Source organism: Polyodon spathula, chromosome 10 (genome assembly GCF_017654505.1).
Source record: "Polyodon spathula isolate WHYD16114869_AA chromosome 10, ASM1765450v1, whole genome shotgun sequence".
In the NCBI taxonomy this organism is placed as follows: Eukaryota; Metazoa; Chordata; class Actinopteri; order Acipenseriformes; family Polyodontidae; genus Polyodon; species Polyodon spathula.
The window spans coordinates 23,771,286-23,843,374 of record NC_054543.1 but is presented as its reverse complement, the minus strand read 5'-3'; the positions used below and the strand labels follow the sequence as shown (position 1 = coordinate 23,843,374).

Here is a 72,089-nt window from a genome sequence, read left to right as displayed (position 1 = left end):
GAAGGCCACTTTTGACCAGACTTCTCCGGACAGTAGATGGGTGTACCAGGATCCCACTGTTTTCTGCCAATTCTGAGCTGATGGCATTGCTGGACATCTTCCGATTGCGAAGGGAAGTAAGCATGATGTGTCTTTCATCTGCTGCAGTAAGTTTCCTTGGCCGACCACTGCGTCTACGGTCCTCAACGTTGCCCGTTTCTTTGTGCTTCTTCAAAAGAGCTTGGACAGCACATCTGGAAACCCCTGTCTGCCTTGAAATTTCTGCCTGGGAGAGACCTTGCTGATGCAGTATAACTACCTTGTGTCTTGTTGCTGTGCTCAGTCTTGCCATGGTGTATGACTTTTGACAGTAAACTGTCTTCAGCAACCTCACCTTGTTAGCTGAGTTTGGCTGTTCCTCACCCAGTTTTATTCCTCCTACACAGCTGTTTCTGTTTCAGTTAATGATTGTGTTTCAACCTATATATTGAATTGATGATCATTAGCACCTGTTTGGTATAATTGTTTAATCATACACCTGACTATATGCCTACAAAATCCTTGATTTTGTGCAAGTGTACCTAGAAGAATTGATGCTGTTTTGAAGGCAAAGGGTGGTCACACCAAATATGGATTTGATTTAGATTTTTCTTCTGTTCACTCACTTTGCATTTAGTTAATTGATAAATATAATCTATTAACATGTCTATTTTTTAAAGCATTCTTACTTTACAACATTTTTTCACACCTGCCTAAAACTTTTGCACAGTACTGTTTATATATATATATATATATATATATATATATATATATATATATATATATATATATATATATATATATATATATATACTGAGTGTACAAAACATTAGGAACCCCCTCCTAATATTGAGTTGCACCCCCTTTTGCCCTCAGAACAGCCTCAATTCGTCAGGGCATGGACTCTACAAGGTGTCAAAAGCATTCCACAGGCATGTTGGCCCATGTTGACTCCAATGCTTCCCATTGTTGTGTCAAGTTGGCTGGTAGTGGATCTCTACTCCGAATAGCTCGTTCCATCTAATCCCACAGATGCTCAATTGAATTGAGATCTGGTGATTGGGCAGGCCACTGCAGTAAGCTGAATTCACTGTCTTGTTCATGGAACCATTCCTGAACAATCCTAGCCTTGTGGCATGGGACATTATCCTGCTGAAAAAATACGTTAGCAGATGGATACACTGCTGCCATGAAGGGATGCACCTAATTGGCAATGATGTTCAGATATCCTGTGGCATTCAAACATTGATCTACTTTTATCAAGGGGCCTAAGGTGTGCCATGAAAACACACCCCACACCATCACATCACCACCACCAGCCTGCAATTTTGACACGCAGCATGATGGATGCATGTACTCATGTGGTTTTCTCCATACCCTAGTCCTCCCATCAGTGTGAAACAGCAGGAACCGGGATTCATCAGAACAGGCAATGTTTTTCCAATCCTCCAGTGTCCAGTGTTTTTGTTCCTTAGCCCACTGCAACCACAGTTTCTTGTGTTTTGCTAAAAGAAGTGGAACTCTGTTAGGTCGTCGGCTGCCATACCCCATTCGTGTCAAGGTACGACGAGTTGTGCCTTCTTTTATGGGTCTTTAAGCTCCAATGTTGTACTGGACTGTCAGTTGACAAACTGTAGCCTGTCTGTTGCTCTGCACAATTCGTGTCAGACTCCTTTAGCCTCTTTCATCAATGAGCCATTTTCGAACACTAGCCTGCCATTGGCTGGATGTCCTTTGGGTGGTGGACCATCCTTGATACACATGGGAAACTGTTGACCCTGAAAAACCCAACAGTTCTTGACACATCAAACCGACGCGCCTGGCACCTACTACCGTACCACGTTCAAAGGCACTTAAATCTTTTGTCTTGCCCATTGACCCTCTGAATGGCACACATACACAATCAATGGATACTGTATAATACATAATTTTATGATATGGAAATATCACATAATTTCATGATAGGGATCATTTATGGGGGCTTTTTACTACCATGTTGTTTGAGTAGATAAGCTGTAAGTACGATACAGTAACTCTAATAAGCACATGTAAGGATTTACTGAGTAAATCCTTTACCAGCTTTGAAAAAACGTAACTTTGCGATCACATTTGTCCATGCATAATGTTTATATTCTATAAACCTGTACATTTACTAAGAGTATAAACACACTTGCAGAAACTGAATTTTAAGCTGGTGTCACTAATACATGGAAATGAAAGACCACACAGTCATTCTGATTATAGAGAAAGCTTCCAGCAACGCAGTGTTGCAGTACCTTGTCTTAAGAATTATCATGTGATTAGAAATTATCACATAATTACGTGACAATTCCCTATCACAAAATTCTGTGATATGATATATATATATATATATATATATATATATATATATATATATATATATATATATATATATATATATACAAGATCAGGAAAATGAATGGAAGCAGAATTCGCTGTTATGGAAACTAGTAGTACTAACATACAGGGGAGGCGGCTCTCCCACCAGCGAGCAGTAACCACATGGAAATAAAAAATAATGTTGTGTATAATTTTAAAACTTTATTTAAAATTGTGGGTATATACTGTATACACACACACCAGTATTTTAAGGGAGCATTTATACTTTGTCATCTTATCTTTCACTTGTTTTGAATGATACTCATGTTTATTTATTGCAAAAGTCTTAAACATTTAAACATCTTATGAGTATAAAAAATGTACTATTGTTTTCTTATCTAGTATAACAACCTTGACTTGAAAAACATTGAGTGAACTAGCTCGCATATCATGATTTTTAAGGTGTGGTATCCGAAGTATAATCAAAATACAGAGAAACAAAATCTGTAATTCACAAACCCAGGACTGGAAGACCCAAAAAGCTGTCTAACAAGGATGAGCAATACTTGAAGATAATATCCTTCAGGAATAGAAAAAAGACAAGTGTTGAATTGACAACAGAACTGGCAGAAAGCACAGATGTTGTTGTCCATCCATCAACAGTTGGAAGCACCTTTGACCATTGTTCCATAGTCCAGTCTCTGTGTTCTTGTGCTATTTTAGCCTTTTAGTCTTGTTTCCTTTTAATAGAGCTATTCTTACTACAACACATCCTTTAAGTCCTGATTTCAAGAGTGACTTTTGTACTGTTGATTTAATGGATAATAACATTTTGTTGAATTACAAATAATGCACTGTTTTTCAAACAAACTTTTTGTATTCAAAGCTGTAGTGGTTAAACTGAACACTGTTATATGAGGAGGAGGTTAAATGTCAGCAAAACTTGCAGAACTTGTAAAAAATGAAATTTACTGGTTGCGTAAGTATTCAGCCCCTTAAGTCAGTACTTAGTAGAAGCATCTTTTGCAGCAATTACTGCTATGAATCTTTTTGGATAGGTCTCTACTAGCTTTGCACAGTAGGATGGTGACATTTTTGCCCATTCTTCATGGGAAAATTACTCCAGTTCTGATAAGTTTCTTGGGATTCGTCGATGGACTGCAACCTTCAAGTCTCACCATAAATATTCGATTGGATTCAAGTCAGGACTTTGACTGGACCACTCAAGAACATGAATTCTCTTCTTGGTAAACCATTCCAGTGTGGTTTTGGCTTTGTGCTTCAGGTCATTGTCCTGCTGAAATGTGAATTTCCTCCCCAGTTTCAGAGTCTTGGCTGACTCAAATAAGTTGTCCTTAAGGATTGGCCTGTACTTTGAATACTTCTGCAAACTATTGTGTGTGTGTGTGTGTGTGTGTGTGTGTGTGTGTGTGTGTGTGTGTGTACATATATATATATATATATATATATATAGTAACAGCCAGACTCTCCACACAGGCTCGCTCGGGTTCCTTTCCCTTCTAAAATCACGACCAACACACAGGATTTGAAAGAAACAGTGCTGACGTGCACTTTTAATTACAAAAATAAGCAAAACAAAACAAACACCTAGCTCCTTTGAAGCACTGATGAAACATTCGTTGCGGGTTGCTGACTAACTCGCAAGACAGCTACATTGCTTACCTGCAACTTAAACAAATAACCACACAGGTTTAACACAAAACTTACAATAATTATATGACTGCTCGGAAAAAGAGCGCACCTTCTGCTTCCTTCTAGACTGTACCCCTTAAATACCCTGCACTCGATCCTAATTTGCAAAGACTCCGTGGTGCAGGGGAAAATGAGCAATTAACACCAATAAATAATTTTAAAATGTGCATAGTGGGAGGGACGGCACAATGATCCCTGCCGTGGTTATATATATATATATCTATATATATATATATATATAATATCTATATATATATTATATATATATATATACCGTATTACTTCAATTTGGCGCCGCCCTCGTATTAAAGACGTCCTCGTATTGACGCCACAGTCATATATCAACGTTATAATAGAGGCCATCTTTGAATAAACGCCGCTATCAATAAGGAAACATTAAGGTATTTTTTTTCTCCCCATACTAAAAAAAACAACTCACAAGTCTAATCAGAATTGGACAAGCGCGTCTCTTGATATATATAAAGCACTAAAGCAGTCACCTGGGAACTATATAGTATGATCTATTAAAGAAAATACCTAAAACAGTAAGCATAACCCATATAAATGTATAAAACCTGCATGAGAAATCATTCTTCTTACAGTGTTATAGGTTATACACAATCAGGGTTCGACAGCGATGTTTCTGAAACTGGTCATGCATGCACAAGACTGTCCACGACAGCTTTACACCCTATTGACAGTGTTCTGGCAGGTGTGTCTACCCCTGGTGAGAGTATACATGTATTGCTGGCTTTGTAATGGTGTTTTTTTTTTCTGTTTTAGTTTGGACTGCAGCCCATTATTATTTAATCATCCCACTTTCAGCTTTTTTGGTACTCAAGACTGTCCAGTCTCATACGCTCTGGGAAGTTCTAAACCATTACTTTAAAATGTGTTATTTATTTATTAAGTTTGATTTAATAATTGAAGCTTTCTTGATGATTTAATAAAAATATTCCTGTGATTTTAAACTGTAGCTTTCTGGATGAAACTGTCAGCAATTTTATTTACATCAAGTTCTCTGGTATGGTCCTGATGAACATTAAGGACAGCTACATTATTCAGTCTCGCCTGTCCCATTGATGACCAGGGATAGTTTTTAAGTCTTCTGAGGCTGGAGAATGAGCGTTCAGCAGAGCAGGATGACACAGGCACAGAGAGAAGGATTTTAATAAACTTGCAGTACTCTGGTAGCATAGTACACAAATATTCCTTACCTTCAGTTTTTAAAAATAAAACAACATCGTCAGCACTGGAGACAAGGTTATTCTTCTGTCGGGTTATATCCAAAAACATGTTTCAGTGAAGTTTCAATCTCTGTTTATCCAAGTCATCTGCATTACTTGCTCAACTTTAACCATCTCACTACAAGTTACAAATTGTTCCGTATCAAATGCTCTTGAACATCAGACTCGAATCTTAAGCCAAGACTCCTTGTAACATGTCGAAAACTTTGTTAAATAATTTTTGATTCACATCCATCGGGGTTGCAAAAACATGGGGACTTCATCCTTCATCAATTCGCCTAGGTGCCTTCCTTCCACGAGGCAGGCAGGGTACGTCAATATTAAACTGCTTGGCCTTTGCACAAGCTTCTTTCCACAGATTCTCAAAACCAGTTTCTCTCAACAGCTGCATGGTCTCCTTCAGAGAAAAAATCATTTTCTGCACTTCTTGAAAATGTAGGCTGGTCTTTTATAGACTAATGTTAAGTGAATCGACTTGTTCAAAAATAACAACCAGCTGCAGATTGAAAAATGTATCAAACTTACGAAGTTCAGAAACAATGTGTGCTTTTGCCCCCATGCTTGAGAAATCGGTGCTATCCATTTCCTCCAAAAATGTCAGCAGTGTAGCATAGTTGGAAGCCACTGGTCTGAGGGATGTTGCGCGGAGACACCATCTTGTGGGGCAGAAAGGGCAAAGACGCTGTGCAGGACTGTTGGCTTCTTGTAAGGTCTCAAAGCTGGCAAGCTTTTTTGGAGAGCTTCTGATAAAGACTATCATGACCCGCATTAGAGGTAAGAAGTTCTGAACGGGTGGTATTTGTTGCATCACATCTTGTATAACCAGGTCCAGCGAGTGTGCCATACAGTGCATGTACACAGCTCTTGGTTCTTCATGCTTGACCCTTGCTTGTACTCCAGACAGTACACCACTGACATTCGAGGCCCCATTGTAACACTGACCTCGACATTTTCTAATGTCAAAATTGAACCGTAGCAGTGCATCCTTTACAATGGTAAATAACATATTAGCATCAGTCAGAGGTGTCTCGTAAAATCCAACAAAAAGTTCATCAATAGAAAAATTCTCTTTTACAATGCTGAAGCAGATGGATATTTGCTCTTTAACAGAACTCTCTGCTGTTTCGTCAATTATAAGTTTGTAGTAAACTCTCTCCTGTACACAAGTGCACAGCATTCACAGTACCTCATTTGACATCAGAGTGAGTATTTCGCTGATGACTTTGTGAGACATCCATTTGTAAGACATTCGCTACAGCCATTTTTTAAGCTCAGGTACATCGTCAGTACGCAGATAGAGCAATTCCTTGTGCTGCTAAAAACTGCAATGAAGTTATAATTTTCAGCAATGAAATCCTTGCATGCTGCATTTCACGTTCCTTGCTTGCTGACATAAGACTACCTACATGTTCTCCCTTTTCAGATGCAATTACACTCTGAGCAGCCGTTCGATGTACAGAAGACTTTTCTTGGGATGAAAACCTTTCTAAAGCTTTGTTCCATGAGCAAAACCCATTACTCACAAAAGCCGTTAATGATTCTTTGTCCCTACTTGTAGATGGGAGGGGTTGTCCAGCAGCAACAGCTTTGCAGCAGACAGAGCAGAAAACATGTTCTTTCATATTGAATCCATAGACAGAATGTCAACCAGCTTCCTTGAAAAGATCTCTCTTTCCCTCATTTTTCTTTTGTGGTTTGTTTGATCTCATTGGTATCCAACCTATCAGTAGTTGATTTAGCGGTCAGATCGTCAGAACTGGCTGCAGATTCTACAATATTTGCTGAAGCACTTTCCGTTCTTGTAGTTTTCTCACTGTTAAATTTGAACACAAATTTATCCATCTTGTTTCCTCCCTGGCCCTACTCATGTTCATTACCCTACTATCAATCGCAGTGCACTACTGTAATCCCGCTTTCTGGTTTGACACTGTGCAGCCATGTAACGTGTTTCTGCCACCTAGTGGTACCATGGTAAAAGCTTTGTTTCATGGCAGTTTTTAACAAAACAGAGATTATTAATTTAATAACATTTAAATGTAAAACCAAAATGGCCATGGCTCGGTGGGTGCTAAGCACCCGCAAATTATTTTCAGTGGGTGCTTGAGCCCCAGAGCGCCAATGGAGTCAGCGCCTATGGATGGAGTAAGCATGGAAGGCGGCCGAGAGGCAGCTGATCTCCATGGGTACATCCTTGTAGGGGGAGAAATGGCTTTTCTGAAGAGTAGAAATTAGCAAATGGAGAATGTATGTTGATATAGACAGACAGGAAGGTGAGGCGGGGGAAAGCTCTTAAGAATCCCACAGAGGGTCAGGCGGAATGCTGGTATGGAGAGAATCCCTAGCACGGACGATGAGAGCCAGGATCCAGTTGATTGAAGAGCTATGATTATTCTATTCTGGGTGCAGAATGTTAAAGACACTGAGCAGGCTGTAGAATAGGAGCTCTTGAACAAGGAACGAGTAATGCGGAGCAGATTGAAGGATGTTACTGAGAGTAAGATTCAGTCAAATAGCATCTGGAGAAGCTGGGGTTTCTGGATGGGGGTTGTGGAAGCAGATGGGACCAGCGGACTGAACTTGGATACTGAAAGTAGAGGCAGGAGGAGAGCTGGAACTGAGGGCTGAGGTGGCAGCTGGACTGAACGAACATATGAATCGGCTACTGGGGAAGCTCGGCACCTTTGCACCCCATATTCTAGAAACGAAGGCAGAGAGATGAGATGCTGCCTTTCTATGTGTTAGTTAATACAGGATTGATCAGCGGTTTGCTACTATCATGTCTGCTTGAAATGAAAAAGGTAAACTCACATTCAGAGATTTGGGTTTTGCAATGCCAGTTATTCTCTTATTAGTGGAGCTCCTTAGCTCATAATCAAGACAGATTTCCAGTCTCGTACCACATCTCAAACCAAGCATTAATGCTGTAACATTTGAGAGGATTAGCAGAGATATGAATTGGATTGCTGAGGAAGTGCCCCGTATTTTGATTAGATGGGGATTAGCATTAGCCTTGATTGTGGAAATGCTGCCACGATCTGCATATTGGAGGAAGGCTGGAGCATTGGAGGATCTGGAGAAGTGCAGTTGCAGATTTAAACAGTAAACTAGAACAACTTTTGCATGCTGCAGTAGTGAGCAGATCTGAAGAGGGAGTGGAGATCAGCTGTAATAAAGAGCGATTAAGTAGAGGGTGGGATCTGCTGAACAGAACAGAGGTCTGAGGAAGAAAATGATGGAGTGCTGTTACTAGTGTGCAGAGGCCCAGCTGTAAAAAGCAGAGACCTGCTGAAGCAGAGATCTGCAATAGAGAACGGAGGACTAACATCGGTAGAGTGCGGTGGTCTGCTGCAAAGAGTAGGGATCTGCTGAATGCAGTAGATATTGGTCTTTCAGTGTTAAGGCAGATTTAGATGGAGCCAGAGATGGGGCTGCTTTTGGGAGAGATGAAAAATAAACACAATATTTAGATGTCACGATTCGGCGAGTTGAACGAGCCCTTGCAGATTGTGAAAGCGCAGCAGCAGCAAGCCAGAAAATTGAGGCACGGAGCTTGCAGTGCCAGATGAAGCTGCCTGGTCACCATGGCGACTTACCGCTCCCTGCAGTCACTCAATGAGGGCATTGCCGTGGTAGCCATGAACTGAGAGGCGTTGGTGGAAAAGTTGCAGAACAGTAGTGTTGTTGGAGCATGTTGTGACCAGTCAAAAGCACAAGCCGCCACAGGCTGAAATGGAGTATGAAATGGGCTGGATAGGTCTTTAAAACATTGAACATAGCTAATAGAAATCCAGGGCAGGATCTTCTGAAGGAAAGATAAATTGTGCTGGCTCTGGGAACAGGGGAGGGGCGCTTGATTGCAAGGGAAGAGTAAAGGAAGATTCAGCTGACAGAGCTTTGTGGTGGATTTAAATAGAGGAGCTATGGCAAGGCAAACGCTGACGACGGAAATGTCGTTGTCTTGTTGAAGTAGCTTTGGAGGTTTTAGTGGAGGGCCAGTCTGTCTAAGACGCGGACAAGTTGAGTAATGAAGCTGCGGTTTGGACGGTACTGTTGCTGAGCTGGAAGCTGGACGGAGCAGGAAAGACTAACGCTGGAGCTCCTGCAGCCGAATAGAGAAGCTGAATGATGAGAAGAAGCACTGGAGCAGGTAAGAAAATGATTGATAATATCTTTGGACCGCTACGCAGAGAATTGACCTCCAGTGAAAGGCAACAAAGTGTAGATTAGCCATGAAGATGGCGTCTGAGCATTTGCTACAAAAATGAAGCACTAGACAGCGAAGGTGCAAGTGATCAGGGCTTAAATAGAGAATAGGTACTAATTGACAGGAAATTGGAAGCCCCCTGCTGCACGCCCCCTGAACTAAGCAAGCTAACATTTAAAGTGCACAATGCTCCATCTAATGTTTTGGTAGTCTGAATAATTGTTCAACTTTCATTTGCCTCCATCTGCTCGTCCTTTATTTGGCAGATAAATCTCATAGCCGTTTTAGCAGCAGAAGCTGTGTGCGTAATACACCAGACTTAATTCACCACAGTACGGTTGATCAAGATTGGACAATTGACTCTCTACTGTATTATTTAAAAAAAAGTCTGTAACTTGCTGGCTGTTAATTAATATGGTACTAGTGTAGGGGGTGTGGGTTATCCACTGACAGTCAGGAAGGACATGTTGACACACCGCTTAGGTGCTCAGGATTTATTTACAGAAAGCACAAATGAAGAACCATGTGATACTACCACCAATGGTAGACCAAGGGCAAACACGGCAGTGCACTGCTCCTGCTAAAAAGGAGGCCCTACTAACACACTTCCTAAATTAGACTTACCATAAACTAACCAGATCCCAGTTCCACGCACGGTGGTCAGCGGTTTTGGCACAGACTTGTTTGTTAGCTGACACCTTTTATCATGAGAAGTTCTGCCAGGACTCTTCCACCAGCCGGTCAAAGAACCACAGCCATCCAATCATCAGCTGCACTTCTCTATAAACAAACTTGGCTGGCCAGAAGCTGTCTTGTGTGTTACTGCTTACTTACAATCTCTTCAGCAGCCTATTTCAAGTTGTACTTGTTCTTAGAACTGAATTTGCTTGCAAGAACGTGGGTTACATTAGCATTACTGAAGATTGTAGGACTGGGTGTTTGAAGTCATGAAAAGTATTCTATTCTCATCCCTGGTTTTTGTGTGTATTAAGTACTTCATCCCTGTCAGAACAGTTTGCTTTTCCTCACCTAATCTGTGCAGATTACAACCAAAAATATTTTAAATACCCAGAGATATTATCCACATAAAATATCTGCACAGGGAAAATGCCTTCAATCACCAAAAACAAATATTGAAGCTTCTGCGTGTTAGGGAGGCAAACTCAACAGGGATTGTTCCTCCTCACCTGGTAAAGGCATCGCAGTGTGGTTTGCAGGGTGAATCATACAGTCAAAGGAATGCATATTTGCTTCCTGTTTGTAGGAAGCCACTGGGAGCATTGACTTGGCTCTGGTGCTCCTGCGGATTAGGGAGGAAAAGTTAAAACTGGACACCAGCAGGGCTGCCCTTTGTCCTCTACTCTCTCAAGCTCCTGGGTGTAAAGAGACAACTGACTTGCTGTGGGATCAGAGGGCACCCACTGGTCTTCACTACGCCTGAGCTGTTGTGGAGATTTGCTGTGAACATGATTGGACATTCTAAACTGGTATTAACAATATCATATCGGGGCTTCTCCACAACAACAATCAAAAGAAAATTGTAGAATACAGACCTGCAAGCAGGATAGCCATCTCATTGCTTTAAATCAAATGTTCGAATGAGGATTACACTGGTGAGCAACGGGGACTAGTTTGAGACCAACTCAGTTCAATTACAACCTGATTAGGTGGATTTAAGGAGGCAGGATAAATATTTTGTGTTCAAATTCCATGTGACTTTGGATTAGACAAGAAGGTGAGTGACATGACCCTCTTCAAGGGTGTTAGAATGCAGTTTAAAAGCATCTGAGACAGCTCACTGGATCGGGGGCAGTTAAACTACTAGAGATTTGATGAAAGCATGTGAAGGGGTTGGACTAGGTAGCCTGCAGGTACGAGATTAGTATAGTTTCAAGACCCTGGGTAACTCTTTTAACCATCTTTTTCTATCTAGACAGATATGCAGTGATCACATCAGGATAGGGAGCTGTCACTTCATGGAGCCACCATGCTCAATCATGAGTGTCACAAGGCTGTTTCCTGAGGGACACTCTCTGATAATGTCAGCATGTCGGAGCTTTTAGGCACAGAGGTTAAATATGCAGGTGCCCAATTTTATTAGCATTGCATTTTGATTACCCAGTCTTTATAAGCTCCTTTGAGGCAAATCTGAGATGACAATAATATTAATCGAATGTGCGCTGGAATGTACATTTTACAGCCTGGCTTATTCTCACTGGCTTGTCTTTTTTGCTTCTTAGTTTCTTCTAACAAAACCATACTGCTGTTTTCTCCCTACAGTAGAGAGGGGGCTGAATTTAATGAATTTTATAATGCCCAGTTTCATTAGTTAGCAAGTTAAAGCTTAATTTGGCCACCACAAAGTCCTCCCAGATATTGTCATAAAGCCTGGAGAAGTATGTGCGTGTTGGAGCAGTTTTAGGCTTGTATGTTACAGTTCCTCCAACAGTTTGACTGTTCTGCTGGTGAGAGTAATGATCTGTTTAAAATTAGACCAGTCCAAACAGACACTCCCTAATTGTATGTTAAGAAACAGAAGTATTAAATCAATGCTGAATCCTTTTAAAAATAACTCCTCCTGGTTAATCAGGACAGGGGGGATGTAATGGTTAGGAAACAGTAATCAGGAAAGTAAATATAATCCAAATTCTGACAATTTTACCCTGTGAATAAAATATGGCAGACGACAGAGAACCATTGGGAATTGAGGTCTGTACAGGCAGTTACTGTACAGGCTGTAGAGTAGCAGGAAATACAGCTTTACTTATCATTGCCCCTCATAAAGGTTTTCCATAGTTAAAGCATATCAAAGTGTAATAAAGCCCAGTGAAAGCATGGTAAAAGAATAGGTGTGCATTGTAAAGTTCAAGTATAGTAAAGCATACGATTATACACCAGTTATGGGATAGCGATAGAAAAAGCATATGAAAACATCAAAATGATGAGGCAGCATACTGTTACACCTTTTTTTATATTCAGTGTTCTTTGCGTTTGATATTGGGTATATGCATCCTGATAGCGGGTGATGACTTAATCATTGAATCGGCTGATTCTTCCACACTTCAATCACAAACACAGCATTGGTTTGGTTTTCCTCAACAAAGTCAGTGACTATCAAGTTTAGAGTTTTGATTGGTTCACCTGTTAGCTTACTCCAGGAGGAGTGAACAGCTTTAGGAAACGCACACCAAGCCCCCTGTGAGTGTGTTGTTTTATTCACTGGTTTCACAGAGTCCGTTTTGAAATCTGTGTCATCAGGGAAACGACCTGTGAATAAAACAGCATACTGTTTCTCAAACACAGACCCTTTCAAAGTGATTATGCATACTCCCTCCACTCCCCCCTTCAAACTACCTCTTGGTGCTGTCTGTCATGGGGACTCTACAGACTCATCCAGCAGGCCAGGTGGTACACATTCAAACCAAGCAGGTTTGAAGCAAATGTTCATCTATTTTCATTAATTATCAATAAAACAAATACGTAATTCAAAATGTCTCTGTTGTGGGGGGTTGTCCTATACTACTGAATTATAACTGATTTTGATTTAACCTAATTAGTTTTGTTTGAGTGGAATACAAACCTGTAACAATACCTTAGGCGAGTGCTCTACTCACTAACCATCACAGCAGAGTGTAGCCGGTCAGCAGATAAAATCCCCAGCTTTATAGTGTGTTCTAGGAGAGACTTCTTATGCACACTTTGTTGACAAACATGAATATTCATAATGAGGTATCCCCCTGTGCATCTGAGACTAGGTGCATTCTTTGTAGCATGACGGCACTTTATTTGCAAACGGTAGAGGTTGCGAGGTTGACAAGAGGTGTTGATTTTCATCTGATATCAAAATAGCTGGTCATTTATGATAAAGGAAATTTAAATAAAAATATTGTGATATTGAAAGCACAGCTGGCAGAAATGGTAAGCAATGTGTTCTGCTATAAGCTTGTCTACTGCCTGTTCAGTTGAAAAGTAAAGCTTACAAGAAAGTAAACTAGCTGAGACCGCGAACAACTTGAGTCTAAAAATGTAAGGTGTGCTATTTATCACTGGCTGTTTCATAATTTAACTGTTCATACCAACATGAGATTTTAAAAAATAGATACAACTGTGTCATATCTCACTACAAAAGAATATCAATTTAAAAATCTTCAATAACAAGTGAATTTGTGCAAGAAACACTGTCAATATTACCAGCGGTACAGTGTATTTAAATTGACATATTTTGAAAGCGAGTTATAAATGAATATACAAAGGGTTGACTTGAAATCACTTTCAAAATTATCACAGAGGGTGAAACAAGGCTGAACAAGCAAGCGCTCTCAATAGGTTAAAATTGGCAACGAATTATCCCACTCTCTGCATTTCTTACTGACTGTGCAGACAGCAGCCACCAGCAAGTGTGCTTCCAACAAGCTCCCTGGGGCTGTAATGATCCATGCAGTGGGGAAACACTCCCAGTGAGACTTTCAAAAGCACAGACCCTGAAGAGACAGCTCCAAGCTTTGCAGACAGATTCAGCAAAGTCACCCAGCGCTGCCTCAGAGCAACTGGCAGCAAGGTCATAAACAAGTGGAACAGGCACAATTCTTCCAGGTAAATAAGTTTGTATTTGTGTCACTTTCTATTTGTGTCAGGACCTGTGAGGCTAAGATTAATACATGAGGTTAAAATAATACAAAGGACAGGGGTCTATAAGATGAGGTGAGTGCCATCTTTAAACAATATTATATTTTAATATCTATCATGCCTTATAATGCTAAACAACACACTGACGGCCAACAGTTGTTTAACAATGGTGTTCACAGTAAAAAAATAGATCCATGTACCAGAAAGAGCAGGTAGCTTTGTGTATCATTTTAATAGGTGTTGTACATCTCCCTTATTACTTTATGATGATGCTTTCAATCTGAGTGCTTCTGGGTTCTGTTACTCCAGTATTGAGTTACTATCAGTGTTCTTTAAATCTTACCTGGCTTTATTTATGTAGAGTAGGTGGGGCTTGCAGAGTTGAAAAGTCATGCTATTGACATTTCAAGCTACTAGCTTTTTAATTTTTTTTTTTTTAAAAATGACCCAAAATATGGTAATACAGTGCTGTAACAGAGCTTTGCTGTAAGGGAAAAGTTTACGACTCAAGGGAAATGAGTCTCATTGCCTCAATGTACAGCGATACACCGTTCCAGAATGTGGTGCAGATGAATGAGCCCACTTCAAAAGCTACTGCAGGGAACTCATGCTCTTTCAATTAGGCCAGAGTGTTCCTGGCAGCACTGCCATGCGTGACAAATCCCTTAAAACAACTCAAGGGAAGTGCCCTGTTAGGATGTGTGCCTGTGTGTTCATGCTCTAATCGCTCTTAATTTCTACTCAGTTAGAATAAACTGCCTCCAGGGAGGGAAAGCAAAGTTAGTCATTGCTAAACACAGCTAATGCAGTGTAGTGTAAGCCCATAAAAAAACTTAAAAAAAAACAAAAAAAAAAACAGCGTGCTGCTTCTTATTGGCGCACAAAGAAAGAAAGAGTGACCATGTCAATACAAGGTTGGGTAGACTCAGGGATTAGCAGGCCAGTTGTTACTGGCAGGCTTTTTGATCATAAAGTTAGTCCGGGAGTATTCAACCAGCAGTCCTGGAGGACTATATCTTTTGACGTGAAGCTGGTATTATGTATTTTTATTGTTGGACTGCAATGTTCATAGACCCCACAGGAATATATTTTCTTTAAAAAATTGTTTTAAGTATTTGTAAAACAAGTTTTTAATACCTTTTTACTCTATACATTGGGATCTATTAAAGTATTTCAGGTGTTTACCCTGAAATGCTAACAAAGAACTTTATCTTTACTTTATTCACACATCATGGGTCACAAAGAAACAGGGCTGTTCACACAGGTTCCTATGGTCAGACCAAAACTTGGGAGCAAGTAGAAGCTCTTAAATAAAACAATATGATTAATAAGCATTAATACACAGGAAGCAGAGCCTGTTAAATTATTGTTATTTTTGTTTTGCTAATGAATGAAATACCGGTAAAAGACTGCCGTTTGTGAAAAAATTCAGAACAGGTGGAACAGCTCATTCAATGACCTGAGTGCAAATCACAATGGCCCTTTCACAATTCACCATTCTCCTTGAAAAGGGAGCCTCGGGCATTGACCTGCACTACTTTGAACTCTGTTAGCATCAAACAGCTTCAGTCAGGTGGAATGATGAGAGGACTGGTTGTTTTGTCAGTGGAAGAGCCTACTTACTCTGGTTTCTTTAACCTGTAAGGCATAAGATAATGTGACAAACATGGGTAGTGACTGTGGGACTGTAACACCAGGCTGGCACATGAGACACTGCTTTTACATTCATGACAGAACAGCAGCAGGGGTAATGTAGAGCACAGAGTAGACTTCAGGAAACACTTATTATCCCTTTCAGTGTGACAGCTATACAAGTGCAGGGTTATGCAGAAGAAGAAAAAAACACCTTTTAATAAGATTACAAGACTTTGCAGACAGAAACACACACTGCCTGACACTTTCATACCCGACTGGATTTGGCATTGCCCTGATTTGGGGCATATTCTCTTTGTATACCTCGGGTCTCTTGATTTCTCTGGAAACTATAAATGTGCTTAATAGTGCTGCATTTATGCTCTGACAGCAATGGCTATTTTCAAGATGATAATGCACCAGAATGGTTTGATGATACCTGTATCTACAGCAGGGTACTAGAACTGAAGATCAGCTCCTGAACTCATAGTCAAAGCATCTAACAGAAAAAAAGAAATAAAGTAAAGTATTTGAGTAGTTGCAATAAGAATGAGTAAAAAAAACCCTGCAAGAAGCAACTTACTCCTTAATTAAGGTAATATGATGGAAAGTGAAATCTAATAAGCAGTTTAGTTCATTCACAATTACACAGTGAGGGATGAGGACAGGCCTCCGACTCAAACCACTTTTGAGGAATGTCTTTTGTTCTTTCTTTGGCTCTGTAGGTTTAAATAAAATAAACACAAGTAAATGAGCTCTGACGGGGGTCACAATGACTCTAAGCCCACTCACCCATCTCTTCAGCTCTGCTTTCCTGGAACTCTACTGTAAATACAAACTCAACAACTCCCTTGGAATAGATCCAATTCTCATGTTCCACTGACTACTAAAATCACTTTTTTAAAAGTAGGCAAATGGCTGTTGCTTCAAAGTTTTCATCCTTTAATATTAAAGCAAGTCTGCTTCCCAAATCTTACAACCCATAACATAGTGCTTGTCAGCAACACGGTGCTGCGGAGGCGGCTGTCTCTGTGTCACACTTTAAAGTCTTGCATATTTCTTTCTCAATTCTGTTGACACTTCCTGAGGCCCTTCTTTAGCACAAGTTATTAACTGCATGTGACAGAGAGCGAAGGAATTCAAGCTGTAAATCTCCCTCCTGACAAGAAAAGGCGCTGCGTAAGGTTGGTGGTATGCTTTCTCCTAGATGGGCCGCCTCAATGGAAGGTGACCATATTAGGGGGAGCACGTAGTTGCACATACACGGAAGGACTCTGCAATCAGCTATGGGGCAGGCAGCGATTGAAGAAACCATGACGCAAAGGTGATTGCAGGGAGTAGTTTTGTGGTAGAAAGGGGAAGCAGCTCCATCAGTACTAGGCATTGCGCTGAAACATAGGGTTAATTTTTTGCACTGTGACTAGGTCATCTGGATGTGTTTTTTTTTACAATTCGATCACTGGACCTAGCGGTCATGGGTCCACTGAACCGGGTTTGTGGCACGGTTCATAGTTGTCACCAGAGGTATTGTGGGATACAGTTTAAAACTTTTTTATTTTTTTTACTTAAGTTAACCCTTAGTGCAGAGCAGTAGCCAGGACCAGAGGGTACAGTTGGAAATAAGGTGGAGGGAAGATGACACTTCTTCACACAGAGAGTGTTGAGGGAGTGGAATGGGTTACTAAGGCTTTCCTTGACAACTTGCTGATGTTTGATGTTGGTTGAACTTTAAGACCCAACGTGACAAAGTTTTGAGATCAACCAACTACTAGGAACTGCACAAAGCACTGAGTGATGGACCGTATGGTCTCCTCTTGGATATGTACTCATCATGTTCCTTCAGTACTGTCGATACAAGCAACAGCAGGTTGAGACCTTGAAACTCATTTTTGAAAAATAAGCAGCCAGATTTAGTGAATTAGCCTATAAGCCCACTGTGTCACCTAGCTTCAGTACAAATGCTTGTGTCTGACACAGCTCAGGTCAAGCGAGACTACACAGCGTTTTACAGGAAGGAGTGCCTGAGTAATCCTTCACCGCTGCAGGAGCTCCCACTCTCTCCTACACTTTTCCTCTTACGCATCTCACAAGCATTCCTTTGATAGGCTCTGCTGAGCTGCTCACAGTGAATCAAATTACTCAGCCGCTTGGTGAGGAAGAGCGGTGGTTGTTTGCCAACTTCTGTAAACCTCAAGAAAAAACAAACACCTCCAAAAGCCATTAGCAAGCACAGAAGTGTTTTTGAAGAGGGCTGATATTTACTAATAGTGGTGGAAACCCCCCTTTTGTCATTTCAAAATGATGTGAACAGCTTGAATACAGCTATTGCCAGAAGTTTTGAATCACCCTATAGAAATTACTAATTTTGCTTCATAACGTTGCATGAAACCTGTTGAATAATGTTACATTAACATATTGAATTACTCAACAAAAAACAGACAAATATTGAAAAATGTGACATCCCAAAATCTAACTTGAAACACTGTACTACTATTATTCCGGTAAGCTTTCTGCTTTTTATTAAATCCTAAAAAACTTACTAAAGACCATTGCAAGCTGCTTCTAGTTAGCTCTCCACATGGGTTTTTTTTTGCATCAGAAATGTGAGACTAATACTATTTTCAAACTTCCCAACATTTTCGTATGTTTAACATATGTTGTCAAATGTGTTTGAAAACAAACAGTGGAGGTACTTATATGCTTTTGATGCCATGGGATGTACACTCATTTATTTCTATTCAAATATAAAAATGTGCTTGTGCTTGAAACAAACATTGCAGGCATATATTGTGACAAGGCAGAGAGCCCTGCACACAGGAAATGTGTTTTTGTAGCAGGCAGAGGGTTAAAATCTCCCTGCCAAACTAAATTGTTAAGTATTTTATTGTTTAATTATCACCTGCACCTGGCTACCATTGTAAATTAGAGCCAGGTGCAGGGTATTTAAAGGAAGTAGCCAGTCTGCTCAGGACAGCTGTGTGAATAAGCTTGCGTGTCTGTGTGCGTGTGCGTGTAATTAAAAGGTAGCGTAAAACATTTAAGATAATTGTGAAAAACTGTGTGTTTTTGTTTGTTTGTTTTTGTTGTGATTATTTAGTTTAGTTTTTATAAATAAAAGTGCAAAACCATGCTAAACTGCAAGTTCCTGTGTCGGGTCAATGGTTTTTAAAGTGGCAACGAACCTGAGAGTTGAAGCTTGGTTACTATATATATATATATATATATATATATATATATATATATATATATATATATATATATATATATATATATATAGTGAAAGCTGGCCTAACTGGAAGAATTGCTGCAAAGAAATCAAACTCAAACTTTTGGTTGGTACTGTATATATTTCTATGAGTGCCCACACTCGCCCACTTAGAATGTCCAGTTCCATTCCTTCACTGCAGCTACTCCCCACAGCATTTCAGGAGAACTGAAGGTCTTTGGTTTCTTGTTCAGATCGTCTCAGTTCCTTTGATCTCAGCAGCTTAGGAATGAAACGTGTGTTTCACAATATCTCACCATGCATTGGAAAACTACTGGATAAGGCTGGCGATGCAGTTTTTAAAGTATTTTTTTCATGGCAATTCAGCTTGACAATACAAATTGCCTGTGTGTCAATAGGTGACAACACATTTTTGATTGGCAGTCGAGTAGCTAGAATAGAGCAGTGGTTGGTTGATTTGGTCGACAATGTTCTAAATGGAAACATGTCTACCGAAAAGTGATCAGATAGATAAAAAGTGATTATGAGATTTTAGCTAGATGTGGAGAATATGACTGAAATAATAAAATAAAAAAATGAGGCAAATATTATGTGTGACATAAAGGGCTGGGTAAAGGAGGCTATGGATATTATAGTAATGGCATACTATGTACAGGGATGGAAATAAGACTCTTATTGCATAGCAGTTTCAAACATTCCAGGAATGGATAAAACTGCTATGCAATTGGGAGTCTTATTCCCATCCCTGTTGTATTACTGACATAGTAATTATTGGCGAGGACTGAAGTCTCTGTGGAAGATGTCCAGTAACATGCTTTTCGGAACATAAGATATCATTCACCTTCATCTCCAGTACGACACAGTTTGCTCTCTGTTCATTAAGGCAATGTGATAACAGAGAGACTTTCTGTTCTGCTCTAGATAATAAACTCCTCAAAGCAAACTCTTTGACAAATTGAGTATGAATAACATTCCACACTAATAGCCTTCAGAGTCAGTACTGTACTCCCTCTTTCACAACTCCTGGCTCCAGGCTAAAAAGACACCCTCTATGACACTGCTATTTTGCAGCAGTGACGTTTTTACCTGTTCCCTTTGAATGGGCCTTAAACCTCACTGGGGTCCGTCGTTAAACTCCATTTAAAGCAGCTGTTTGCAGGACAATCAGAGTTCATTAGCTTTGTCTCCTGTTAAAAGCACGTCTCATGGACCAACCAAGAGATATTAACAAGGAAAGCTCTCATTCCCCTTGGTTTGGTATACGACACCACAGTCAGCTCACACATTGTCAGACCTTGGATTTTCAGAACAAAATTGTACATTACAACTAGTGTTATAGCAGGAGGGATGGCAAACAATATCTCATGACAGCATTTTATAAATACTATCATAACCTTTCTTCAAGGCATCGCAGCAGAACTGTGTGTCATATCTTCTCGATCTCTGCTTTTTCATGCTCTGGTCCCTGGAAGTGGAATGAGCTTTACACCAGATTTGTTTTACAAAAAACTGTTTGAACTTCATTTGGATTTGTTCAAATGTGTTCATTTGACATCGTAATGTGCTGCCTCTTGACTTGGTCTCAGAGAGAAATTACTCTTGGGTCTCTTTTGAAATACATAAATACATTGTGGTTGTCATATAATGCAGCTTTCATCATTCACAGTGAGTAAAAACACTAAACAACCTTCAAATGCAGCACTTTTACTTAGCAATATTATGAAATGAAGTGTACTCACCTGAGCCAATATTGTGCAAAGGAGTAGGACCTCATGAAATGTGACTGGTCGTGCAGTATATACGGCCTAGGGCAGTTAGTATTGCCCTGTTTCCTTTATTTAAAAAAGGCTCCAGAACTAAGAATTAAATACAAAAATCTATTTTTATTTTTCTGAGGCAACATTACCTTTCAAGTGACCATCTGAGGAAAAGTTTTGTGATGTGTAAGCCCGCCCCCACATTTGGCTGATAACACTGACAGCAGAAATGCAGTTTTAATAGACATGAGCTTCATATCCACAGTGTGGTGAGGCTCAAATGGTGCCTTGGTAAGGGCTTCTAGCACCACATCAAGGCTCCATGACAGTAAACTGGTCGTTCTTGGAGGTCGCAAATGTCTTGCGCCCTTGAGGAACTGCGATGCCAGAAAATGGCAACCTGGTGATAACCCTTCAATGCGTATATGGCAAGCTGAAATGGAGGGCTAAATACACTTTAAGTGTGGAGGGAGATTTCCCTTCATCCAACAGTTTCTGTAGAAACTGTAATATCCCTGCCATAGGACAAGATATTGGGTCATGGCCCCCTGCCAGACACCAATCCTGGAACAACTGCCACTTGTACGTGTACTGCGACTTAGTTGAGGGCGCTCTAGCACTGGTCGAAATCACCGCCGTCGAAAGCCCTAAGGCTGACAGGCACTCCCATAGCTGCATGAGCTTGGGGTTAGGGTGCCAAAGCCATCCTTTGGCCTGGGATAATAGGTCTACTCACAGGGGAAGCTCCCGTGGCTGACCATGTAGCAACTGCACCAAGCTCAGAAACCATATCCCCTGAGGCCACCGAGGAGCAACCAGGATCACTGTCGCTTGCTCTACCCTGACCTTCTCTAAGAAGGCGGGAGCATCGGAATCAATGGAAACGCATATAGAAGCCCTGGCCGGCATTCATGGGCCAGTGCATCGACTCCTAGGAGGCTGTCGGGGTCCTTCACAGAGAAACATAGGGGGCAGTGCGTGGTCTCTCGCAAAGCGAAGAGATCTACTCGCGATATGCTGAACCATTTCCAGACGCGCTCTACCACCTGAGGGTGGAGACGCCATTCCCCTGCAAGAAGGCCTCCTCTGGATAGGAGATCCGCTGCATAATTGACTCTGCCCGGTAGGTGAACGGCGCGCAGAGAGGCCCATAGCAACAGCCGTGCTATCATCCGGTGAAGGCGAGGGGACCGTAGGCTGCCCTGGTGGTTGATATACGCCTCATGTCTGACCGCACCAACATGTGCTTGTTTAGAAGCACTGGCAAGAAATGTCGAAGGGCGAGGTCCACTGCTCTGAGTTTCAGAGCATTGATGTGGGCTGACCTTCAGGGTCCTGACCACACTCCGCAGGTCCCTGAGCCGTTCCAGACTGCTCCCCAACCTAGGTTGGAAGAGTCGGTCGTAACAACCTCCCTTCGGAAGATGGAACTCAAGTGCACACCCTGGCGGACGTTCGACGCAACTTTCCACCAGCACAGTGCCTTCCAGCAGGTTCGGGATACCGTCAACCTGCGGTGTTTGTCTCTCCTTGGATGCAACGCGAAGGCATTGAACCAGGCCTGTAGAGGTCTCTGGTGTAATAAGCCCAAGGGAAGGGCTTGCGAGGCAGCAGTCATCAACCCCAGCATGCGCTGACACAGCTCCATGCTGACTGTTTCTCTCAACCTGAATAGGGAGAGACACCGCTCCAGGGAGGCAACTCTTTGTGTCGACAGGGTCGCTTCCATGGACACTGAGTCCAGATGCAGACCAAAGAATTCGGTCTGTTGGCTTGGAACAAGGCGGTTCTTTTCTGAATTGATCTTCAGACCTAGCCGCTGAAGATGGTCTGTAACCATCACTGTGTGCTGTGCCAAGCCAGTCTTCCAGATAGTTCAGCAGTCAAACACCTTGATCCCGAAAGGGAGCTAGAATAGCGTCCATACATTTCAAAAAGGTTCAAGGAGCTAGTGACAGGCCGAATGGGAGGACACAAAACTCATACACCCTGCTCTGAAATGCGAAGCGCAGATACTTCCTGTGACCCGGGCAGATGGGAATGTGAAAGTACGCATCTGTCAGGTCCACGGTGGTGAACCAGTCGCCATGTCGGACAGACTGGATGATGTGCCTGTGCTTAAGCATCCTGAACGATAACATCTGCAGGTATTTGTTCAGTACTCGCATATCAAAAATAGGGCGGAGCCTGTCGTCCTTCTTGGGCACCAGGAAGTATTTGGAATAGAACCCCTGGTCGAACAGAGCATGGTCTACTTGTTGAATGGCACGCTTCCTGAGCAATGCCTGTATTTCCACATTCAGAGCGGCAGACTGAACCGAGTCCTTTACTGCAGTTACAACCACACCCCGGACGGGGGGAGGTTTTAACCGGAATTGAAGGGTGTACCCGGTGGAAATAGTTTTGCGCACCCAGATGTCGTCGGTGCATTGTTGCCAGAACTGGAGCTGTGGGACAGTGTAGGGGTGGGTTAACAGCTGCCTGGAGATTTCAGGGCTATTTCAGCTGCACTCGTTCGCGAGAGGGCCGGCCAGAGCCACGAGGGCATGGCCTGCCACCTTCTCCAGGGTGCCACCCTCCGCGCTGCAGTACCGCAAATGGAGGCTGGCTGCGCGCTGCTGTAGTGGATGACAAGGTCTTAGCACCTCATAGCACTTGCGGTGGTGTTCTACACCACTGATGCTCTTATTGGCGGTTTGGCTGGAAAGGCTTAAGTGGCCATATCTTTGCTATCTGCTGAGATGCCTCCCGGGCTTTAGCAGATCGCTGCAACATATATATCAATGTAATAATATGAATATATTAATATGAAGGAAGACGGAGAGCCAACGCAGAAGGAACGCAATGCCGAAGCAAAGCGTGAAAGTGAAATAGAGATATATATATATATATATATATATATATATATATATATATATATATATATAAATATAGCTCAAAAGAGCGAACACTGAAATAAACTCAGAGAAGGGGCGGTAGCCAGCTTCTCAAGCTCAAGGCTGTCGAGTACAATCAGTGGAAGTAAATCTCTCAGAGAGAACTTACCAGCTCAAAGTCCTACAAAGGCTGAAAGCAAAAGAGGAAGAGAGTCTCAGCCCGTTGAGTATAGTAAGCTCCCAGGGGGGCGGGCTTACACGTCAGCTCGCACAGAGGCCTATCGGAAGCTTTGCTAGAAAGATCAGGCAATCCTACTGCCTGACGGCAATATTCCATACCTTGATGGTTATGTTTGACTTGAAAGAGAACTATAGTACTCAGTGAATAACTACAGAGTAGCATGAATAACTACAGTGTTCCAAGAATAACTGAAGTTCTCAAAGTATATAGTTGTATGAAATTCTTAAGGGAGTTATCTGTGACAGTCACTGACCCTATATAATAATACTTCTGGCCTGGTTAAATATTACTAAAGGAAGGTGCCCCATTGAGAAGCCTAATCTAGTGTTGCAGCACATCAGTCATCTCCTTGACTGATCCTTTCAGCCAGCTATGTGTCTTAGAAAGAAATATGTGTACATTGAGGCAACACCTTTGCTAATGTTAAAGATGTCCCGTTTTAAGGCAGCACAGTGGCATTGGTCAGACAGTTATCTTGAGGTGTGATATACAGTGAAAACTTCAAAGTAATGAATACATGGGGTATGGAGGCTGTTTTGTATGCAGTTTTCCCAAGCTTTGCCCATGGGTATACTGTAAATTTACCATGGTTTGACATGTTATTTAATGTGCTTTACCAAACCTCTGGGACAACGTCTTCACTGTGCTGTATTACATTTTGCCATTTTTATAAGGATGACTGGTAACTTCACAGTGTCTGATCTTGATGCTTGTGACTGGTTGAGTTTGTAATTGTGGATTTTTTATCTTTAAGGTTGTTGAGCTGTATAAAGTTTTATAAACTGTATTTAGATTTAATTGCATGAATTTGCTGCATCGAATTTCGAGAGCCAATGTGCTGCTTTTGAAGCAGCTGCATCCTGTCTCCACCCTTTTTCATGCCAGACAGAGCAGGACATTAGTAATTGCATTATACTCTGAATTAACTGATTTAAATCTTTTAAATCTAATCGTGTCAGATGAACCGTAGGAACAGCCGAGGCACATACTTAGACAGCAGCGTGTGTGTTAAACTTCTTGAATTGATTCTTTCCCACGAAGAAGAAAACCACCTTGTGTTTTTCAGAACAATGGGAGCTGGGGCTTGAAAATGAACCACTAAAATCCCTTATTATAGAATTGTATGTGAACGACCAGAGAAAAGATTTTTCATTGAAATACCCCGTGTCTTGCTGTGGAACTGAATAGATTCATTATCAGAAGCGCAGATTAGGCACCTGTGCTCACAAGATCAATGGGCTGCAACAGACAAAGATTAACTTAGAGAAGAGGAAAGGTCTATTGTTACAGTACTAAAAAACAAACAAACAAAAAAAGCAATAAAATTGAAAACAGCTTTGCTTTGTTTATTTAGAGATTTTAAAAGGGCCTAGGCAGGCACAGCATGCTGGTACCATAAGAGCCTTCTCTCAGAGCTCTGCAGATGAGAGAGAGGGGAGAGGGGGAAAGAGAGAGAGCACTTCAGTCCTGACATGAACATCCTCTGTCTGCCTTCAAGTCTGGTATGGTGTTTGTGTTGTGGATTACCCCTTATTTCGGTTTATGTTTGGGGTGAAATCCCCAAAGGGATATAATGGAGACAGTGACATGTATGTCACTCTTCACATTTTTCAATGTTTTTGGAGAACCGCTTATCCTGATGCCATAAAACTTGGTATTGACACTATTCAGCACATGGTATTAATAATGCCAGATTGTGGGGTTAGGGATGGGTCTGTCTGCCCCAGCCTATCCTGTCCCACAGATAGTCATTATACCGTTTACCAGACAAGCAGCGCTACTGAATCGCAATGGGGATTTATGTGTACCAATCATTTTTGCTAATGGTTTCCTTGTCAGATATTCCTGATGCAGTATTAAGTGACTTTAAAAGCCCTGCTAACAGAGGAGGTTTGTGATTGAGACACATAAAAGTAGGGGGTAGTCAATAATGCCATCAAAGCCAATAATGTTAGCCACAGTGTAGCAATGATGGCATGTGTGATGACGTCAGGCCAGGAAGTGAAACCACACAGCAGCAGTCTGGGGTATGAAACTCGCTGATGCACTGGTTTATTGTAAAATGAAAGATTATACCAAAATCGAAACACAGAACAAATAAAACAGCGCAGTGTCCAAAACAAATCGACAAACAAAACAATAGCAAATAAGAAGTAGCATGCTGGTCCTCCAGCACGAGTAGCAATTTCTCTCTCTCTCTCTCTCTCTCTCTCTCTCTCTTCAGTCATTCAATTGGAATCTCGGTACATTTGCATGTGAACTAATAGTGCTCCCTAGAATGTTAGTTACATACTAATACCCACTTTAATCTGCACATGGAGTTATTGTGCATTTCCCAATGCCTAAATGCAAATATACATTTTACATCGCCTGTGCTAAATAACCCACATTATATGCATTACAACAATAATACATATAACAGACAAGATAAACATGCCACATACAACATAAAACACAAAAATACTCATAGGGACTGGGCACCCCGCCACACACAGATAACCAGTGAGGCCCATACCTTGAACAATGATGGGTGGATAAGGGAGAATTGTCAGTCCCCAGGGCTTTCCTAATGATCTTCTGCTGACACCTCCCACCCCTTCTTCGATGTGCTGGAGTACCCAGTGTCTGGAATACTGGGAGGAAGGCAGGTTAAATCAATAAGGGTAGGGCAGTGTCTGTACACTGGATTAACTCTGTATTTAACTGAGGAGATTACTGTAGGCTTATTGATCTAACAAACATGTACATTTCTTTATGTACCTTTAATTGATCCAAATACTAGTATGCACCACTTGTTTAAATCATTAAAAGAAGGGACTTTGAGGAAAAACAGCATCTAACAGTGTGTGTGAATCTTTAAGACTAAGTAAGATTACAGGTCTAATATTAAAAAAGCTGTCAGTATTTACATTTATTTTTCTGCTGGGGCCACATCTGGTATGCTGCCAGTTTATAAAAAGGATTAGACAATCCCTTTCTATGTGTCTAAATCTCAAAATCTCTAGGTTATCAGGGCTTCTACAGTCGCTTAACACCGAGTCAGGAAAAATTGACAAGGAAACCATCTGCAAATATTACTGGCGCACATTCCCATTGCTGTCCGGCAGTGCTGCTTGACTGATAACAGCTGGGAAGTGCAAATAGGAATCCTTAAAACTCATGTATAATGACTATCTATGGGACAGGATCTGACTGTCCCAATGGTTTCTTACGTGCTGTATTGAATACTAATGCAAGGTTCAAGCCAGGTCCTATTATCTGTAACAAGGGAAGCACATTGTGGCTAGCAAGTGCAGCAGGCTGATTGACAGGCCTCTTATATTTGCCTTTCACTTGCAGAGGTCTGGGTTTCAAGTGAAAGGAGTTTGGTCAGTGGTCTCAACCTTGCCTCCCAGACAGTATAAAAATCACATCACAAAACAAGAACCACACAGCTTGATTGTAGCCAACAAAATAATTCTATGTATTTCCACACCATGCACAGCCATTCACAGTAGGCCTGACATGTGCTGCTTTGAAAGAAATATAGGTTTTAGCAAATATGTATTTTTATTTGTTAAAACATGATCTATGGTACACTAGGTTAAATATCTCTGTTTGCAGACCTTGCTTTCAGACAGACTTGCACGCCAGAGTGAAATTGTCTCCACAACTTTGGGGCCTTCTCTCCAGTAAACAACCAGCTGATTTCCTAATAAATGGCATGCCAGTAGATGCTTAGCCCCAAAGACACTGCAAAATTACCTTCTGATATCCCAGAAAGCAAGGCAAGCAAACCAGGAACTTCCCTAACGTAATACCAGGTCATGTTTTAAAATGAAAATGTTGCAGTATCACGTGTGTCTTTTTAAAACGATATATTTGAGACGTTTATAGTGGATGGACGTGCATGACAGCTACAAGCACTTTGAGGTGCACTCTCTCCAGTTCCGTTATCAGCTTTTTTCGCTCTAAATTTGCAGTGTTTATTAAAGGCAGAGAGAGGCACCGTGGTGTAACTTGTATACAGTCTCTTGCAGGGGTCTCTTTGTACCAAAGCTACTCAATGTAATGAAGCCGTGCTCGCACCTCTCAGCTCTGCATCATCATTGATAAGCACAGGGATTTAGAAGGCAGGGTCCTGTTACTACTCAGAGACGGGTCCAAAGGAATGTGCTAATCCCCGGCCTCTCCCCACCGCACCCCTGCACTCAGCTTCAAGCACATGCCTGGAATAGCTGCAGTGCTATCTGCCACAGCTGTCCACACTCCATTTAACTGGCATTATTTATAGCCAGGCTCTGGGCCTGCCTGAGGACCCTCCCCCTGCTCTGTGCTTCTCAAGTTCTCTCTGGATGTCAATGGGATTGTTGTGTTGTGTTACAGAGTAAAACATTTAGGGCAATATCTATAAATGGTTTACTCCAGACTTTAACTTTAATTTCATATTATATATATACATATACACACACACACACACACTTTTTTTTTTTTTTTTAATGAGGTAAAACCCCTGTTAATTTTACAAAACTAAAACCAAACAACAAATGTATACATTTCAAGTCCTCTTAAGGACTCTCATTGTGTATTTTTTAAATAAGAATAAATAAAACAATTGAGAAAACACCTCATTATATTAAAAAAAAAAATGGTTACATTTGTGATTCTGCAGTTTTCCCATGCTTTTCCCATGGTTATACTGTGTATGTACTATGGTTTGCCATCACTTATGCTTTAGCATGTGCTTTACAATGCATACCTCTGCTTCACCATGCTTTCACTATGCTTTATTACACTTTGCTGTATGAAACTTGTAGGGTAATTAATACAATTAAATTCAATTAATTCATCTTGCTTTTTTTACATCCAGGAGCTCAACAGTGGATGGAGGACAAAGGCCAGCCCTGAAGGTGTACTCTTTGAGCTCACTAGGCTCCTGACCAATAGGGGCCTCTGTAACACAATGAGGAGAAACAGTCCCTGATTCTTTTGCCTCCCTAACCGTTGGAGCGCCAGAGCCAATGTGACACACCCTGTGGCATCCCAAGATAGGAACCTTGGCACATCCAGGATGCGAACCTGCACTCCCCAGCCTGCCTGACTCACCCTGCGCACCGCACGGTTTTGCCTTACCAGGGGAGACTTTACAAAATTGTATGCACTCCTCAAAAACAAATGCAGTATTTCTTCCATCCTCTAGGGGCAGAGTGTTGCAGGGGTAAATATAATCAACAAAAGAATAAATTAGTGAAAATAACTGTAATATTTCACTCCTATACCAAGTTGCCTTTTAAAGGGTAGCTATGTCATCTATTTACAGACAGGCCCATTGCCCTGGCAATGCTGCTTACCTGAAATCAATCCAATGAAATGTAAAGCTGTGCAAACATTATATAAAAACTAAAAGTTAATGTACCAGTAGTTACATAGGTATCGGGTACGATAGGTAATTAAACATGAATAGCACCTAAAAATGTTCCTTAAAACAAGAAGAAAAATATTGAAAATTCAAATGCATGTGTTTTTTTTTTGTTATTTATTTCCCCAATGTGAACCCTGGAGTGTTTCACATTCTTTTTTTTGGCAGTAAGAAAAGACAACAGCAGCATTGTTTTAATGAGTTGGTTCAGCACTTTTAATAACCTGGGATGGGCTAAAGAACTAAAAGCAATTTGAGGATGACACAGCTCCGGTTTTAGATTAGGTAATGCTCACATTTCAAGGTTTAAAAGAAATCACACTGAAAAGCTTACAATTGGAAACTGCCTACCACTAAATTCATAAACGATTTATTTCAGAGCCGCACCAGAGAGAATTCTAATGTCTCAGTATCCAAGTTACACCCAAAACAGTTTAGGAACATATAATGTATATTCATATATAATATATACATTTCAGACTATTCTTTAGCACCAAATTATATATACCAAACATCCAAAGTTGCACTGCCTAGAATCTTTTTACAGAATATCTCAAAATGATTCTCATGGTGTGATATTTTAAAGAAATTTACTTGTTTTAATAAAGATGTAAATAAAAAAAAAAAAAAAAAAAAACACTGCTATTACCTCAAATGTAGTTCCAGTCTTGGCAGCCACTGTTGCATATATTCTTTTGGCAGTAAAGGGTAAGAAATGCTTCACTGTATTCCTGACTGGTTCACCTGGTAAAGGCACGGCTGCACGGTGCACAGGGCATTACAGTATAAAAGGACATGTTGACAAACTCTCCTTTTAGTTTTCTGCAATGAGAGAATATAATTAGATTGTGACAGAGATAGAATAATTCTTGTGTTAGATCTCCCTCTCGACCTCCAAGACATCTGCATAAAGGGAACAGAAAACTCTGGACTGGTTGGCCTGACAATTCATTCCCAGGGTTAGGTGGAAGTCAGCCATCTAGAAAGGGGATGGAGTTACAGTACACAAAATCAATGACCCAGACAAGAAATTACCTGGCATCCGCGGATGTGCTTGTTAACAAAGGGGTCACAGTTGATGGTATATAAGGGGACGTCTGTTCCTTTGTAAACTTTAGCTACATGCCCAGACTGCCCGAGAGTAGTGCCGGGTTGAGTACGCCCTGCCCCTTTAGTCCCACTACCAATTATTTCCACTCCCTACGATAGCATTGCAATGGACATTGTAGGCCCTTTGCTACCTTCTGATTCTGGGTATTCACATACATTAATGGTGGTAGATTATGCAACACGATACCTGGAAGCAGTTCCATTGAGGTCTGCAAGTGCATCTGTGATAGCCAAAGAACTAGTGAAGATTATAGCCAGAGTGGGGATGCCCAAAGAGATATTGACTGATCATGGAACAAACACCTTGTCTCAAAGATTACAGCAAGTTCTCAAAATACGTCCCATCTGAACCTCTGTTTATCATCTACAGACAGATGGTTTGGTGAAATGTTTTAATCAGACTTCAAAGCAGATGCTGAGACATTTTGTGACTCAAGAGCAAAAACATTGGGCAATGCTTCTCCCCTACCTCCTTTTTGCTATGAGAGAGGTGCCACAGAGTTTTACAGCGTTCTCCCTCTTCAAGCTCTTGTACCACCGACAGCCTCATGGCATCCTTGATCTGGGGAGAGAGGTGTGGGAGGAGCACAAAGGCTCATCCAAAAATATAGTGAAGCATGTGCTCCTACTCAGAGATCTCCTGGATTTGGTTAGTCGATTGGCACAGGACAATCTAAAATCGTCCCAGCACCGACAAGAGCAACAGTACAATACAAATGCACATATTCTAACTTTTCAACCAGAAGACAAAGTAGTGTTGCTCCTTCCCATGTCAGAACCAAAACTGTGTGCAAAATATCAGGTGATGCAGGCTATAGGAAAGGTAAATTATGAAATTAAGCAGCCTGCTCACCGAAATGAACGCAAAATTTCCCATGTTAACTTGTCGAAGCCCTAGCAGACAAGGGAGGCCTTATTTATAGCCCAAGATGAAGTAGAGGATGATTTAGACCCATCTAGAGGCCTCTAGGACCAGAGACATTCCAATGGGGGAACAGTTATTTCCAGATCAGCAAAGAGAGCTGTGTAAGTTAATTGAGGAATTCAATAGAACTAACCAGTAGAACTAACCTTGTTGAATATCTATTATCACTCCTCCAGGTGTCACAGTGTCAGAGACCTTAAAGTCAATGAGGTGGCGTTAGCAAAGAGGTATGAGTGATGCTCGAACTTGGGGCAATTGAAACCTCCAGGAGCGAGTGGTGCAGTCCGATAGTGATAGTCGCCAAAAAGGACAGCACCAACCACTTCTGCATTGATTTCTGTAATGTAAATGCTGTTGCCAAGTTCGATGCCTACCCCATGCCTCGGGTCGATGAGCTTCTCATGTTCCTCTCCACCTTGAATCTGACAAAGGTATACTGGCAGATCCCCTTAAACTGCAACTTTAGAGAGAAATCTGCATTTTCAACTCCTGATGGTCTGTTTCAATTCATAACTATGCTGTTTGCATTACATGGTGCGCCTGCTGCCTTTCAGAGACTGATGGACCAGGTCTTACACTCACTTTGTGAGTATGCAGCAGTATATATTGACAATGTGGTTATCTACAGCTCCACCTGGTGAAAGCATCTGGCTAGGATCAAGGCCGTCCCTCAGTCTTTAAGAGTAGCCCAGCTGACAGCCAATTTGAGAAAATGTGCATTTGTCAAAGAAAAATTCAATATTTGGGATTTATTACGGGAAATGGATGAGTGAAATCTGTTATCACCAAAGTCCGGGCTTTGATGAACATAGTAATCCCCAAAACCAAGTGAGGTCGCTATTGCACTTGGCCGGTTATTACCGAAGATTCATCACCTAGTATGCCACAGTGGTTACTCCCTTAATAGACTTCACTAGAAACAACGCTCCAAATTTAATGAAATGGTGAAGAGAATGTCAGGGGCCGTTTGACACTATGAGGCAGAGACTTTGCCAGGCCCCCACCCTCATCATACCAGATTTTAACAAGAGATTCATCCTCCACACAGACGCTTAGGGTGTTGGTATGTCCCAAAAGGTAGATGGAGTAGAACACCATACCATGTACCTCAGCAAAAAGAGGCTCCCCCGGGAGCACAACCACTCCATAATCGAGAAGGAGTGTTTGGCCATTAAATGGGCTACTCAGTCTTTGTGATACTATGCTGGGACATTCTTTTGATCTTGTCACAGACCATGCCTCACTCAAGTGGATAAGCACAATGAAGGACAGCAATGCCCGGTTAACTTTGTGGTATCTGGCATTGCAGCCCTTCATGTATCATATTTGATTTTGTCAGTGAGAGAAGAGATAAATATATCTCACCCTTGGAGTGATGTGTTAAGAATATTCAAAAGATAAAAAATATCTGCCAGGTAAGCATGCAAAGCAAGCCATTTTTTTTTTTTTTTACTGCTGATCGGGTCATTGTTGTCGGCACTTCAGTTGCTGCAGTGCCATTCGATTCCCCTTCATTACTCTCGTTTCCAACACTTTTCTTCAGAAAACTGTCAATTGTTTAATATTTATAAAGTAACTTTTTGAACTCGCTTCATAAAGTAAAAAGTGACAATAATAATACATTAACATACCTGCTTCTGAAACTAAAATGTTTTTATTTTTACTTCACAGGTATTCGACACACAACTTCGTTTTGACCACTCAATCTTTACAGTCCTCCCTGTTCTATTTTGACACCAGCTGCTGTACTCTGCGTACAATAAAACAAAACAGCACCTTCAATTCTTCCGATGCATGCCGGCTACGCTGCGTTGAAAACAGTCACAGATCCGAGACCTCTCTGCATAGTTAGCTACTGAGAACTCTTGCTAGCTAGCTGAGCAACACTCTGGGGAAATCTCTGTGGCATCATCAAGTAAAAAAATATGATTATACTTCTTAAATGCATTCTTTAAATGCCACAGTTACTTTAATGGCTGTACACTTAACAACAATATTCAAAATAATGTCTACAAATGAATAGAAACGCAACTAAGCAAGTAACTTACAAAGTTATTTAAAGTCAGAAAAAATGAACTGAAACACATTTAAGCAAGTTTTTTTTTATTTTAGTTATTCAAAAGTCCTTTTTAAAAAGCTGAAACGAAAACAAAAGAATTATGAATATTTTTACTAAGTGTGTAGGAACTATTTTCTGTTGCAGAAGGTTATACTTCAAATTTGTTAATAAACATTCAGAAACTGTATCGATTTCTCTTTTTTGTGTTTATAGAAGCGGGTAAATTTGTTTTATAAAAGCAATAAGGCACTTGAGGGCATGGGTTATGCTTGGTTGGTTGCAGGTACTCGGCTGTGCCCTGTGACAGTATCCAAGATAACCCATGCCCTCTCGTGCCTTATTGCTTTATTAAAACACTGCTTTTTAATTTGCCATTAGCTTTATTCCTTTCTCGCCCTCAATGTGCAGTCGTAGGCAAACATGAAACTCAGTTTATATTATGACACGCTTTATATCATGCAATATGCCAGCATGGCAATCATGATATAAAGCTGGTGCATCTATAGGCTGATGGATTAAAAAAAGAAGAAAAAAATAGCAGGAGAATGTGTAGCAGTGGAGGTTCCATTGCTGAAGGGGGCGTCTAAATCCACCATTTGGAAAAATTAAGACATTGTTGTATTCAGCGATAATAGAAGTCCATGTGGCTCGGAGCATGTGAGCGGAGTGGAGTGGGAGCATTTTGCTAGGAGCGTTGAGTGGGTAAAGTGCCTGAGCAGAGTGTGAGCGTGAAAAGACTCTGGCACCAAGAGTATATAGCTACAGAATGAAGGCGTAGCTCACATAGGGTAGTGCGCAACTCATACCCACCCTCAACACCCCTACCGCGTGACCATAAACAGGGTGTGGGAGGGGGAGAACACTGAACATATTGATTACCCTGTGAGAATGAATTGGTGATCAACAGCCAATACCTCACAAACCCTAGGTTTAGGGTTAGGTTATTGTTATGAAATAAACTTTGTCTTAGTACCTAAATTCAGCACCCTTATGTGATCTGGCTGTAGCATTGTAACGATCATTCTGTACAACTGTGAAGCAGTTGTACTGTCCTCCCTAAGGAGATACTACTGGCCCAACATCTATAACTAATTAAATCAGCAAGAGTGACAAACAGCAAAAGCAGGGACGTCAGAGGTGTCAATTTCACAAACAAACAGTTTATTGTTGTAAACTATAATGTAATAAAGGAAATATAATGGCAACAACTTATTACAGATAACATTTAGTGGAAGGTACAGGTGAGTAAGAAAGTAAAGTGAATTAAACAAACATCCAAACAAACTAACACTAAAGCGAAATGAATGCGGTGTCCGGTGGGCCTCCAATAAACCCACACACACACACACAAACACCACACCCATACAAAACTAACACAACGACAGGCAAAAGAGACAAAGGTGAATGAACAAGTATATGGGGAAAACAATTACAAAGACAGTCTTGATGGCAATGGATGATAAATGAAATTTAGGCCTAACAAGTCCAGTGAAGTAATGCAGATGAAATCCAAAGTAACAAAAGAACAAACCAAAACTACAGGATCCAAAGTATCAAAGTAAAGTAGAAAAAACCAGCAAACAGAAAAGGAATAATCTCACCAACAAATAATGAAGTCCCGAATAGAGTCCTGTACTGATGATGGTGGATGAAAGTTGATGAAAAAACAGCAATCGTTGAAAATGGCGAGTCTGTCGAGTAGTACCGGGTTGAGTGGTGAACAGCCGTTTGGAAAATATCCGGAGGATCAGGAACAAAAATGGAGACTGAACACACTACCAAAAAACAAACCTTAAACAGACCTTGAACAGCAACTAAACTTAAACAAATAACAGTGTAAACAAAAAAGAAAGGTTTAGACAAAGTACATGATTTTGAAAAGAGAAAATGGATGCACCAGTAGTTATCTAAAATAGTTACAGTTACTCTGTTAATTAAGGAATATGCTGTTTGTTTGTAAATTGACTCCTCAAGAGAAAATGGAGTCCTCCTTGGCCTGGCCAGCCACCTTTAATACCGGTACTGGCTTCCAAGGAGCTCTGAAATTGGAGGAGTGGATATCTGAATGAGCCAATGGGGGGAGAGGATGAACAGAGGGTGAAAGCAAGGAACTATGGGAATTGAGTTTAACCTGGCCAGGCTACTGTCCCTAATTAAAGGGACAGGTGGGTGAAACTTACACCCACTTCATGGAGCAAGTGAATTGCTACAGCATATGATGAAGTTCGGCCAGCGGCCTGAGTAATGCATATGTTGTGTGTGTGGCTGAAATCTATAGGCAAGATGGAGTATGTTGTAGAGAGATTTTTTAAAAAAGGTGACAAAAAATGTTGCAGTATGTTGCAGAGATTAAGTTCCCGTCTTTTTGCTGTCATATTACAGTAATATTTTGCAAGATTTTAATTGTACAAAGCCACATCAGAGCATGTGAGCGGAGTGGAGCACTCATAAACGTCTCTCCTTGCTCTCTTCCTCTTTTTAACCACTCTCTCCATGGCTTTTATTTCCCCAGTCTGCTCTGTGAAACCCGGGTTCACTTCACAATGGTCAAATCAATCTCCCGAATGGATGAAATATTTAAACCAGGTGCTCAGCTTCTCCAAATCAATCACTTTACACTTATGGGAGCTGCAAACAGGGGAGCATTAACATGTTAATGTAGTCAGTGCAAACCTACAGAAAGTTATGTGCCAAAATAAATGTGTGATAAAATAAAAAAGACAACATTCAATAAAAAATTAATATACTACAATAATTAATGAAACTTGCCTATTTTAGCGTAACGTGAGCAACACTGTTATAAAACCAATCCAGTCACTATGCCTTTAGGGTATTATTTTCACATAACTGCTTGTCCAGAGGGAAATATGGCATTATGGGTTAGATTCTCAAAGGTATTTATTGATCATTAGCACAATTATTTTTTTTTGTTTCTGAATGGAAAAACACCACTTAAACATTTAAAATGAATAAGAAACAACTTATTCATTCATTTAAGCCCCTGAATGGAAAGTTCTCTGTTTCTAGTTTGGGAACTTCATTGAGTGAGTTTCTCCTTTGTGCTAATGGCAAATTGGAGTAAATATTTTTGAGAATGCAGGCCTCTGTCTAGTAAAAAATAAACACAGTGGACAAATATTTAGGTTAGTTTGACAGCAATTATAGTGATATGTAAGTACAGGACAGTTCCTTTCAATAACACAAATCACCAAATGGTTTGTTTTGTTTTGAATGTCCCTGCTGTTTAGAAGCTGTTGTCTAACTATTCTCTGAGAGAGGGAGGTGCTGAGATTGAAAGAGTGAGGATCACATTTACGGCCTGTCAGAATGTGATTGAGTTGTACTCCATGGAACCAGGACCCTGGGATCAAAGGTTATATTTGCTTTCCCTGTTTGCACATGTTAAAGGGTAACACTGTGGCAATGGGATAGCCAATAGGATTCAAAGTGTTTGTGTCTGCCTCTGAATGCTTGGCTAATCACATGAAAAAAAAACAAAAAACAGAGATACTTCAAAATGGAAATGTCAAGTAAAAAGTATTAAACAGGTCTTCGCATAACTCTTCACCACTCACACAGCAAAGCTAGTCCACAGGGGGTGGTGTACACATACAAGGGCAGGCAGAGATATGCACAAAAGAAAACAACAGGCAGCAGCTCATACACAGACAGCAATAAAATAACAGTGATAATCACAAACACTCCCCCACCCCAGGAAGTTCAGTACAGAACACAAAGTCCCAATTCTCAGTCTCATTTGAACAGGCGCTACTGTAGTGAAAACAATTAAGCTGACAAATGTTTTTTGATTCAAAAACACTTTATATACAATAGGTATACATCTAATACAATCATATAAGCAAAATATTCTAATTGACTTTGGACAAAACCTCAGTACAGCTCAGTGCATGTTTGCATCAAAAAGCACAGATATCCATGGAGTCAATTCGAAAGAGATGAAAAGACTGACAAACTTTTACTTGACTTAATATTTATACCTTTGTAAACAATTGTTGACTTCCCTTCAACCCGACTGGTTTCTGTCGAATAATCGAGGTAGTCGTTATCTCATCACACACGGCCAGCCTACAGGGTACTTCTATGGAAAAGGGGGCAGTGCTCTCTGACATTATGGTTCGTCACATGCTACATTGAGCAGGGCGCATCAAGCACATCACTGGAGTACTGTGCCTGTATTTTACTGCAATATCTTTTCAATTAGATCACAACAGGATACTAGAAAGTTTTTTTTTAAAATTATTATTACTAAGTTTCTCATCAAGGACAATGCATTGAACGTATTAGTCTGTTTATCCTTCTATATCTAAGTATATATTTTTTTGATTAATTGATTTTACTGTATTGTAAAGCGCTTAAGGTATTTACTATGTGAGTGGCGCTATATTAGTCTAAGTTAATACTAGTAATGTGCTAGCAATGCCAGTGTTTTATTTGTATTCAGCTGTTTATACTGAAACAGACAGTAATTGTGAAGCATGAGATTTCAAACAGAAGTGCAGTTACGGTTGCTATCCAATAACACGTAAATTATTCATTTATTTATTTTAATATTTTGAATCAAGCAGTTTTAAACTATAGTACTATGACGGGGTACTCCCCGCCCATGTGCATATTATTATTATTATTATTATTATTATTATTATTATTATTATTATTATTATTATTATTATTATTATTATTATTATTACAGTGGTTTGCAGAGGTATTATATATTGTTGAATTACAAATAATGTGTGCACAGATTTTCAAACACACTGTTTGTATTCAAAGCTGTAATGGTTAAACTGAACACTGTTATATGAGGAGGAGATTAAATGTCAGCAAAACTTGCAAAGAAAATGTACTAAATAAAATTTACTGGTTGCATAATTATTCAGCCCCTTAAGTCAGCACTTGGTAGAAGCACCTTTTGCAGCAATTACTGCTATGGGTCTTTTTGCACAGTTTGTACAATGCAATTGTGAAATTTTTGCTCATTCTTCACAGGAGAATTGCTCCAGTTCTGATAAGCTTGTTGGAGATCGTCGATGGACTGCAAGTCTCACCATAAATTTTCGATTGGATTGAAGTCAGGACTGGGCCACTCAAGAACATGATTTCTCTTCTTATTCAACCACTCCAGTGTGGCTTTGGCTTTGTGCTTCGGGTCATTGTCCTGTTGAAATGTGAATTTCCTCCACAGTTTCAGTATTGGCTAACTCAAACAGGTTTTCCTCAAGGATTCGCCTGTACCTTGCACCATCCATTCTCCCCTCTATCCTGACAAGCTTCCCAGTCCCTGCTGAAGAGAAGCATCCCCATAACATGATGCTGCCACCACCATGCTTGACAATTGGGATGGTGTTGACTCGGTGATGTGCAGTGTTGGGCTTGAGCCAGATGTAACGATTGGAATTTAGACCGAAAAGTTCAATTTTTATTTCGTTTGACCACAAAACCTTTTTCCACATATCTGCAGTATTATCTGCATGTTTTTTTCACAAACTTCATATGTGCTTTAAGATGAGGCTTTTTGAGTAGTGGCTTCTTTCTTGCCACCAGTCCATACATGACAGCTTTGTGTAGGGGGCTGCTTATTGTTGATGTGTGAACACGACTTCCATCTCAACACAGAACTTTGCAGATCTCGCAAGGTCATTGTGGGCTTCAGAGTGACATCCTGAACCAGTTTTTTGCTTGCCCGTCTGCACAGTTTGGGAGGGCGACCTGATCTGGGTAGTGTCTGGGTGGTATGATTCATCTTCCACTTCTTAATGATGGACTTCACTGTGCTGAGAGGGATAATCAGCACCTTTGAAATTTTCTTGTACCCTTCTCCAAATCTGTGCCTCTCTACTACTTTATCCCTGACTTGTTTCGAAAGCTCCTAGGTCTTCATTATTGCTTTGTTGGATCACCATGTAAGTCTTTATATACCTGAGGAAAATTATTAACAAGTTAAACCACTTTAAGTACACACAGGCTGAAACCATTTCACCAATTTTGTGACCTTTCAAACAAATCATTTGCACCTGAGCTGATTTAGGGCTGCAGTAGCAAAGGGGTTGAATACTTATGCAACTGAGATTAATCTGTTTTTCTCTGTAAATCTTACTTATTTATATTCTATATGCATTTTTTTTACTTTATCAATGTGGAGTAGTTTGTGTAGATTCTACATGTAAAGTCTAATTTGAAAGTGTCATGGAGTATACTCAGGTGCCAACAAAATATGAAAACTTTGCAGGAGGGTGAATACTTCTGCAAACCACTGTATATGATGGCGAAAAGCCCTTATTGTTTGGCAGGGTGAGCGAGGTGCTGTCCAGCATTATTTGTTTTGGTTTTTAAAATCCCCAGTGAGAATGTGTGATTGTCAATTACTGATTATTCAACTAGATGACAGTCACACAGAATTAATTAACCCGTGCAAAATGTGACCGAGGGATAATAAGATAATTAACAGCTAGTTAATCCCTCGGTCACCACTATAAAGGCCTGCAGCTTTGACTGCAACAGGGTTGGATGTTCAGAGAGTGGAGAGTGGAGAGAGTAGAGCGTAGAGAGAAGAGAGTAGAGAGTGGAAAGTGGAGAGTGGAGTGGAGAGAGTATAGAGAGTAGAGATAGAGAGTAAACCTACAATTGATACTCATGCTGACATAGCGCAGCATGATACTTGTTTGTTTTGTGTGTTTTGTTTGTCTGTTTCTTTTGGCCAACATGCCATTTTGTTTTGTAACAGTGTCTGTTTTGTTTAAATATTTTATTTTGAATAAATGCACAAGTGCAGTTGTACCCCAGTCTGCTACTGTGCTGTGGATTAATTTCCTGGTCTGACGTCGCCCCTACAGCCATCCATCTTACAAGTACACAAACAGTAAAGTGTTCCATTCCATTCACAAACTGAGCCCCTTACATCCTAACAGGACTTAGTATATATATTTTTACAGTCAACTAATCCCATCTACTGTAAAACTCAGTAGTCATTCTACCCTTATATGGTATTGTGTTGTGAAAATAAATCTGAGAGTCCATTCCTGACTCCAATTACACAGGTCTCTTACTTGATTATCAATCATCCATTGGCAAACACAATTTCGTAATTTACACATGTACATGAACATTACAAATCTGTGTAGGACTGGGACTTCACTTCGAAAGGTTAATTATATCTATTTCTGACTCCTGGTCATTGGTCTCAATTGATTGTCCCGGTCCCAAAACAGTCACCTTCCTCCTTTTCCCCCTCCTCATCTTCTTCCTAAAGGGGGTGTTCTCGTTTTGTTCTGTGCAGTTGGCATCTCTAAAAAAAAGTGCTGTCCCTTGCTGTGTTGAATATGTAAATTCTACATCTGAGGTGGACAATAATTGTACATTCATATTCCCTCTCTTTAAATAATGCACCTGCAATTTCTCTTTTCATTGTTAACATCCTGATGACTTTTTAAAAGCCTGTTTCAAAGCTCTTTTTAAAATGGCTGTTCTATCTAGTGCACTGATAGTGTAAGGATTATTGCCCACATTGTGAAACAGGTAACACAGCAATAACGATCTATGATGTGGTACAGAACAGAAAAGTCAAAGCACTTTTTGTTATGTGGTGATTTAGAGCACAGATCTCAAACTCCAGTGCACTAGAGTAGACATTTTGAAAACAACTTTGAAATAGATTTTAAAGTTATAAGTGTAAAAAGTTGTCAAGATTTTAACAATGCAAGAAAAAAAAAAAAAACAGGTACCTTATTTAAACAGTTGTAGCAATACGTATAGATGTAAGACGTTATATTTTTTGGAACCCGGTACTTCGTCTTTAAGAGTATCAAAATATTATTAGGTTTGTTTTTACGATCTAAAAAGAGCAGGCTAATGATGCTTTGGAGCAAATAACTTTGAGAATTGGTTGCTTACTCCTTGGTGTTGGGTGTGATTTCTCTTGCACACTCATGGGTCTGTCATATAAATATGACTCCCCATCCTGGTAGCCCTTATAAAAATTTAGCAGAGTAAATTTGCACTGTAATATTGCAGGGAGGGGGCATTTCTTGAGGTAAAGAAGACCCTGACTGTAATTTACTGGGCAGCTTGAGCATGCTAGTAGGCAGCCAGGAACACATCAGGCACCACTGGAGGTGTTGCACATCCAACTAGGAACTGATTTTTGTTTTTATTTAGTTTCCCATGAGATTTGAAATATAATTAGGTGCTCAATCCTTTCACAGGAAAACCTTCATGCGTAAAAAAGAAAAAAGACAAGAGCCTTTTTCAGTTTGATAATTACAGCTTGCCTGTCCAAGTGTAAACCCAGCCTGTAATCGCTGAGGTAATTGGAGATTGCAATGATGAAATTACTCATTGGTTCCATCAGCAAAGTGCAGCTTCAGCATTGGGGTCGCGACAGCGATCTGTAATGGAAGCAGTTTAGCAAGCCAGAAGATAATGGAATTAAGGGGCCTTCGTGCAAACAAGTGTGGAAATAACACACACATCAGCCTCTATGCTGCAAATCAGGAAACACTGGGCTTACATCCACAATGTAGACATGTAAAAACATAACTGCGACATAGAGTGTGGGAGCTTCCATATCTCACTGAAACTATGTAGAATTGACAATTGAAAAAGCTGTTCTTTAAATATGTGTAAACATGTTGCATGATCAATGTATTTTACTATATGACTAGAATATCATATTAGGTAAGAGGAATGGCATCTGAATGGCTTTGACACTGCTTACTGCCAAAAAAGGGTTCATTTATCTTGTACATTTGAACTAGAGAATCGTAGAATACAGTTGTGAAATGAGTATGAAGCCAATTAATCCAAGCATTAGGTCTTTATCATCCAGAAACCAAAAAGTCATTCCAATATGTCAACCATCAAAGGTCAAAGGGAAGGGTGTCATCAGATTCTACCAGAGGAGTTTTCATAGCACTGAAAATATGAAGTCAGCATCTGGAATGGTTACTGAGATCATAGCAACGGTGTGGCTAATGGAAGCAGATTAACTAAAGCACAGATATGAAAAAAAAAAACTCTTACAGTGTTTGCCATCTTTCTATATGGTTCTAGGTTCCAATAGAGTCATTATCATGGTTCTCTAAATCTGCCTTTGATCTTGTTAGGCGAATCCTAACTGCCTGGCACTGAACAGCAGTCCCATTAGATTCAGTTCATGTGAAAAGGTGATCTTTCGGTACAGTACAGTACTGTACAGTTACAAGGTTTTAGAGATTTCTATTGCACGTGATTGGTACCAGAAGGTATTTACCTGCACCAAAGATAGTTTATCGCATCCGCATTTACACAGTTATTTTTTATTGCCTTGAATTCAATGGAATACGTGCATCAAGTCAACACAGCCTCACTCTGGAATCCTATGGCACTGCTGCTTGGAGTGAGGAAATGGAATAGAGAACTTTAAAAAGCTCTATTGTTTCAGAGTTTCAGTATTATTTTCTCAGTGGCGCTTCAGTGCAGTGCCAACAGAAAAGCTTCTACCTGATACCAGGAGCTTACTGCGCACAGCAGGGCATATGTATAGAGCCCCTAAAAACATGTTTGATGCTGTCTTAAAGATCCAGCTGTGTCTAATCCCAGTAGAGTACAGGTTCATCAAATCACACCTTCAGCTTATGGTCTTGGCTCTGAAATTAGGGCACACATCTATATAATGTAAACTGCAGTGTGAAGCTGCGAGTCACTATTGTACACTCACTAATTGTGTTCTGCGCTCACTAGGAGGCACATTTGTGATCATATGCCAGACATCTTTTTCAAGTTAGATTCAAGAGAGAAAGAGCAAATGACTTGTATTCAAGGCAGCGAACCAGCAATCGTTATGGGCTGTATATCTGTTTAATCAAACTGATAAGTGCAGTTAACAAGATGATCAGAATTTGGGTAAGATAAATTCTATCCAAAACAGACTTTTTCATACTGTCACACCAAAAAACAAAGTTTATCTCAGTCACACTCAACTGAAAAAGAAAATAATGCTACAGTTTAACATATATAATTATGTAACAATATTAAATAAGCATAAATCCAAATATGTGGTTTATGGGAATTGCAGAGAGCAGTTCCAACATGTTAGTAAAATGAGACCAATGTTTTTCTAAACGTCTTTTGTGTTCTAATGTAATGTTTGTGTTGTTTTCTTTTGCTCTTGGCAGCCTGTCCTCTGGGTGACCAGGCATTAATTTTTTCCTCAACTGGCCTAATTGATTGAAAGAGTACACACGGTAGCTTCAAATGCCATTTCACTGCTTTTTAAAAAATATTTCCTTTACTATTTGTTGTTTGCAATATTTCTGAGTGGTTCTGGGTTCTATTTCTCAAATATTGACCATTTAAGATTTTCTAAATCTGCCTTTACCTAGCTTTGAGACGGTGACAGGCCTGTCCAATAGGTCAAAATAATGCTCTTATCAAGTAAGTGCTAGGTAGAATTTCCCAGGATTCCAGAGTTCTGCAGCACCAGCCAACTTGTCAGTACTGGATACATGTCGGTACAAAGGCAATACAAGTCTCTAAAATCTTTGAAACGTGAAACATTTTCTTTAAGAACAGAAATGCTTTATAAAAAGATGTGAAAAAACCCCACCTGTTATGAAAGTGTGAAGTGACAGGTACGGAAACAGTGCTACATCTTAGTTTGCCTTGGTCTTTCGGCATCGGTTTAGCTGAACCCTATTTAAGAATCTACTACAGACCCAGCTTGTTAAAATTCAAATTCTGAGCTAACCCTGTTTTTAAATTGCCCTTATAAAAGTTTTAAAAAAGCGTCATTTTGTAACTTTCCATTGGTTATTCACGGCAACTACCAAAGTTCACCATGGTTTGCCATGTATTTTAATATCCTTTACCATACCTCTCTGGGCTTTATAATGTTTACCTGTGCTTTGCCATGCGCCCACATTGCTTTATTACACTTTGCTATGCTTTTTCTTTGGGAAACTTGCATAAGGGTGCAGTTATGTGTGTTTTTTAAATACTGTTTTAGCAATTGCAAACTATAGTTAAGGGTTTAAGGTTGTAAAGAACATTGAACTAGGTAAGTGAATTACAGTTCATTAAATAGTTTTAATTGTTGATTGTTAAGGTAAATAGTAAAAATAGTAATTTAGATTTCCTTTGTGTTCTGGGCTATGTTGACTTGGGAGGCTGATTAGAAACATGTGTAAAGTATAGGGCTCCAGGCAGACCAGATAGTATAAATTGGCAATCAGTGTCTTAGAAAGCCAGCCGTTCTTAGCGCCAGCCAGTCTAAGTGCCAGAAGTCCAAGGGCAGTCTAAGCTGTGGCGAGGATAGGTGGAGCAAGGACCTTTTTCCAAATGGCTACTAGAGGCCTCATTCCTACCTTGACACCTAATATCTGGATCCCCTGGACAAATCGGGCTCACTCATTCTCCACTCCCAGGTACTAGTAAGTACCTGCTGCACATACCCCTACTAACTGCTTCTCCCCCTACACTGCCTGCTACAAACTTGAAAATCTCCTTTTTCAGTTGTCACTCTCTGACTAACAAATCGCTGCTTCTCAGCAAGCTTTTTAATCAATACCAATCTTGATCTTCTTGTCTTGGACTTTCTCAGTCTGTCAACATCTTACATCTGAGGACACACCCTGGATCTGCTCATCACCAGGGGCCTTGATGTCTCCAATCTCTCCATCTCAGATGTCTCTCTCTCTGACAATTTCTTAATTACTGCTAATATTAATCTCCCTGCTCCTTCCTCTGCTACTGATACTGTTGTCTTCTTCCTTCCCAAGAATCTGCTGAATCCTCAGAAACTCTCAGAATGTGTCTCTGCATCCCCTCTAACTGGTACTCTACCATTCTCAGTTTATGATGCGGTGACCTACAAAGCCACCTTTACTCAAATCATTGACACTGTTGCCCCGCTTACAACCAGAATCGTCAAGAAAGACCGAAACTGCCTATGGTACACCCTCAAACTTTGAGCGCAAGTGGAGGTCATCTAGAGTAATGGTTCACAGATAGATCTGGACCGACCATCTCGCGAGCTACACTCATGCGCTTGCCACAGTCAGGGTGAAATACTTCTCTGAAATCATAACTATGGGACAAGGTAAACCCAATGTTCTCTTTAAGACTATTGACCAAATCCTATATCCAGCAACTGACTGCCTGCTGCCCTCAAGCTTGCCAGAGTTACGCCGGTACTAAAAAAAACCTTCCCTTAACCCAGCGGACTTATTTAATTTCTATCCCATCTCCAATCTCCCTTTTATCCCAAAAACTCTCAAAAGGGCTGTAGCCAATCAGCTGATGAAACATCTCACGGACAACAATCTGCTTGAATTTCTACAGTCTGGTTTCCGGTCACATCACAGTACTGAAACTGCTCTGCTCCGGATTGTGAATTATCTCCTGCTCAATGCTGATGCTGGTGCTCCCTCTGTGCTTGTCCTTCTTGACCTAACAGCTTCTTTTGACACCATAGATCATGGCATTCTTCTTGACCGCCTTCAGAACTATGCTGGGATCTCTGGAACCTATCTCTCCTGGATGTCCTCATGCCTATCTGGATGCATACAGTCTGTTTTTTATGCTGGGTGCAGTGGTGTTGCAAACCCAGTCACTTGTGGTGTCCCCCAAGGATCTGTTCTTGGGCCCATTCTCTTCAATATCTACATGCTTTCCTTGGGTCACCTTATCTGCCAACAGAATCTTATGTTTCACTCCTATACTGATAACACCCAGCTCTAGTTAAAACTTGACCCTGGTAGCCCCTCTGCCATGGTCCGGCTCTCTGCTTGCATTCAAGACATCGAGACATCCCCCAAAGTTCAGGATTATGTTCAAAACTCTACAACTCTACAATGCCCTTTATCACATAGGTCCCGAGTACCTGCTCAACCTGCTGACCCGCTATGACCCACAACCTGCTGAGGTACGCCGACTCTGCCCTGCTTATTATCCCCAAGCAAAAGTGCACCACACTTGGACAATGCTAATTTAGCTTTGTGGTTCCGACTCTTTGAAACTCTCTTCCAGCTTTGGTGCGTGATGCTCCCACCATCGCTTGCTTTAAATCAACTTTCAAGACCCACCCGTTCTCTCTTGCTTTCCATGTTCTTTAAGCCTGATATCTGCTTTTAGCTGCTGCTACTATTTCATGTTATACGTTACTATCAGGTATTATGCACTTTCCACTGTATTTAATGTACTATTTAATGTTTTATGCTACTATCATATATCATGCACTTTCCACTATGTTTAGTGTACTATTTCATGTATTATGTTACTGTGGAAGGGTGTGGGTATTCACTGACACGGGAGACAGAAAGATGTAATTGAAAACACTACACAGGTGCCCTGTTCCCTTTCAATTCGAAGATTGCCAACAAACATCGTTATGGGATACACTCCTGCCTATTGATAGATGTCACTGAGCTCTTTATATCAAGCTGCCGATAGGCCCCCTCCCCTCAGTGACCCCCTCGGTCCTGCCTCCTGAGGGTACTTAACCGTCATGCAGGTGAGGAACATCCCCTTTTGCTTCTCACATTGGTAACATAAGACCTCTGTGTTGCACTGAGCCCTGTTTTCTTCTAAAAAGCGCTGTGTAAGCTATTGCTAGTTCCCCTGCACTCTATGCTAAAAGCTGGCTGTCGCCGCTTTTCCTGGAATCAGCAGTTAAAAAATTTGTAGCCTTTTTATTCTATTTTTGACTATTAGCACCTGCTCGCTTTGCATGTCAGGCTGCTTCTTTTTATATGTCCATCTTATTATGGTAAGTATTATTGTTAAGAATTGTGTATGTTTTTCACCCTTTCTTACTTCGGAGAGCACTATTACTCCACGGGACCGGGCTTGCCATTGTCGAGTTAGCCCACCAGCCACCTGCGGATTGCGGTTGGGCCTTGTTTTGATTGTAGCAACGCGTCCCCGTACTCACACAGAGCGCTAGCCGCTCTGCGGCTGCTTTCGCTGGGCCAGCCATATACTCCTCACCAAGGCTTCCCTCGTTGTTCGGTTGAGACGTAAGCGGGCTGCACGGGCCTTTACCTTGGTGTAGGTCGCTCAATATTCTATGTGCTCTCCTCCATCTGTCCTGTATTATTTAACTGTTTTTTGTATTTTAAAAACTGTTTTTATTACTGTGTGTGTAAATCAATCGCCTGCCTCGGCTTCGGCCATCCTCCTGTTGTACGCTACGCGCTGCTCAGGCGTGTGTTTATTCTTGCTCTGTATTCGGTGCACGCAGTGCTAGGTGCACTCGGCAGACACGGTGTTTAGAGCGCACTGTGGTTTCCAACCCTGGTGCTATGACGGGCAGGGCTGGCTTCCATGGCTTTGTGAGCCGCCTGGAAAGAGTTGCACAGGGGCGTTCTTTGGCCCCTTCAGCAGGCCCCTCTCACTCATGCCTCCCGACACCATCACAGATCTCCTCCGGGGAGATCCCCTGTACTCAGGCCTTCGTTTTGACCTGCAGCCGCTCCCCATTGCCTCTGGCTAGACGGGAGAAAAAGTCCCGGCAGGCGCAGGATATCATGAACATGAAAGCTCAGATCGGTCAGATCATGAAGCTTTTGGAGATGCAGGCTCTACCAGCTTCAGCACTGGACCCCCATGTGGTGTCCCCCCCACCCCTTGAGCCGGTCACAGTCTCTGTGCCGCCCCCGACCCCTCTGGGGGAGTACAGGGTGAGCGGATCGACCGGGATCTCTGCTCAGATGAGGATGCGCTCTATCACCGCTTCTTGGGGGGAGTCCGCTTTACCTCGGGATATGGAGGTTGAGGTGGAGCCTGAATTCCAGGCTGATACAGCCCCTAGTTCCGAGGCTGCTCGGTTACTAGCACACTGCCACTGGTAGGGTCCATGCCTGCGCTTATGGGGCACTCGGCGGCATACCTGTAGGTCCCCTGGACAGCACAGGCAGACCCACGCCGTTCCGTCTTTCGACAGCATGACGTGGGTTCCCGAGCTCAAACCTTCCCAGCGTTCCCCGATTTCATGGAAGAGATGCATTCCTCTTGGAACCACTCTGCTACAGCGCCGGCACAATTGAGACATGGTTCTCCTCTCGCCTCGCTGGAAGGGGCAAATAAGCTGGGCCTGGCCGGGTTTCCCCCTGTGGAATCCACCATTGCAGTCTTGGTTAAGGCTCCGCTAGTGGGAGGTATGCCCAAGAACCCCATGTGCCCGAACCTGCGGTGCAGGATCACAGAGACACATGTCCATTGAGCCTATGTGGCGGGAGACCAAACTATCCGTCTAGCGAACACGTCCAGCATGTTCACTGCATACCTGGACAGAATTTTGCATGATGCCTGTGGCCAGGTAACTGACTTCTGTCACACTCGTTGCTCCAGATCTCAGGCCTGCAGGGTCAGACCCTGGGCTGGAGCCTGGCAGGGCTAGTGGTTGCACGCAGACAGCCTCGGCTGTTGCAGGAGCGGGTGCCTGATGCTGATAAGGCCACGCTGTTGGATGCACCCATATAACCAGACCACACCTTCGGCCCAGCAGTGGAGGAGATCCTACAGCAAAGCCTTAGGGAACACGAGACGCAGAGGCTCCGGCACGGGTCAGGTCGAACTGCTGGCACTCTGCACAGAAGCATACAGTCACCCGGATGGTGCCAGTTCCCACAGCCCTACCAGGTGACCTTAGGCACTGCCTACAGGCCTTAGGCGGGAGGTAGGACCTTCCCTAAGCTTGGTGGACGTGGCTGTGGTCGTGGCCGTAGCCAGCCCACACAGCAACAACTGAGAAGGCGGTTCCAGGGTTTCCACCCTAGACAACCACCACCGCTAGCCCCCCCACCCCCCAGCCTCAGCCTCCCCAACAGGGCCCTGGAGGGAGGTGGCCTCAGACCCAATTCACGGCACAACAGCTGCACTACTGGCACGCTTGCATTTCTGATGTGTGGATGCTCACAACCATACAATACGGTTACACGCTTCAGTTTAGTTTGGACCCGCTCCTTTTCGTGGCGTCACAACTACATTCGTAACGGACCTGCTTTAGGCCTCAGTGCCCCAGACCAAAGTGGCAGCCTTGCTGGGCAAGTGCGCCATTCGTCTCGTAGATCCCACCTCTCTCGGAGAGGGGTTCGACTCGAGATACTTTCTGGTACCAAAGCAGGACGGTGGCCCATCCTGGACTTGCAGTTTCTTAACCGGTTTCTAAAGCAGAAGGGATTCCACATGCAGATTCATCGTCACATACTCAAGTCTGTCTGGCAGGGTGACTGGTTCACCATGGTGGACTTACGGGACGCGTATTTTCACATTCCCATTCGTCCACAGCACAGGAAATTCCTCTGCTTCGCCTTTCAGTGCAATGCGTACAAGTTTTCCGTGCTACTGTTTGGCCTCTCCCTAGCTCCTCATACATTTTCAAAGTGCCTAGAAGCTATCCTCGCCCCCTTGTGGCTGCAAGGAGTCAGAGTGATGAATTTCCTTGACGATTGATTGATCTGTTCCCAGTCGCAGGAGAGAGCGGTGGCCCACACGGCACTAGTGACAGAGCATCTAGTGAGGCTGGGCTTCACCATCAACAATGCCAAGAGTCGGCTGATGCCAGTGCAGTGCATAACATATGTGGGACTCTGGCTGGACTCCACCACGATGTGTGCATACCGGTCGAATGGCAGGGTATCAGATTTAAAACACCACCTCTCCCTGTTTCAGCAGGGATCGAAGGTGTCCCTTGTTTTGTGCCAACAACTTCTGGGTCTGATGGCAGCAGCAGTATCAGCCATCGAGCTGGGTTTATTACGCATGAGCCCGCTACAGGTGTGGCTCAGTGCGCTCCGGTTGCATCCCAAAGGCGACAGGCACCGTCGGCTGACAGTGTGTCTCGCGTGTAAGGTGACCATGCGCTGGTGGAGGATTCCCTGTCACCTGTGTCAAGGAGTTCAAATGGGGGCGGTTTACACCCACAGGGTAGTGACAACAGACGCCTCCAACTCGGGTTGGGGCACAGTCTACAAAAGCAAAGGATTCTGCAGACGCTGGTCGGGCCACTAGACGTCCTTGCATATCAACATGTTGGAGCTCCAAGTGGTGTACCTTGCCCTCCACCACTTCCTACCTATGGTGCGGAACAGACATGTGCTGATCCGCACAGACAGTACATCAGTGGTGGCATATGACAACCACCAGGATGGCGTTCGGTCCCTGGGGTTGCATCACATAGCCTTCAAGCTGTTAATTTGGGCCCAACAGAACCTACTATTCCTTTGGGCAACGCATAGAATCGGGTGGCGGACCTCTTCTTGAGGGAGAGCCTGCAGCCATCAGAGTGGCGGCTCCACCCTCAGGTTGTGGATCGCATTTGGGAACATTTGGGGAAGGCGCAAGTTGATCTCTTCACCTCGGCAGAGATGATACACTGCCCCCATTCCCTCCACCTCTGCGGCGGGCCACTCGACGTCGATGCCAGTATGGCCCAGAGCGCTTCTTTACGCGTTTCCGCCTCTGCCATTGCTCACGGCCTTTCTCGAAAAGATCTGGTCGGAGAAGGCATCAGTTCTCCAAGTGGCCCCCAGGTGGCCCAGGAGAATCTGGTTTTCATCCCTGTCCCAGCTATTGTATGGGCCGCCCTGGGAAATCCGGCTTCGCTGGGATCTTCTCAGTCAGACAAGAGGAACACTTTGGTACCCAGCACCAGGAAGGATCCAGCAATGGATCTGGCCCCTGAAAGGGTCCATTGGTCAGCCTTAGGGCTGACAGACACGGTCGTGGGTACGTTGCAGAATGCTAGGGCGCATTCCACTAGGTCACTGTATGCCTATAAGTGGAATATTATATGTTTTCAAGATTGGTGCCGTACTAACGGTCATGATCCAATCTCCTGTCCCATGCCTGCCATCTTGCAGTTTCTGTTAGATCTGCTTGAGGCTGGCAGATCACCTTCCACACTGAAGGTTTACCTAGTGGCTATTTCTGCTTGCTATGGCCCCATTGACTCAGTGTCCCCGGGCACGCATTTTTTGGCTACCTGGTTTCTCCAAGGCACTCGCCGATTGCGCCATCCTAGGAGGGCCACTCTCCCTGAATGCCTTGAGATTATACTGGAGCCTTGAGATTATACTGGAGGCTCTCACGCAGGCCCTGTTTGATCCTATATTCTCCATTGAGTTGAAGCACCTGTCCATGAAGACAGCCTTCCTCTTGGCTATCACCTCTGCAAAGTGGGTTAGTGAGCTGCAGGTGCTGTCTGTGCATAGCTGCGGTATGAGTATTTGGGATGATGCTAGCAGAGTGTCACTGCATGCAAACCCTGCTTTTCTCCCCAAAGTGGTTACAGCCTTCCACATTAATCAGTCTGTGGAACTGGAGTCCTTTCATCCTCCACCATTTGCGACAGAAGAGGATTAGAAGTTGAACCTTCTCTGCCTAGTTTGGGCATTGAGATGTTATGTAGATAGGACAAGAGCTCTGCGTCAGTCTGACCAGCTCTTCATCTATGAAGATGAAACACGGACCCTGGGACAGCCCCTCTCCAAGCAGCGGCTGTCGCATTGGATTGCGAACACAGTCTCAACTGCATATGATAGTGCTAGCTTACCCCCACCTGGGCGGATAGCCACACATTCCACAATAGGTGTGGCTATGACATGGGCCCTCTTCCGAGGTGCCTCTATGGCTGAAATTTGTGATGAGGCTAGCTGGGCTACCCTGCATACCTTTGCCAGCTTCTACCACCTGAATGTGGTAGATCCCTCATTGCCCTCTGTGGGCACTAGGGTCCTCGAGGTTGCACGCTCACGCCGTTGAACTTGGTCAGGCAAGAGTTAGCGTCCCTCATATGCTGCAGTTCTCTTTTCCCTCATGATGGCTCTGGTACACGTTTCCCATAACAATGTTTGGTGGCCATCTTCGAATTTAAAGGGAATGTTAGTTTACCTGTCATAAACCTGGTTCCGACATCACGGCATCGTCGAGAAAAAGAATGTTCCTCCCCGACATGACGGTTAAGTACCCTCAGGAGGCAAGACCGAGGGGGTCACTGAGGGGAGGGGGCCTATCGGCAGCTTGATATAAAGAGCTCAGTGACATCTATCAATAGGCAGGAGTGTATCTCATAACGATGTTTGTTTGCCATCTTCAAATTGAAAGGGAACAGGGCACGTGTGTGGTGTTTTCAATTACATCTTTCTGTCTCCCGTGTCAGTGAATACCCACACCCTTCCACAGTAACATAATACATGAAATAGTACACTAAACATAGTGGAAAGTGCATGATACCTGATAGTGACATATAATATGAAATAGTAGCAGCAGCTAAAAGCAGATATCAGGCTTAAAGAACATGGAAAGCAAGAGAGAACGGGTGGGTCTTGAAAGTTGATTTAAAGCAAGCGATGGTGGGAGCATCACGCACCAAAGCTGGAAGAGAGTTTCAAAGAGTCGGAGCCACAAAGCTAAATTAGCATTGTCCAAGTGTGGTGCACTTTTGCTTGGGGATAATAAGCAGGGCAGAGTCGGCGTACCTCAGCAGGTTGTGGGTCATAGCGGGTCAGCAGGTTGAGCAGGTACTCGGGACCTATGTGATAAAGGGCATTGTAGAGTTGTAGAGTTTTGAACATAATCCTGAACTTAATCCTGATCCATAATCCTGATGTCTCGATGTCTTGAATGCAAGCAGAGAGCCGGACCATGGCAGAGGGGCTACCAGGGTCTCTCAGGCTTAAAGAGCATGGAAAGCAATTTTAGCCAGCAGAGGGTGCTGTTGTCTGTGGCTCGGGTACCGGCGACGGTAAACAAGTTCACGGTTATACCAATACAGGTACACATTCCAATGCAGGTACACTCGCAGGTGCTCTGGAAATAATAATCATACATGGCAAAAGGCAAAAGAAAAAGGGAAAATAAAACACAGTAATAAAACTACAAAACAAAGGTGCTGCACTCTGCAGCATGTCCCCGACCATCACTACCCGTACGGTCCGGGTCTCCGTCCTACGCTCATGCATTCTCTGACTACCCTAAACAATAATCAGGGTCTGCACAAGTTTTTATCTCCCTGCAAAAAATAATCTGTTCTTTCTTTTTTCTTTATGCTGTGGTTTTCTCCAGACGCGCTTGATTTACCTGTAACGCTTCCACTGGCTCGTATTCATCTAAGGGGGCAGCCTGAGGAAAACAGAATGTAATCTTTATGGGTCAATTGCAATTAACTTATAGAGTTAGTACAGGGCTGCTTACTAAGTTGCGTACCAGCTACTACGGTACTATCTCGGTATCATCCCCAGCTGTGTACTAACTTAATAAAAATTGAAATGAAAAAAGAAGAGTAAAAAAAATGGGGACCAGTTGTATGGTAGTAAGGATTGTGATTTGTTTTGATGTGCTTCAAAAAAGGAACTGAAGGGCAGGGGTAAAATCTGAGCGATTGGTACAAATTATATTTTAAAAGTGTGGTTTTTCGTAAAGGTTTTTATTTTATTTATTATTTTTTTAAGAAACCTAAACATCTTCATTATTTTATGTATTTGGAATTATTCATGCTTAAGTTTTAAACTTGAAATGGTATATTTATGTACAAGAAGTACAGAATTGCCCCTTAATCCAAATGAGCCCGCCCCTCAAGCATCGACAAACTTGTTTGGTATTTGGTGTTGTATGTAGTTTAAACATTGAATAGAATATTTATTTTTTTTAAATATTAAAAAAGAAGAAAAAAAAAGAAAATGCCTTGCACAGGCAGAGATTGAACCCGGCACCTTCAGCACAGCGCCGATCCACTATACAAGAGAGCTGCGACCCCTACAAGTGTATCAATAATGTTGTGTGGCATCACCTACCAGACCTGACCCCTAACCCATGCATGCTACAGCCTACTAATAGGCTACTAAAAGCATACTTTGACACAAGTATACATATAGCCTGTTATATATAACTTAAAAATATGTTACTCATATATTAAATGTTGCAATTCTGTTCCATGTGGGTCATACATAATTACTGTACGGTTTTAAATATATTCTCAGTTATTTCAAGATATTTGTAATAAATCCTTTCAAACGTATTTGTAATAGTTTGCCGTTAGATCATTTTTTTGCTGTGGAAGCAATTTGATCAGTGTGGAGGTATCGTTCTCCGTATTGTTATAATGTCACGAAACTCATTCCAACGCTACACGAATACATTGCAATGCCAGCAATTGGTATTTAACTTGCGTACTAGTTTAGTACGGAGCTGCGTACTAACCACGGGATCACCCCCAGTTAGTACGCTGCTTTCAGTTCGTTGCAATTGACCCTATAGGACCAGCAATCCCCAAGGCCTGCCTGTCAGCCACTCAGAGAGGGGGAAAGCCACACACCCTTTTCCCACCTCCTCGTGTCAGGTGGATCTATGAGACTGCTGCCCCCTACCAGAAGTATCATGCATGCGCCAGACAGTCAGTACAGGTCTCCCCTGTTACAGCTACAATCATGTATTATGTACTTTCCATTGTATTTCATATATTATGCATAGTTTTTTGCTGTATATCATGTATTTTGCATTTTTTTGATTGCATCTTGTAAAGCGCTTTGTGATGGTGGTTCACTATGAAAGGCGCTATGTAAAATAAAGATCGATTGATAAAAACACATGATCTTGGTTGGGGTTGGACTATGGTTTGGTGCTGGAGCCACCTGCAGTCTTCACTCACAGGTGTGTCTTACCTGTCCGTTTAGAAGCTTTTCTGTTGAATCCTAAGTGCTGGCACTGAATAAACATCTTTGTTCCATTCAAATCATGTAACAATAAACTCTTTCTGTTTATATGTGTAGAACAGGTGGGGTTGTTTATAAGATTCTATTGTCCCAAATTGGAAAGAAAGAGAGAAAGTTTGTTCAGTGCCAGCACTTAGGATTCTCCAGACAAGTTCAAAGCAAGTTCAAGTTACAAGCATGCATAGAGAATAATAACGAGAACTCAACATTGAAGCGTCCATATCCCAGAACCGCTCTGAATAGCATCAAATAATAAAAACAGTGTAAAAAAAAGAAATGTAAATGACAGCTGAAGTTACTTCTAGGGGTGCAACGATACATTTTGTATCAGTGAATTGTGATGCTTTCTTTAATAGTGGTATGCATTGTTTGTGTTGTGATACAAGACACAACATAGCTCAACAAATGTCTCTTAAATGAAGAATACATGCATTTTATAGTTGGTATAGATACAAACTATCCCTATCTCATTCAGTTTTGTCTTTTAACATAATAGTCCTTCAATAATGTATACACATCATATCGTGACCTGCATATCGTGACACATATCATATTGTGACCTTCATATCGTGATACACATTGTATCATGACCTTCTGTGATAAGTCAAAGGGGTTTCGGTCTGTGATTCAGCCTCCCGACAATAGAAGGCATCAAACCAACTCAGGACTTCCCTTACCAAGATCTCGTGACCATGGCGAAAGTCATCTTTATGAGGGGCTTGTCCTCCTTGGAGGAAACATACCAGCGCCGTTTTCGGGAATACCAGCTGTCCAAGGGGATGTGGCCCCAGGTTGCTGGACAATATCTTATGGATTAGTGCACCCGGTGGCTGCGGCCAGAAGAACATACACTCCAAGAACTGGTGCAGAAGATAGTCATAGAACAGTTTGCGTCTATACTACTGCCAAGAAATTGAGAGTGGGTTAAGATGAATCGACCTACCACTCTCGAGGATGCCATCCTCCTGGTGGAGGCATATGAAGACGCGAACGAAAGCGCCAGCTCAGACCCCACTCCTGCCCCTAAATTAACTCAAACCAACCAGCCAATGAAGCCCAGAGGGGGTAACCAGACCTTCAGACCATGGAGGCCGAGGTTAGCCCCATCCTGGGCGAGAGAAAAATCCCCTAACTTGCTAGTCATTGACTCACAGGACAGATCAACTCCATTGATGCCTCCTATCCTAGTGTGTTACCGGTGTAATGAGCCCGGATATATTGCCAGGAATTGTCCAGTAATGGAGGTGGACCTGGCAAAAAGATCTTGGTCAGCAGTAACAGGTAAGAACATTGGGGAATGTCGGGAGGGCCCTTATCAGTTAAGAGTACAGGTTGGTGGGAAGAGTACTTACGCATTTGCAGACTCTGGGTGTGCACAAACATTGATTCGGCAAGCTCTCTTGGATGGGGTAGCCTGGGAGCCACAGGGTAAAGTGGCTATCTCCTGTATTCATGGAGAAACTCGGGTTTATCCCACCACTAAAGTTAGACTTACTGTAGGTGATTATTCAGCTTACGTTAAAGTGGCTGTAGCGCAATGTTTACCATACCCTGTTCTCCTGGGAAGAGACCTGTCGTTTTTTGATCGTATTTTAGGTTGGGAAATGGTCTTAGTTTCTACCAGGGGACAATCAAAGCAACAGGAGAAAACAATTGTCGAGATTTTTCCGTTGCAATCTGACCTGTTTAACCCTAAAATCCGCCCAAGAAAAACAAAAGGAGAGCATCGGGTGGAAAAATATGAGGGAACTCTAAGACGACGAGGGGAAGGGTCTGACGCAAAGTAAACCAATCACTTAAACGGCAGGGAAAGGGAGTAGGTATTCAGTGTAACCGGGGCTGCGAGGTTACTGAGGTGGAAGGTCATGTAATAAAAGACACTCCTCTCAGTGTACCTAACCATTGGGACTGAGATATTGATTTGGGATATGAACAACAAAATGATCCCACGTTACAATATGCTTGGAAACAGGTTAGATATATTGAGGGGAAAGATATGCAGGAAGGACAACCAGTGGTATTTCTGCATTTTTCTGTATCTGGGCACTTATTATATAGAATAACCTGGGCTCCCAGGACGGGATAGCTTGTAGAACAGTTATTGGTTCCTGGGCCTTTTCAGTCAGAAGTCATGAGATTGGTGCATGATATTCCATTTTCAGGTCATTTAGGAACTGAAAACACCCAGGAACGAATTGTGGCCCAGTTTTATTGGCCTGGGGTTTATGGTCTTGTGCGGAAGTATGTATCGGAGTGTCCTGAATGTCAATTAGCTGCCCCTAAGTCAGTTCGCCCCGCACCTCTGGTTCCACTACCAATTATTGGGGTACCATTTTAAAGGATTGGTGTAGATTTAGTAGGCCCTCTGGGGGGAGCAGAGTCAGGACATCGGTATATTTTGGTAGTAGTGGACTACGCAACACGATATCCAGAAGCTGCTCCCTTACTCTCTATGAATGCAGAAGCTGTAGCAAACAAATTGGTAAGAATATTCTCTAGGGTAGGAAGCCCGAAGGAAATTCTCACTGATCAGGGCACTAAATTTATGTTCGGCTGTATTCAGCAACTATACAAATTATTGAAAATCCGTTCAATTAGAACCTCAGTTTTTCATCCTCAAACGGGTGGGCTTGCTGAACGATTTAATCACACTTTAAAAAATATGTTGCGCCACTTTGTAGATCAAGAAAAAACGCAATTGGGCCAAACTGCTTCCCTACTTGCTCTTTGCAGTTCGTGAGGTACCACAATCCTCAACAGGGTTTTCCCCGTTTGAGCTCTTGTACGGTCTTGTAAGTATTGTTATTGCTGCCCTCATCGGAATCTAAGTTGTTTACTATATGGCAGGGTCCCTTTCAGGTTATTCGAGCAATTGGTAAAGTCAATTATGAGATCCGACAGCCTGGGCGTCGGAAAAAAAGTCAAATTTATCATGTTAATCTCCTCAAACCGTGGAAAGAACGGGAAGTCCATTTTATATCTCCTGTACAGGAGGGAGAAGACTTTGGACCCTCAATTGAGCCAGAGTCAGCAATTGAGGTCCCGATGGGAAAACAGTTAACTCCTGATCAGCGTGAAGAGGTAAGCAATCTAATTAATATGTTCGATGATGTGTTTTCTAACATGCCTGGAAGAACGTATTTGATTGAACATGCTATTATCACTCCGCCAGTCTAAGAGTTAGACAGAGACCGTATCACATTCCAGAGAGTCGGAGAGATTCTATTCGAAGGGAGGTGGAGTGTATGTTGAAACTTGGGGTAACTGAACCTTCCCGAAGTGAGTGGTGTAGCCCAATTGTACCAATAGACAAGCCAGATGGGTCACTACGATTATGTATCGATTTTAGGAGGGTGAATGTTATCCCCAAGTTTGATGTATATCCCATGCCTCGAGTAGATGAACTCTTAGACAAGCTGGGGCGAGCTTGGTTTATTTCAACCCTGGGTCTGACGAAAGGATATTGGCAGATTCCATTCGAAAGCCTCTCGTGAGAAAACGGCATTTTCAACCCCAGAGGGTCTTTTTCAATTTTGTACTATGCCGTTCGGACTTCATGGAGCTCCTGCTACTTTTCAGAGACTAATGGACAGGGTATTACAACCTCATCGAGATTACGTAGCTGCGTATATCGATGATGTAGTCATTTATAGTTCTTCCTGGAGAGAAAATTTGAATAGATTAGAAGCCGTCTTACAGTCTCTGAGGAAGGCGGGGCTCACAGTGAACAGGGCATTGTGCGCTATTGGAAAATAAGAAACTAAATATTTAGGTTTCATAATGGGTAAGGGTAGAGTGAAACAGGCTTTGTTGGATTCATCGGTACCTACCACGAAAACCCAGGTGAGATCACTGTTAGGGTTGGCTGGTTATTACCGCCTCTTTATTTCACACTTTTCCACTATAGAGACCCCTCTCACTGATCTCACTAAAAAGAACGCTCCAAATAAAGTTAAGTGGAGTACAGAGTGTCAGATGGCCTTTGAATCTATTAAAACTAATTTGAGTCAGGCCCCAGCATTAGTAAGCCCGGATTTCATCCGAGAGTTCATCCTGCAGACAGATGCATCGCAGACTGGTCTGGGGACGGTTCTGTCCCAGGAGAGAGATGGTATAGAACACCTGATATTGTACATCAGTCGGAAGTTACTGCCCAGAGAACAGAGGTATTCGGTAGTGGTGAAAGAATGCCTGGCAGTGAAATGGGCGGTGGAGTCTTTAAAATACTATCTTCTGGGATGACCCTTTGTACTCATCACAGATCATGCTTCTTTAAAGTGGTTAGACACAATGAAGGATTCAAACGCTAGGATTACGCAGTGGTACCTGGCGCTCCAACCCTTCGCCTTTCAAATAAGACATTGTGCGGGTAAGTTACATCAAAATGTTGATTTTTTTTTCCTGAAGAGGGAGGGAAAAAGGAAGGGTTAGAGATTTCCGAGTGTTCCTTCGGCTCAACTCTGAGGGGTGGGATATGTGATAAGTCAAAGGGGTTTCGGTTTGTGATTCAGCCTCCCGACAGTAAAAGGCATCAAACCAACTCAGTCCCTTACCAAGATCTCCTGACCATGGCAAAAGCCTGCCCTTTTTGAGGGGCGGCACCTTGGTGAGGGGCGGAAGTACGAGTATGTAAATTCCAGCCATTGGAGTCAAGTGAAGGATAAGGACACTTGTCAGTTGGGGATTGGTGTTCCACTGACTACAGAGGTGGGACGTTGCATACTAAAGGGAACGTAATACTGTGTTCGGGGTTGGTCTGAAGGAAAAGTAGGCGGAGTATCGGGCGGAGCGAGAGACAAAATTTGAGCAGCGGGGTTTTTGAATTGGGAAGTGAAAATTTTACTAATATTTCTTTTGTCTTTTTTTGTCCGGGGACGCCGAGAAGACGATTAAGGACATTTTTCACTACCTGTTTTTGGGATTATTATTCCAGCACCCCCTCCCTCACGCCATTTTGTTTTCTTTGCTATTTGTTTTATTTTGTGTAGAGAAAATAATAATAAATCAATTTATTTCTTCACACACAAATTACTGTCTGGACATTCCATTAATACACTCTCACCTCGCACCTGCATATTGTGATACACACAGTATCGTGACCTGCATAGCGTGATACATATCATATCGTGCCCTGCATATTGTGATACACATAGTATCATGACCTGCATATCGTGATACATATCGTGACATTGGTGTGTCGTTACACCTCTAGATACATATTCTTTAAACTAACGAGACTGGAGTAAAAACTACTACAACCATATTTAAGCTATGTAAATCTGGTTGTATCTGGTTTACGTATGTAAGTTATGAACTTTGTGCAGCAAATTATTTAAACACAATTTGTCCATAATTTGCTTTGAATTTTGAAGTGGGTATTCAACATATTTACCATAGTTTACTGTGTGTTTAATCTTCTTTACCATCTATCTCTGTACTTTACAATGCTTACCTACAGTATGCTTTACCAGGCTTTCCCAATGCTGTATTACACTTCGCTACACTTTTACCATGGGATTTTTTTGTAAGGGGTGGTTTGTCAGTCTATACGTACATGTTGTCTTATCAGTGAACCCTACTGTTTTTTGATAGTGTCACTGGTGTCAGCGTGCAGTCACAGTTCTCTGCGTAGGCGAGGGCAGGTTTACACTCATGTTGCTTCAGGTTTGTTTCTGTTTTGTTCTTTTTGGTTGTGTGGAAAACAGCATGAATGGAAACAATAGAAATCCTGTTATATCAGTTTCAAAATGCCACTCCTACAAATCAATGTGGCTTCTTCCGTGCCAGCTCTGAACAAACACAGAAACACAATTACTAAGCACCCTGTAATTATGCAGCAATATAAACATTTACAAAAATTGTACCACATAAAGTTATAATTATAGATCTCATTTCAGCAAGGATTTAAAAGACTTTTTGTCAACAAGTGGCAGACAAAAAAGAAACCCTTACTATGCAAGTTATTTCACCTTCAAAGGAAATTGGGTATATGCCTGTGACAGGCTGGCGTTGCGGTGAAGTCAGACCAGAATGCAGGAACAAAACAAACAAGGTACTGCAGATATGATGCAATGGTGATTGCGCCGATTTATTTTTAACACAAAAATAAATAAAATATTTAAACAAACAACACTGCTCACTGAGCAAATGAAACAGGTAAACAAAAACAAAGTCTCAAACACAAAAAGAAAATAAATACTCCAGGTCAGGCTGGGCAAATCACCTTCACTGTTCCTAGATTGTTTTAAATTTCTCTCTCTCCTCTCGCTCTCCCGTTCCTCCTCCGAATACCCACAACTAGAGTGCAGAGATCTGCAGGTTTATATACAGGCGACCAACGAATGAATCACTTAATTAATTTAGGAGATGGCCACCTTCTGCACAAGGTTTTTAATCATTCCTGGCAGAGGACGAGCTACTACCTCGCCTCTGCCAGAACATGTCTAAATAAAAACAAAATGATAACAAAACAAACATGGCTACACCATCATATTTAAATACTCTAAATAACTACAAAAACAATAACCACGGCTTTCACCGTCATAAATGCAATAAATAAATCATAATAAACAAATATAAAATAACACAGGGATGGAGGGGGAGACCCCATTCTAAAAATAAATAAGCAATACATTTAAACAGCAGGGCTTTCCTACCCCCCTGCTACATATCCCCCTCCTTGTACAAACCCCACATGGCCCCAACAGCCATCTTCCCCCTTAGTCCCAGAGTCCTGGAAGAGGGGGAGCAAGGTGTCCGTGGTGGCGACCATGGTGGGAGGTCCTCCTCCCACCCCAACAGCAGTAGCGGCCAGGCTGACCAGATACAAGCCGTTTTTTCCGGCAAAAGAAATCTTGGCAGCCACTTGGCTGCCCGTGGGGGTGGTCTCCTGACCTCCCCCCCCCCCCCCCCCCCCCCCCCCCCCCCCCCCACCTCTTCATGACCGGCAGCTCCCCTCTATGGGGCTCCAGCCAAAGTTTCTCCTGCCACGAAAGTGGGGCAAGGGGAGCTGGTCTCCTGACCTCCCCCTCTTTTTCATGTCTGGCAGCTCCTCTTTGCGGGGCTCCAGCCACTGTATTTGCTCCAGCAAATTTATTCCAGCCACGAAAGTGCAGCTGGGGAGGTGGTCTTCTGACCCCCCCGCCCCCCTTCTTTGTGGCCGGCAGCTCCCCTCTATGGAGCTACAGCCACAGTATTTCCTGTGCATGGCAGGACTGGCAGCGACCCCAGGCAAAGCGGAGCTGGCGAAGACCCCAGGCGAGGCAGAGCCCCCAGCGACCCAAGGTGAGGCAGAGCCCTCAGAGACCCCAGGCAAGGCAGACCCCTCAGCGACCCCAGGTGAGGCAGAGCCCTCAGCGACCCCATACGAGGCAGAGCCCTCAGCAACAACAAACGAGGCAGAGCCCTCAGCGACCCAAAGCGAGGCAGAGCCCTCAGCGACCCCAAGCAAAGCAGACCCCTCAGCGAACCCAGGCAAAGCAGAGCCCTCAGTGACCCCAGGCAAAGCAGAGCCCTCAGCGACCCCAGACAAAGCAGGACCGTCAGCGACTCCAGGTGAAGCAGGACCGTCAGCGACCCCAGTCGAAGCGGGACCTTCAGCAACCCTAGGAGATAAAAAGGAGACATAGGCAGCCCCCGGTGATGCGGAGCACCAGGCAGCCCCCGGTGATGAGGAGCACTAGGCAGCCCCAAGTGATCCAGTCGTAGCATCCCTGAGTAGAGCGGGCATGGCATCCCTGGCCTGTGTAAGGCAGGCACCCCCAGGTGATGGCGAACTGGCATCCCCAGGCAATGTGCGACAGTGCAGCAGCGGTCCCTAGAGTGGCGACAGTGGCAGCTGACCCTCGGGAGGTGATGGCAGCAGCGGAACCTCTGGAGGCAAGACGGCAGTGGACCCTCGGGAGATGATGGCAGCAGCAGACCCTCGGAAGGAGACGGTGGCAGCGGACCCTCAGGAGGCGACGACGGCAGGGAAGTACCTAGCCAAAAAGGTGGCAGCAGGAGCCCCACTTCTCTCAATGGTGGTGATGGAGGTAGGGTAGCTCCTACTCCTCTCCTCTTAATGGCAAAGGCAGCAGGGGCTCCTCCCCTTCTGGCGGCGAAGAAGGCATGGACTCATCCTTTTTTCGAGGCGAAGGCAAAATTAGCTCCTCCCTTTCTTGCAGTGAAGGTGGCAGTGGCTCCTCCCCTTCTGGAGGTGATAGCAGCAGGGGCTCCTCCCGTTCTGACAGTGGTGGAGGCAGGACTAGCAGGCATTCTCCCTCTGCTGGTGGCGACAGGTGCAGCAAGCATTTCTCTGGTGGCAGGGGGCAGTTGAGTGTAAAGTGCCCCCACTCCCCGCAGAGGTAGCACTCTGTGATAACCCCCAAAGTGCAGAGGAAGGCTTCCCAGCTACTCTCCTCTAACAGCTGTGGTGGGGCCAACAGACACTCTTCCCCTGTGTGTGCCGGCTTGGGCTGTGGCTGGTCGGGCTCCTCCCTCCTCCCCAGAACCACTCCGCCACATCTGCAACCAGGACCTGGTTCCAGGCCTCCTCATACTGGGGGTCTCCATAGGGGCAGTCCTCACGGACATGCCCAAAATCACCACAGGCACTGCAAATAGGAGCCCCCTCCTTCTTCCACTGCTCCTGCTCAGCTGCCCAGTCCAAGGGTCCAAATGGCATTGGAATCCAGAACCACCACCTCTTAGGCTGCTGCTGTTGCCTCTTCTGCTGCTTTTTTCAGGTCTTCCTCCCCATTCTCTTCTTCCTCATTCCACAAGTAAATAATAAAAAAAATAAAGTAGCAGGACCCTTTCCTTGGCTTAGGTTGTGGTTGATCCCACGAGGAAACCAAGTGTAACAGGCTGGCCTTCACTGTTCCTAGATCTGTTCCTAAATTGTTTTAAATCTCTCTCTCTCTCTCTCTCTCTCTCTCTCTCTCTCTCTCTCTCTCTCTCTCTCTCTCTCTCTCTCTCTCTCTCTCTCTTTTACTTTTGCTAGGCATGGGTAGAATAACTCCTGTAGAAGTTAACTAATATACAGTAGTAGCTAACACATTAATTCAATAAATCTACTTCACTTCCTGGGTCATTTCCTTTGGGTCAAAGCATTTTACTGGCTGCTAAGCATGTCAATCAATAGGGAAAGCAGCAAGGCGTTGAAGGGGTGGGGCAAGACTACTTATAATCAACGCTTGTAATCTAGTCTAGTCTAGTACCATATGTCAGGTTTTAAAATAAAATAATTGTTTGCTAAAACATATGTTAATTTCTAAACTGCTCACATATACTGTACACATAATTTATAGGCGTGCCCTTATACACGACATATGCAGCACATGGGCTTGCATGCAGGATTATTTTAGAAAAGAGTTGAAGAGAAAGCAAAATGTGAAAGTCCCATTTCTTGACTATAATGTGGTGTTTTATCAGTGTAATTGTCACAGCTTGCTGTTCTGGTGGAAAGTAATGCAGATTTATTACCAGCTTAGCCCCCATGCCTTGCGTTTATAATGAACTTTAGTGAGGGAGATTATACTTGTGATTAAGTGCATGGGCTTATATGTGAAACCAATGGAGAAGCAGTGTATTCCCAAGTAAAAGCTTTTTTTATTAACTATTTTTAGCACTAGCAATTTCATCACTGCCTCTTTGACCCTGAGCATATATAAAAAAGCTGCCCTATCAGCGCCCTGCTGTGAGGTGGAAGTCCCTCCCACTTTCTGCTGAAGAGGGACGTCCTCACAGTAGCATATCGGCATTTTCGAAATCGAAGGTCAACTGAGGATGAAGGGTAATGGTAATAACCTAATGTTTCATTTCAAGTGGAATGACAACCATTACCGAATGGGAATCTATACCAAAGGCTCCAGATTACCGATAGTACAGCCTTAATGTTACCCATGAGTCATTACCAGTGAAAGCCATACAGGTGTCATCAATGGACAGCGCATGAAGCTTACTTATTCTCATGGCAGACGTAATGGCTAATAAAGGGAACAGGGCGCAGCTCTACTGAGGCCATGGGCTCAAATGGGGGACCCGTAAGTACCCCCAGCACCAGCTCCAGATCCCACTTAGGGACCATGCTTTTCATCTGAGAAAGAAACTGCACTACCAGGAAGTGTCAATTTTATCGTGGCACACCAATATTGCTGCCAAGTAGACCTTCAGAGTAGATGCAGACATCAAACAGGTGTTGTAAGAAGGTTAGACTAGCAGACTGTAGTGTCTCTACCACTGCATCTGGCAGTCCTCGTCTGGATAGACGGCTCCGTTCAACGGCCAAACCCAGAGTTACAGCTGGGCAGGTTTTGGGTGCCATAATAGCCCCTCTGCTTGGCTCAAGAGGTCCTTGCGGAGCAGGAGCTACCACGGTTAGCCCCACATCATTTCGGAGAGAAGACCAAACCAGTGGCGCCTCGGCCATTGGTGTGCAACCAGAAAAACCTGGGCTTTCTCCACCCTGATCCTCTCTAGTGTCAGGGGCAATAGCAGTAGCGGAGGGAACGCATACAAGAGCACCTGTGGCCAGGTGTGAGCTAGCGCGTCTACTCCCAGGGCAATGAGTGGACTCCGCTGTGGTGAAGAGGTTGACTTGTACTGTACAAAACCTCTCCCAAATTTGTTTCACAACTTGAGGGTGCGGACCAGGTGTACCTTGAGCAAATTCACCCAAGCTTGAAGCCGATGCATTCTCAGCAGCCCTAGGGGCAGGATTCTTGAGGCGACTGCCAGCAGCCTCAACAACCTTTTACTGTAAATGTTCTGACCTGTAGAAGAGCATCCTCCCTGAATTTGGAGAGAGTGACTTCCAATGACCGAATCCTGTCTTCCAACAGTGAGGCAAGCATGCTCACAGAGTTGAATTTGATCCCCAGGAACACTGTAGACTGAGATGGTAAAAAGTTGCTCTTCTGTTGATCTATGGCTTGTCAGGCGTGCACCTCAGCACTTGCTTTGGAGTGTACGCAAACTAGCCAATCGTCCAGGTAGTTCAAGATCCGAATACTCCACAGCCTGAGACGAGCCAGTGCTGTATCCATGCACTTGGAAAATGCAGGGCAGGGCGCCAGCGAGAGGCCAAACGGCAGAACGTTGAACTTGTACACGCTGCCTTGCAAGGCAAAGCGTAGATATTTTCTGTGCGCAGGATTGGACATGGAAGTAGGCGTCTTGCAGGTCAATCGATGTGAACCAGTCACCCGGCTGGACGGACTGGAGGATATGCTTTGCGGTCAACATGTTGAACTTCCTTTGTTTGAGGAACATGTTGAGGACCCTGATGTCCAGAATAGGTCAGAAACCGTTGTCCCTCTTGGGCACTAGGAAGTACCTAGAGTAGAACCTGCTGAGGGCATCACTTGGATTTACCAAGCACACAGCATTCTTTTGTTGAAGATTGGTGATCTTCTGTGGAGGAGAATTTGCACACTGCACAGGTCTGACAGTGTTAGAGAGCACACCCTTGAAGGGTGGAGGGCCTAAGCAGAATTGCAGAGTGTAACCATGTCTCATAATCGTGAGCACCCAGGAGTCCTGGGTGCAGCCGTGCCATGGGTCGTGTCCAGTGGTCAGTACGGTTGTGAGGGGGGGAAGATGGCATTCAGAGCCCTTCAGGGGCGGTCTCCCTTGGGCTTGCGAGGGGGCACATCTTTTTTAGGCCCCGGCCTCGGTCTCCAGCCGGAGAACCGGTTACCCCTGGCCAATGGTGGTCCCTTGCCACTGGCTTTTCCTCTGCCTGCTTGTTTGGCCTGAGAACTTTGAAGCGACTTCCGTGACCTTGTGGGACCTCACAATGTTCACATCCACAGTCGCTCCGAATGTCTGCCCTGGTGTTATAGGGGAAACCAGTAATGCAGCCTTCTCTGTCTCCATCACTTTGGCCTGGGTCAGCCAAAGATGTTGGCGGGCAGCCACCAGTGCCTCAAGAGATCTCCCTGATGCTGACCTAGCTCCCCCATCAGATCAGTCATCACTCCCGTCACCGCTTGAAGCTTCCCTGCATCTGTCTCCATTGCCCGCTCCTGCAGCCTTGCCACCAACTGCGACTGGAAGAGCACAAAGATGGGCATGGCGTTCACCGCTCTCACTGACAGCACCGCTGAAGCATATGCTTTTTTTTATCACTGCATCGGTTGTCCTGCATGGATTGGATGGACAGGTAGGGTCTTTATCTCCTCTGGTGAAGGTGGACCCTTGCACCAGCACAGTGACCGTGTCCCTGATGGGAGGGAACGTGCCTAGGCCAGCTTCTTGGGCTCTGTCGGTGTGCAGCAGGGACTCCACTGTTCTGGAGCCAGAGGGAGCATGTGCCGGGTGGTTCCAGGAAGTATGAACCAGCTCCACAAAGTCCTCACAGAGAGGAAGGGCATGTTGTGGGTGCGCTTTTAGTTTGAGGAATCAATTCCCCTTTCCCTCCTGCTCCACAGGCCAGGGAACATCCGTGGCAGCAGCTGTGTGCTGCATCAGGGCACAGAACTCCACCCTCTGAAATCTATGCGGGAGGGGCAGTGTGGAGGCCCTGGCTGTAGCCTGCCTGACCGAACTGGTGAGATCTGACACTTCCGACCTTGAGGCCATGAAGGAGAGCTCGTCGGGGCTTGGGGATCTAGGTGGGGTTGGAGACAGAGAGTGGGAGTGGGAGAGCTGGAGCTGCCCAGTAGCAGAGGGCAGTCTCCCCTGAGCCTGCAGCAAGATTTCCAGCATGGTCTGCTAGGCTCTCACGGCCTGAGCCAGCTCCTCAAAACGCCACTCCGCAGAGCTCTGGTGTTTCTCCGGAGATGCAGGAGGGGCATGTCTGTGTTTACGAAGAGCAGTACCTCCGCGGCCATTGCCTATCTCCCGGTGAGCGCCCTCTCGAGCGGTGCCACCTCGGAGTGTCCACCGCGATTCCACAGAGAGGCGTTTACGCCTCCGCACTGGTGGTGGGGTAGGGCATGGTGAACCAGGGGTATGGGGGTGCTCTCTACTGTAGTAGGCGAGGTTCCGGAGGTCCTTTGAGAAGGTGCCTGGACAACAGACCGTATCCTTCCCTGCCCCGAGGAATGGGAATCCACTGGGGAGAGGGCTGCCCTTCTGCACCTGGTTCTATTAGAGAAACATCGGCAATCCGACTCTCCTGTCAGTGCCCTGGCTGTGTGTTCCGGTCCCAAACCAATCAGCATTGGTGTCGGTGCCGAGGAAGAGCACGGTTGGTGCCGAGCTGTTGCAGTCGGCACTGAGGAGGAGCGCCGTAAGTGCTAAGAGAGTTCCGAGGCTGAGAAGGGCATGAGCTGGATGGTAGCTGGAGCTGAGTCAATCTGTGTCGGGGACAGCGCCGCATGACAGTGGGGTCACCCTACAGCAGCTGCTACAATAACTCAAGCACAGTAAGAGCTATCACATTATTAATAAAAGAGAATATAAGCTTACCACCAATCTCTGTAGAGGGGTCGAAACCAGGTCTATTCAGCAGAATCTACCGAAGTCAGACCGATTGTCATAAAAATGGCTACAGTAGATGAAGTCAGACCAGAAACAGGAACCAACACAAAATAAACAGAGAGGTGGAGTTTGGTGAAGCTGAGCGATTGTTTTCACTCAGCTTTTAATAATAAAACAGAAAAAACACAGACAAACAAAACACAGGACATGGCACTTTTGCCAAAATAAAGAAACAAACAAAAGGGATTAAACAGACAAACACGGTGAGCTGTTTTTACTATAACTATTACTTGCTATTACTTCCGTCTCCAATCCCGTTCTCCACTCATCGAACACACAACCCCATTTGTGTACCGTACAAAAACGTTTTAGGCCAAACGTTTTAGGCCATATTTGTCCTAGGGCATCACATTGAGTGGACCACCTAAGCGGTGGATGGAGTACCACAGGGGACAATGCATCATTTCTGCCGAGGCGAAGAGATCGACCTCCGCCTTCCCAAACCATTCCCAAATGCACTGCACTATCTGAGGGTGGAGTTGCCACTCTGTCAGATGCAGACCCTTCCTGGAGAGGAGGTCTGCTGCCCAGTTGAGGAATGTGCGTCTCTTATAGGGATAGGAAGTTCCTCTGAGCCCATAGTAATGCGATACAACCCTGGGGACCGTAGGCCACCCTGGGGGTTGACAAACGCCACCACTGTCATGTTGTCCATCTGGATCAACATATATGTACCCCTCACCACCGGGAGGAAGTGATGGAGAGTAAGGGAGACCACTTGCAACTCCAGCATGTTTTTTTGTAGGGATGTTCAGTGGTCCGACCAGGATCCGCATACTCCTCTGCCTTCCTTGACCGCCCCAAAACCCAAGTTGGAGGCGTCTGTTGTCACCACTTGGTAGTTAAACACTACTCCCATTTGCACACCCTCGTGCAGGTGAGAGGTCGTCCTCCACCAGCGTAGGGCTGCTGAGCACGGGTGAGACACAGTCAGCTGACAGTGTCTGTCGCGTTTGGTGTTGAGGGGGAATGCATTGAGACACGTTTGTAGCAGGCGCATGTGAAGCAGACCCGGCTGAATGGCCGATATGGCTGCGGCCATTAGAGCCAATAGTTTCTGGCACAATAGGAGGGTGACCTGTGATCCCTGTTGGAACAGGGAGAGGCAACCCTGGATAGTTGCAATTTTGTCTTCTGACAGGTATGTGCGCATCGTACTGGAGTCCAGCCAGAGCCCAAAGTACGTCATGCACTGCACTGGTGTAAGCCAACTCTTTGCATCGTTGATGGTGAGGCCCAGCCTCGCCAGATGCTCTGTCCTGACCAGCGTATGGGCCACTGCGCCCTCTCGCAACAGGTAACAAATCAACCAGACGTCAAGATACTTTATTACTCTGAACCTCCACAGCAGCAGGGGGGCCAGGATAGCATCCACACACTTTGGAAACATACTAGGAGCTAGGGTGAGGCCAAATGGCAGCACAGCAAACTCGAAAATGCTTCCCTGAAAGAAGAAGTGGAGATACTTCCTGTGCTCTGGACAAACGGGAACGTGAAAGTATGCATCCCGTAAATCAACGGTGGTGAACCAGTCGCTCAGCCGGATGGACTGGAGAATGTGACTGTAGCCAGCGTCTGAAATCTCCTTTCTTTTAGGAGCAGCCAGAAAATACCTTGAGTAGTACCCCTCTCCATGGGAGGTGGGTACTACGAGACAAATGGCTCACTTGCACAGCAAGGCTGCCATTTCCTTCTGAAATACCGAGGCCTGGAGAGGGTCTGTCATGAAAGTATTCATGATACCTCGAAAGGGAGGAGGTCCCAAACAGAACTGAAGAGTGTAATAGTTTTGCATGGTGACGAGCACCCAGGAGTCCAAGGTGCAAGCGCACCAGTACTGCAGCTGTTGTGCCGAAATGGGACTCTGAGGCTGCCAGCCTTCAGGGGCCCTACTTGGGCTGCTGAGGCCGCAGCAAGGCAGTTTGAGGTGGCTGTCTAGGGTGCTGACCCTGGAAACTCCTCCTGGGACGCTGGTGTGTGGGCTGGCCATGTCCTGCATTCCCCCTGCTTGCGGGGTGGGCCTGGTTGTTTGCTGCTGGTGTGCCCTGTAGGCGATGCCTTAGGTCACACAGCAGACCCATGGGGACTGGAACTATCCTGGTGACAGTCAGCGTCTGAGGAGCTCGCTAGCGGTTCAACCTGTCTTACACGGAAGTTCGGGGAGGGAGCAATGCGACCACCCGCCTGGACGCCTCGTGTTTCCGGTGCAATTTCTGTAAGACTTCCTCCATGGCTGACCCAAAGATATGTCTTGGAGATATAGCAGTGTCTAGCAGCGAGGCTTTGCCTGCATTAGGAACTCTGGCTTGTGACAGCCAAAGCTGGAGATATGCAGCAGCGTGCTGGACAGGAGACATTGCTCCGTGGCCACCAGCTCAGGGAGCGGGGCCTCGCACAGAACACCATCCATTTAGGCCATGACCACACTTTTGTGTTTGACAGGCGAGTTGCCTGCTGCATACGCCCACTTGAGATGCGTTTCCGGCACCTTGCATTGAGAGTTCGGGCACGCCTGGTCTCTAACTAACCCACCCACCCACCGGTGGGACCTCAACCAGGGCCATGATGGTGGAGTCTACTGCGGGGAACCCACCAGCCAAGCTATTCCACACCTTCTAGAGAGGCAAGCGGCGTGGCCTGTTTTAGCACACTAGGACCTGAGGCCAGATGATCCTAGGAGGAGCGTACCTCTTTCATGAACTCCGGCAAGGCTGGGAACTTTTGAGGGCGAGGAGCCATTTTCTGCATCTGGAAAACGGACCGGCGTGGTTTTGCCGCTGGCATCCAGGGGGCCTGCAGGATGGCTGTAGCTCATCCCATAAGTGCCGAAACCAAGCAATGGGGGAGCACTGGCTTCCAAGATAACCTTGAAGCTATGTTCTTCCTCAGCCGAAGGTTCGAGGGCTCTTCCTACCTGCATGTCAGAGGAGAAGGAGGCCCCATCCCTAGAGGCCGCTATAGAAAGTGTGTCCTCTTGCACCAGCTGGGACACCTTTTCCCATCCACCCTGATCTCCCCTGGGGGAGGGGGAGTATGGCAACTGGGGCTGCAATGGAGCCAGGTCCATAATGTCACTCAGCTGCCTGGAACTATTCACCCTTCTCATCTGGGAGATAGGGAGCGACTACGGGAGGCCTGAGCATCAGGGATGTCCAGCAGGGGATCCTGGGACAGGTCATGAAGGAGGGGCTTTGGGGCTCCAAGAACCGCCAAAGGTCCGGCCACTGAGGATGCGGAACTCACTCTCATGACCCTCTCCAACCTATTTTCCTTCACCCGGGGCTGATAAGCTGCACAGCTTCTGCGTCCCTTTCAAGGACCGAGGTGGCATGCTGGACACCCAAGCACAGCGCACAAAGTGTATGTTTATCCTCCTGAGGAATATTTGCATTGCAGGCTGTGGAGGAGTGACGCTCAAGCTCTGATTAATAGCGCTCAACCACTAGCGCTGTAGCGGAGGGTACTGAAAACCATGTGCACCATGCATACCGAGCACCATGCGCACGAGTACCGTGTGCACGATGTGCACTGCATACCGTGCAGCAC

At 43.7% G+C, this 72,089-nt stretch overlaps 1 long non-coding RNA gene across 1 annotated transcript; it reads left to right on the top strand.

Annotated features, from left to right (window-relative positions):
- Positions 1-13,897: 13,897 nt before the first annotated feature.
- On the top strand, positions 13,898-33,603 carry LOC121321549. The gene is made up of 3 exons (XR_005950952.1): positions 13,898-14,115; positions 28,730-29,077; positions 32,985-33,603. It is a non-coding gene; the product is annotated as an uncharacterized LOC121321549 (long non-coding RNA).
- The last annotated feature ends 38,486 nt before the right edge of the window (positions 33,604-72,089 follow it).